Genomic DNA, 72,089 nt, shown 5'->3' on the forward strand with positions numbered 1-72,089 from the left:
ATTTTTACTCCAGTTTAAAGGTTACTACCCACGCCATAAAATTGCGTAAAATTTAATAAATTTAAAGGAAAATAAGATGTTTATAAAATAAATAGTAGAGCTCAGATAATAAAATAAACAAATGCTATTTTATTTACTCAAATGCTTCGGGCACGTGGCTCTACTTGAATGTTTTTCGTTTTGTTTTTCTTCTTTTTTTCCGTTGTTGCTCGTTTTGTATGAAGTGTTTGAATTCAGTTAGCGTATAAAAAGTGCTAGAACAAATAAAAATAGATCACAAATGGATAATGTTGTTTTTGTGAAAAGTTATGAAATTAATGCTGCACGTTTCATATGGAAACGTGAACTTTTGAGCCAACATAAGGAATCCCTCTAAAACAATGTTTAATGTAATATATTCATATTTGTTTGTTTCAAAAGGATAAAACAAACGTGCGACGATTTATCCAAAACTACCCAAATACCAACCCAATATCACCACATAGCCCTACTACTACCCAATACTACAACATAATGATGCAAAATGGGCATATTACTTGATTTTGTTTTCAAAAATAGTGAGTTATATCGCGGGAACTGTACTTCAATTGCGATTACCGATGTCTGACAGTTCCATTTGCCTCCCTATATCACCCAAAACAAGCAAATAATAACCCAATACTACCAGATACTTATCAAATATTACCAAATACTACCCACTAAGTCAAATAGCAGCACACCAGTAATTAGTTTTGTATAATAAAACCTAATTAATCAAACGAATATTCAATAATTTGCAGAAAATTGAAATTTTTAAAAATGTTGGACCCATTATTGCATGTTCAGCGAGAGCATATTTACAGGGTAAGCCAGAGAAACGTTTTAGGGAATACAAACTGATCAATTGTTTGTGAACGTCTCTAGATTTTGGCCATGTTTACAAATTAAATTCCTGGATAACCATATCTATATTCGCGCAAAATTATCGTATCAAGTAATCTCCGCGATTATTAAGCCGTTCACGCAACTGAACGATGAAATTCGTTATAATATGAGTTACTTAAACCCACCTTTATTTATGTCTCTTTCAGTAAACACTTGAAATATAATATTTAAAAATGAGACCTGGGCGGGTACTCAAATTCATGCTATGATATTCGCGTTCATTCAATGAAAAGATTGCTTTCCTAATTTATAATAGTTGTAGGTTTTGTAAAAAAAGCCAATCCTACATCTGGTATTAAAGCCGACCCGTGCATCATCCACTGACAGTATTTGTATCCCGCCCAGCAGCCCCTTTCTAACTAGCCTTCTCAGCCAATCGGGCATTGTCCAAATGCCCAACTGGCCAGCCCGACCCTGTATAATGCATTAAGGCGAAGGTTGTATGGTTATGGGTTTGTGCCTTTAGAGAAGAACAAAGTTTCTAACGCAGTCAATCGTATGTCGTATTAATTACATTGGCATACTGAGGATGCCCCAGTGTTCCTGCATCTTTTTTTTGCGGGGGGGCGTGCCAAGGAGTATCCTCGCCTTTCTAACCTCGTGGTTTCGCAAGCGAATTTTTGAAATACAAAATGGAACAAGTTTGTTTCGAGTGGACGTTAAAAGCCACCTTTATTTCAAACATAACCAAAACCTATATTTAGCCCCCACCACTACTACCACCACCACCAGCCCACGTGCTCTTTTCTCTCTCTTTATTTAGTAATATTTCATTTCCATGATGTTGATTAAGAGTTGCATATGTCAATCAAACTGTTAGATCTGTGAATAATACATTCTAATACCCAAACAAGTAGAAATAGCGTGTCAATATTGAATGTACAGATTGAATGATATAACTCGAGTCATGTAGGATACAGTGTTGCACGAACCCAATTGATTTATTTATTAAATCTCTTGGTTAGAGAACTAAAAATAAGTATAATATTGTTCGTTGTTAAGGTGGATTGCAGCGAAATGAATAAACATATTATGCAATCTCGTGTAATGAATCTATTCAAAGCTTTTGAAGTGTTTCTGAAACATTAGCTTTCGCTTAGAATGATGAATATTGGTTATGTCACGTTTTCCTTAATTATTACACCACAATTTCATCACGACAAATTAATAACATTAATTTCTATCTCTTTTGTAATCATTTTAAGTACGTTATAATTACATTTGGTAACACTTCATAGATTTGTACTTACCCGTTAGATAGATATTACCTCCCTTTTCTTGTATTCGTTTTGTTGGAAGGAAATTTATCTTAAAACCAATTTTGTAAGAAGTGTTAAAACAGAGTAACCACGGATGCAACCCGTGTAGTCTGTCCCTTTTTTGTAAAACGTTTGTCAAATGTAATTATAGGTACTGTTTTGAATAATAATGAATTATGCTCTTAGTCTTATAAGTTGCAAGTAATTCATTTAGAAAATAGGTGTCAAGAACAACATCCGTTTCGATATTATCCATGCGTGGGCCGTGAAAAACTATCGGGGTCTGACCCAGTCTGTCAACAGTCTAACTCACTTGCCTAGGTTTTGAAAAATTACAGGTAGATTAGAACTATGTACATTTAATGTTAAATTGTCACAAACAATCACAATCAGATTATAATACAGCTGTCTATTTCGTTTCGTTTCTTTATAAATTGGAACTATAAAAACCAAAACGAAATAGGATCTTTGTATTAATCAGATTGCATCAATCATTAATGATCACTGCATGTTTGATATCATTGTTGTTACCAGTTTTATTTACAGGAATCTATGACAACTGTTTGACAGCTTTGGCAGCAAACCGGATTAGGTTGACATAGTAGAGATGTTTCTGAAACTTTTCCGATTTGTAAGGAGGACTGGCAAGGCTATTTTCCATTGTCATTGACAGGGGCGGACGGGGCCTCCGACCGACGGACGTGGTTCAAGGGCCCCATGGCCAAGATTAGGAAACAGATTGACTTTTAAAAAAAAAAAAATAATCAAAATAAATAAAATTGATCTTCTCATCCACTGAAAATTATGGCTTAATCTAGGTAAGTCATCCAAATATCATCCAAAGTCTTCGACATTGAAAACACGAATTATTTAAATCAACATTGATGTTGTGATCTTTTCGGGAAAAGATGGGCTTCTGATATCCAATATTTAACACAAAATAAACATTTTTCCATTGGTACACGAATTATGTTCCATAATGTGTTTCAGCGCGATTGGTAACAATGGGCTCGAAAATCGAGGCTATTCACCAAGTCATGTCTAACGGTGACGTCATATTCTTATCTGGAGAGCATGCGCAATAAATACTATCGGTGAAGACTGGAATAACCAGACGCTAGAGATTGCGATTCGATTGAGACGTCTGGCGTACTTCGCCGAACTTAACTGATTTGAAATTAGACTAAAAAGGGAAATATACATTCACACTACATTATTATATGCGTTGCGACCCATTTGTGTCAATTTCTAGGTCCCAAATATTAGCGATTTATCCCCTTTAAAGCATTAATAATCTATGAATAGGGTGGGAGAAAGGTGAATCAAGTTAGTTTCATTTTCTCGCCATCAAGGAAACCAGATAATTTGAGTGCCCAGGGCTACGCAGTCTGCCCCTGGTCATTGGTAACACCTGCGAGGATGCTGTTCTGTCGTCTATACTGCTCGTAACATATCCAAGGGTATTTGAAATTCTACAGAAGAGTTGTCCGTAGAAAAAAAATTACACCATACTTTGGTGTCAAAAATCAACGTGTTTTAATCTGTTGACGACATATAGCCTACAAATGGTCTAATTTCATTGGTAAACGCCTAATTTATTCAACATCTTGAAGATAACAAAACCATGTTAAAATCCGTGTTAGATTTTTACTCGTGGCAGAATATGTTTCTTTACTTCTGGCGTAATAATTTAAAACGGTGTTATCTCGTGGTACTGTTTGACTGAGAACGGGGGCCATATGTGGAAACGAACAGCTGTTTTTGTCATTATTGCAGGAACCTCTGGCAGCAGATTGCATCCTTGAATAAATACTCTACATTCTTTAATTTAAATCCAGGAAATAATTTAAATATGTTTGGGACGAGAATTTGTGTTAAAGATTTAATTTACTTTAGATATTTGGATATCGGGTTCTATGTTTGTGATAACTTAAAGGGACAGCTGTATGTTTTACACAGAATGTATATACGATCATCTATCTATCTATCTATCTATACTAATATTTGTGACTGTCGTTTGTCTGTCTGTTTGTCTGTCTGTTCGGGGTTGGCGGCTACACCAGGTCTGCCCCAAGTCTGAAATTTGGGGTATAGGGGTAGCTCGGACCGGGGAGTAACATAGGCCAGGTGGCGTTAGTCTACCCGTTCCGGTTTCGGGGTTATGACCCCCGATCGAAACCGGGCATTCTTCTAGTATAATATAAAAACACAAATTTATATGGAAAACAATCACTGATTTTATTTCACACTTCGTTTCAACAAGTTCCTCTTGTCGTTTTATATTATATGTTCAATTAATAAATGCCGTGTAAGGATTATATACGTTCACTTGACCAAACGAATCCGTAATCCCTCAGATCTAAAAGGACAACTGTATGTTTTATACACAGAGAGAGTTCAGTTATATAGTATGACTTGGCTTAAAAAAAAAGTCCGATATACCCCAGATTTAAAGGGACAGCTGTATGTTTTATACAGAAAGTGTTCAGTTCTATAGCATAACTGGACCCAAGGGTCCGTTATCCCCTAGATTTAAAGAGACGGTCGCATGTTTGATAGACACAGTGTTCAGTTATATAGTATTACTGGACCCAAAGAGCCCGTTATCCCCTATATTTAATTTACAGCTGTGTGTTATATATTCTAACTGAAAAAGGTCATCCCCAGATTTAAAGGGACAGCTGTATGTTTTATAGACAAACTGTTCAGCTATCTAGTATACAAAAAATGTTCAGTTATATATTATAACTGGGCCACGAGGGACCGTTATCCATCCCCTAAGCTGTGTTTTTTTTAAAACACACTATATTATAAATGGACCAAAAGAGACTTTGTCTCACAGAAGTATTTCCTTAAAATACATGGTTGAGTATTTTGACTTTTTTCGGGCATAAGACATGTCAAGCAATTGGTTTTTTTTCTTGTGGTGAGAGGAGAACGCCATATTAATTTAAACACGTCTTGGTGTAGATAAAGAACACGTCGTATACAATAATATAAGATTATAAACGACATTCAAATGTATACCAAAGATGGAGACCAAGCTTTAAAATGAGTGACAAACGACACACTAAAACGTAAACTCTATGTCCGCCTTAGACCAAGAAGGTCATCGGAGATCCTTACAAAGTATGAATATTTGATTCGCAGCTTATAAAAACATAATTCATTCCAGATTTAAAAGCAATCAGGTTTGGTGTCACCATTTCTTGTTATGACATTCTTTTACTTAACAGTAACTCTTACATTTCTCTGTTTATCTTTGATAATTATTTCAGAGTTATTCCAGGTTAATATATGAATGCACTTTTCTTTCGAACTAAATTACCTTGTTGAACTTTCAGTATGGATTGTACCGATTGCATTTAATGAACCTTAGACCTGCTGTTTACGGAGAGTAATGTAAAGAGAAGTAGCGAGGGAATTGAGCTTGTCGGGTCTTTTTCTGGGTACATTCTTATAACATCTTTAAGAACCTTGTCAGTACATCTTTACAATTTTGGTCATTGCAAATCTTATGATATTGTCAGTATGCCAATATCGTTAGTACATACATGTTTTTGTTAGTGCCGCCTTATCCTTATAATTTTGTCAGTCCATACTTATGCATGTTGTCGGTACATCCTTACTGTTGGATAAAAAGACATCAGTCCGCAGAAACCCAGAACCAAAACATACAACTGCGCCTGGCAACCAGCTACATGTAAATATAGTCTTGGACGATTGTGAGGTTGAGGAATTGCGTCAACATCCACTTGAAATGTACATATATCTATATCTAGGTACATTTGGGACCCAATCTGACCTATATTTGTAGGCAGGAGCGGGGTCGTCATCGCTACTCGTTTTTTTTATTCTCCTTCTTCTTGTTCCTGGCGCCATGTACGTCGACAAAAGCCAAAGACCACGCCAGCTCTAATACGATCGATCGACATGGAACTTTGTATGTCTGTTCCTTGGACAACTGCGCATCGATTGATATTTCAAGATGGCTGCTATGAATTTTTTTCTCGGTTCCTGTTCCATAGTGCGTTCGTACTTGTTGGTCATTCATTCTGCCCCCGATGGCCTTTAAAAACTATTCAAACAAAACGCAATTAACATATTAAGAACGAGTAAGTTAATGGAAGTTAGTAAATGTTTAATTTTGCTGAAATGATTAACTTCACATAAAAGTCGGATACACTGTTTATTAAATTTAAGAAAGAAAAACAAACCCAACCCAAAAACATAGTTATATGTATTAAAATAATACCGAAACGTAAAATTATTTTTTTTTTATATACAATTTCGAAATTAAAAACCCGAAATTATTTGGTATCCTACTTTAACGTTGGTAATTAATATAGACCATCTGTGCTTATCATGTATATTACACGATATTGTGCCAGGGTTTCTGTGAATGAGGTTGTCCAGTGTTCAACGTATTAAACTTCTTTCTAGAAAACCTACCCCGCCTTAAGCCACCTGGTATAAACAAATTCTCTGTGACATATATTATTTATAACTGAATGCCGGGAACATCAAGTACAAACTTATTACAAATTAAAACAGAATGCATGTTCTACTAGATCTAAACACGTGTCATACGCCCTGTTTTATGTAAAAATTCCGTGTTTTCCGTGTCCTTTACAAGTCTGTATGTTGTATTCACTTAGTGATATGCTGCACTTTCTATCTGTGTTTTCCATAATTTATAGATTTTCTGGCTATTTTTGTAACATTGAAGAAGGGGCGTTACCCTTGGTGTAATACAAAAATATACAAAACAAACACTTACACCGCACACTTAGGCAACTTTCACATTGGGATTTGGATAGATTTTCTTGCTGTTTTTATAACATTGAAGAAGAGGCATTACCATTGTTTTAGTAAAATATATATTTTTCGTTTAAAATCAAATGGTTACTTTGGTCATTTTGAAACTAACATACTAATAACATGTGCACTGCTAATGGGAGGGGGGATTTAGCCAGGGTAGCAGCCTTGCTTCTCTATCGAATTCCAACTGTAGTAGGTATACGTGGCCGACTGTACAAATGCGGTCCTGACGACGTATCGGGCTTCTCTGAACGCAATGCCGCATCAACTGACATTTTAACAAAGAGGTGGGGTTTAACGTCCACTCGACACAAACTAGGTCATTTTGTGACTAACATATGGTTCAATTGTATTTCAATAATTCGCTTGCGCTTAGGGGCCAGTGGGAGGAAACCGGGGGACCCCGGAGGAAACCCACGAAGTTGGACAGGTTTTTAACAAAGAACACAAACATAATAAAATTGTTTTAAAGCATGTATTTCTTACTCACAATAACAATACAAAAATAAATGCAAATAAATAAAATGAAACAAGAATCTCACTATAATATTCCAGTGATTATTATGACTATATACGAGATGATGAACTAACAAACAATGTTAAACAGACCTATTGGACGAATCAGTCAATTGGCTAGGATCCATCTGTTGTTAAGGATACACATTGCATAAATCATAATAAATTCAATCTGAATAAAACACAGATCCTATTTCGTTTCGTTTTCAAAGTTCAAAATTTCGTTTTACTTGTCTTTACTACTCTAGGATCTGGAAGAGTTGTTATCATTGACGTGTTCTGAATTTTGTGAGAGATTACCAATGAAACGGTCTGTTACGGCGAGCTTTAGGCGTGTTTTGCACGGAACTGTGGGTAATCCACTAGTGACATCAATGCGGATTGGTTAATCAAATGTCTGACGTCATAGGGTCATAAGCCGCTCGTATTACCTCTGACGCGACCTATTGCTACAACCGGTCCGATCATCATGTAGTGTAGGCCATCGAAAGTATAAAAAAAACGAAACAAAATATAGTTCTGTATTTTAATCAGATTGTAATAAATTATGCTTCGAAACAAATCTTTTCATAGCCAAAAACTCACTTGGATACGCTAAACGTACCCGATTTCCTAACACAATATGTGTCCAAACAGATTGAGACTGAAACCTTCTGCTTTAATAACTGACTTGTGCGATCACCATTAATAAAGACAAAGAATGCGGCCAATGGAAAGACAAATATTTGTTTTCTTATGCCAGGTTCCCACTATCAAGATTCGTGCTACGATTGAAATCGTGGTTTTAATCGTGGACTAATCGTGGACTAATCGTGGTGATCCTATCAGGTCTTATCATATATTGCGGTCAGTCGTAGCAATCGCGTTGATCGTATTGAAACGTATCCGAACGTATCTGAACGTACCAGATCGTGAACAATCCTATTGTAACGCATCGCACTACCGTGGGAAGCTAGCATAAACAGGAAGTTTGTGTTGCACTGTTCCATTTACACAAACCTCATAATATTGCCATTTTCAATGCGACCTCATTTAAAGCTGAACTCCGATTACAAAACTACAGGAATAATTAAATTGCTAACCGGATGTGGACAGTGTGGTTGATAAGGTATGCACTGGATGTGGGCGTGGTCTGCGTCTGTTTTTGTACGCCGTAAAATCGCCATGATTGTTTTACAGCTTGAAAACAAGTATGGCGATTTTTAGGGTGTTAAATTTTTTTAATTTAATTATTTCTGTAGTTTTGTAATCGGAGTTCAGCTTTAAGGGGTAATGATTATAGAATTCAAGAGTATGTGCAGAGACCACACCCGGTTTATATTTTTAAACTATTTATATAATAACATGAATTGCATCAGCCTAAAGACACCACTTAGAACTCCTAAATTGAGTAGGGATGATAGTGCCTGTTCCCTTGACTAATGGTTCTAAAACGGAAATGAAAACTTGAAAGTGAAAGGTCAATATGCTTTCTAGAATGATATAATTAACTATTATAAAAACATTTGGATAGTTGAAAAGGTGTAACATTTTAGTTGGTTAACTAACGAGAGAGAGAGAGAGAGAGAGAGAGAGAGAGAGAGAGAGAGAGGGGTAACGTCCACTCGACACAAACTAGGTCATTTCGGGACTAACACATGGTTCAATTTTATTTCAATAATTCGCTTGCGCGCAGGGGTCTTTAGCAGTGGGAGGAAACCGGAGGACCCGGAGAAAACCCACGAAGTTGGACAGGCGACCCTACTGTTATTCTGTTTTGATTTATAGTTACTTGAGATACTATCATTAGTCTTGTATTAAAATATTAGACAGGAGTTGATGCTCATGGGACGACGGGGGTGACGGTGGGATGATAAAATCTAAAGTGAACATTAAATCGTTTTGTCAGGCAATAAGAGCGATTAGCTCGTAAATTTAAAACTCAAATAATGATACCTCGATCAGAGTTCAAATTTGGTACATGCTACTAAACAGATTTTACGAACAATCGATTTTAAGTCATTTCACCAGAGCAAATATTATAAAAGCTAATGGATCTCTGAAAAGATTTCATAATTTTATAAAAAAAGATATATTGATATATCATTTATATTATGCAATATTATTAGAAGATGAGATTGGGTACACATTCATGCCCTTTTAAATATGACAATTTTATACAATGTTTATTTACACAATGCCATTACGATACCATAACATTATTTTCTTCAACATACATTTTTATGTGAAATACTTTTATGCTCATATTCTATATAATATGTGCAACAGAAGTGGTGACGTAGACCTAAAGTTCCAGCTATTTACACAATAGAAGAGATGAATAATCTATGGTTTTTTTCAAATATAATTACAACAAACGTTTCATAAAGGATTTCAGAAAGTGAACAGGCGACGAGATTTTAAATTGGTTACAGAATTTTCACTATCACAATAAATTCTTTATTTAAAGATATATTATTCAAGAGTCAAATTTAATTTGTCTATTGCAGGTCTTTCTTTGGGCCTTAAATGTTATATAATTTATTAATTAGACATTTATTAACATGGCAAGACCATAATCAACTCTCTAGGCCATCGGATGACTCCGGTTTTAAGTACATTAGAACGGTTCGGCCATTTAATAATTTAATTTAAAAATGGAGACTCGAGAATAAGTCTCGAATATACCAGTCGGTTAAGATAATAAATAATCAGTGCACAAACAGAGATAACTTCGCTCAGAATGAAGTCATTTGAATGAAATTTTCAATATATTCATTTTGCATTATCTGTTTTTAAACTGTTAAATAGAAAGAACCAGCAACTGTTTATCTAAATCTTACATAATGTATCTTTAATATGATTTGTTGTAAACCGTCACGCTTACGTCATATTGTCTGCAATAAATAAAGCTATGTACACATTGTTTTATGCTAGATAGAATATCTACCTTCATATCTAAGAGTCATATCTCAACTCACTTCCGGTCGCATTACACCATTTAAAAGCACCTCTACACACATAACAATAACGTCATCACTTCTTGCATTGCTCTATATACAAAATACTTTACACGAAAGTCATTGAGATCATCACGCCAAGATGGCGCTTCGTCGAATTTGTCTTTGCCTCGTCACGGTATATGGTTTATGTTTTATTTTCAACAGTCTTTGCTCAGAATCTAGTAACGCAAATGTCGGGGAAAAAGTTGAGAGTTTTTAAAAGCTCGGTGGCCATGGTAAGTGAACCCCGGTTTTATGCCCTTTAGAGTCTGCATTAACATGGACACGAAAGCCCTATTTGCAGAGACGCCTTATATTATATGGAGACAGTTCTTTTTCCGCGCACAAGCAGAAGCGTTATAGTTTCTATGGTAACACCACACTATCAATGACGTTGTGCTCACTTTATAAATCTTCTTAATTTCCGACCTCTGGACTGACCTGTAAAGAAAATAATTAACATTCATATATTTTACGATCAGGAATATTTGCTAGAAATTTTTATTATTTTTGTTGCTCTCAATTGAACATTCGACCTTTAATTGCTATAAGTTCAGGTCGACGAACGACTGCGTTATTAGAATAGAAATTGGTATACAATAGAACTAAGCTGTTTTTTATCCTGCAAAACGAGCATGTTAAATGTCAACAATGAAACTGAGGACGGGAATAACAAAATGAACTTCAGACGTTTAAATGTTAATAGCTCCAAGTTTCCTTGATTTAGACAACCTAAAGTCGGCACATTAAAATGTAAATGTCATTATTAAACAGAGCTACTGTACTTTGTCACAGGGTTCCTGTTTTGATAGTTTCGTACGATTATGACTATATTGCCACTTTAGCCATGACCAGTCAAAATGTTCCATTAGAGTGGCGTTTCCTTTAAAAGGGCTATTATAGAAAACAATTTGAAGCAAATTGGAAATAGACCACACGCGTCTTAAACCAAGTTAAAATATTACATGGTCGTTTATTCTTACGGTAACCGTAAATTAATACCCACCCTTACGTTTTGCTAATTTGGTTTTACTAAGGCATTTCCTCTTGCAGCGTTTTTTCCGCCCAAAATTGTTACCACCTGTACGGCATCCACGAAATTTCCGGCATTGTCCGGAAATCGGGTCAAAATACCATCGCTTCCTTAGTTTTTTACATTTTTTAGCTTCTTCTTCAAGAGGCATGTGGCAAACGCCGCGGCCCTTCTCAGATGACGTAACACTCCCATCATCCCTCTGCGGTGTATTGTCTAAATGCCATAAATACTTTTTTCTGTTTTTCTTTTTGGGCTTGGTTTTCGTTTCTGGAATAACAATTCGGAAGAAAATATTATAATTGAATTTATGGTAACAGATCAAAATAATTATTTTAATATAACCGTTGGGGTGTTGATGGGGTGGGGGTGGTGGATGGCCGAATGGTTAGCATGTGCGCGCTGTATCATAAGGTCTGTCATTCGATTCCCCGGTTGTACGGGACAAGGAGTAGGGTCGCCTGACCAACCTCGTGGGTTTTCTCCGGGTCCTCCGGTTTCTTCCCAGTGCTAAAGACCCCTACGCGCAAGCGAATTATTGAATGAAATTAAACCATGTGTTAGTCCCGAAATGACCTAGTTTGTGTTGAGTGGACGTTAACCCTCTCTCTCACTCTCTCTCTCTCTCTATCATATAACCGTGTAGCTAGCGTTAAAAACTTGTAGACAAATACATGTTGTAGATATGATATGTCAATTGAAACTGTTGCTATATAGGTGTAATGTCTCTGAATAAGGCGTGCCCCCCACCCCCTCAATGGGACTGGCAGGGGCAGTGTCTAGTCGTTCGTATAGGACGAAACACCAGGATCTCGCGTACACATTCGCATGTCTCGGAATGATTACTGCCATCCCTACTTGTTTTGGTTAGACTTTACTTGTAACTTTATATCCATTTCTCAAAAAATGTAACTATCTATCCAAATGTCATTATTATTTCTTTGACAGATAAGTCATTACTTCTTATCCTGTCTCTAATATTAAAGATAAAAATAGCCGTTTTATCAATCAAGTGGTTAAAAGTAGGCATGCTGTGGAATTCTTTACTCCCGGGAGTTCCTGAATTAACGTCATTCAAAACTGCTAACAGTAGTACCAAAATTATAGTACATCTCATTTTTTCCTACTTTTTAGCCCGAAAGCCTATCTGACATCTTTCAAAATACTTCTGATTTATGACCAGGAATGTATTTATCACTTAACATTTAAATGAGAAAAGTCTTTTAAAACAGAAGCTTCATAATAAACCATAACTACCGCGACCCTTATTATCATAATTATATGCACTTAATGTTTGTTTTTCTCTGTGGCTATAATAATATACAACATTCCTCTACCCCGCTGTGTTATCTCTTATTGCTTTATTTTAGACTCTAAATCAGTTTTTTAAAACGATAAAGCATACCTTTTAATCTAAATCGTTATATTATATAAGGACATTTCAACGTATGACTAACTTCATTCGGAGATAAGAAAGTCAGTCGCTTTATCAAGTTATTCAATTTGCATCCACAATGGTTGTTCCGTTTAATTTTACCAAAAGAAGCCAGATGTTATCATGATTCACCGAAATGGTTTTATGGCCAGTTATTTCTACGAACTGTTTAATTATTGTTTTCTTTTGCAGAAAAGCTTGCCGGGATGAATTCGGATTTAGCAATAGAAATTTCTTTGAAATCCACGTCAAAATCATTGCCCCAGTTATGTTGTATTTTACACATGACATTGTATGTTGTAGGCTTTATTTGGGGAATTCACAATTTTGTAACACTGCTTTAGTGGTCCTCGCACGGATGATTTGAACACTGGCTACGACCAATGGACGAATGCATTCAGTCAACCGGTTTAATACCACCCAATTTCTCAAGCCCCCCCCACCACATCCTATTTTGCCTATACTAATTTTCAATAAGACACAATAGCTACAGATCCACCAATTGTTATTAAACACACGTGTCCATAACTTGGTCAAGATCTGGCTAAGGGATATCCAAGCATCAAGATTATGAAGTAAACCAATACATTTATACTTAGTGTTTATCTTTAATGGAATTTATTAACGGTACTTGTGGACTAGCCGACCTTCATTATTTGTCTACACCTATTAGATAGTACTCTTAAACATCAGATAACTGACCTAAGTTTCTGTTATCCTCAGACACCCACACAATACGACTTAATAAATGACTTTAATAGCCTGACCCCAATAAAGAAATCTAAACTACTGCCCCTATTTAGATGTTGAGTAATGAATGGTGTCATGAGGGAGAGAGGGAGAGAGTGAGAGAGAGAGAGAGAGAGAGAGGGGATGTTTAAGCCCCATTAGGTCATGAGTGCATTCTATTTCAATAATGCGCTTGCACGTAGGGTCTTTAGTTGAAACCCACTCCTTGTCACATACACGCAGGGATTCGAAACCACGTCACTTGACAGAATGTATGATCTAAAGCGCACGCCCTAGATCATTCGGCCACTCACACAAACCCCACCCTGTATATGGTATACGAAAATGTAACAGGACAAATATATAATAGACAATGAGGATAATAGTGTTAAGATAGTGTTAAGGGGGTCACGGTGGCTAAGTGGGTAAAACGCTGGCTCGCTAGTCTAGAGATCGGGTGTTCAATTCCTGCATTGGCTGAGAAAGTTCATCCAGATTTTCCGGCGTGGTTCCCCCTTGTCAGTGATGCAGGACGGGGTTCTGCACGTAAAAGATGCCTTGACAGTTGGAATTCCATATAAGAGTAGACCGTAGTGCCGCTGTCCGGGCAAAATTTCCCTCATAGCACACTGTATGGCGTATGTCCGTCTTCATTAGTCCAGTTCAGAGTAGAACAGTAGGACGTTAAACCCCATTTTATTTCATTTCATTTTGCATACTCAGAACAATATTTTGGTGTATGCTTTTAAATTTACATTTCCTAATCGTAAGGATTAAACATCACCATGTCCGTATATTAACAATCAATTATGTACGAATCTAAATTGAACTGTCTAGCTTAGAGCCATAATAACCGATTCGGCAATAATTTAGCCGTAAACATGATCTATTTGGGAATAATAAAATATAACACAACTTTAGGGTAATAGCCTTTCGGCGCTAGCATATATTATATACAAGAAAAGGCAAACTTGAAAAGAGTTTCCGGTTCACGGATCTCTCGACAGCTAATGTAACCCATTAAAAAAAGCTTAACGTCATACCAAGTCTAAAGAAATTAACATCGACATCCTCTTGTAGCTAATTTTAGAAATTCCTGGAGTTATTTACAGAACGAATCAATGATAGATGATAAATATTCAATTCTTATTTGTCTACGCTCTGTCCACTTATACCAGAATAGACCACGCCGTCAGCAAGGAACATAAAGAGACACAGGCGCAACATCGATCCCTGCCACACATACACACGTACAATCCAATCGTTCTAGAATAACTTATCCAATATTGACTAACATGTTCGATACACTAAACTCTAATAAATATTATTAAAGGGTCGAGTGGCGATCATTTATAGATATAATTGATTATATTTGTAACGTACGCCTACACAAACACCACAAAAAATGTGTACTCACTGATTTAGCAATAAAATTGATAAATTGACTACAAAACTCGGATATTAAGTAGCGTATTATTGTATCAGATATTATCTCGTAGTGTTTATTGTTGGTAAATGGGCAACTAGTCTAAGATATGAACAGTTGTAATTAAGAGATAACATATTTTCATTAACAATCACAGCATGCTTTTAAATTGCAGTATTTGCGAGGCGTGTTAAATGGGTAACGGAGGTAGGGCGAAGAGTACAAGTTTATTATTTATCAGCTAATAATGTGATATATGTCATCTTGCGTGGCGTTTTTGCGTCTAAATGCTAAATTGAAGATATCCAATTCAGTTAAGCCGACGTCATGATAAAAGTTAGAGACGTATTAATAAAGGAGCCGCAGTGACTCGGTGGGTAAGACGTTGGCTCGGTAACCTGGAGGCCCCATGTTGGATCTGGGTGTTGGCCGAGAAAGTTCATCGGAATTTTCTGGTGTGGTCCACCTTGTCAGTTCACTACTCTTTTGTAGTGAACTGTAAATTATCAAGTATAAAGTGTATGGCGTATGTCCGTCTTCATTAGACCAGTCGGCACAGAACAGTAGGGCGTTAAAACCTGTCACTTACCTTGACAAAAGGCCTTTGCTTTACACGACGACCAATCACAATCTGTTCGTTTAGGGACATCAACAACACATTTACTACTACTATGACAATAGATATTCTGAAAAATATAATATAGAATAACATAAATATTGGCTATCAACTTAACAAATTGGGATCTTTATCTTCAAATATACGACAACGTCTTGATTGTCGTTGTTTCCAGCGAGTTTCATCAAGTTGCAGACATGCACGGTTGATTCTAGTTCAAAGAAGACGAGAAATGGAAACCCTTCTTGAAACCCTATTTACTAAATAATGATGCTTTTTGGCGATTACAAGTACAGTTGTCTAGTCGTTCGAATGGGACGAAAAACCAAGGTGGCGTGCACGTAAATGATCCCTTGGCAGTTGGAATTCGATATAAGAGTAGACCATAGTGCCGCTGCCTGGGCAAAATTTCCCTCATAGTACTCTTAATGGCGTATGCCCGTTCTCATTTGCCTTGTCGGAGCAGAACGGTAGGGCGTTAAACCGTTTTCATTTCATTTCATTTCATTTATTTGTATCTTCCAGACTAGGCCAATAGTTTGGCTCTTTATATTTTCGGCATTGACAGTTAGACTAGTGTAAATCGTTACCAGAGCCCAATTTGCCAAATATTTGGTTGCTTTCATCTATTCAAAGACATGATATATATAGCACCGGGACAGTAACCATCGACTGCCATACTCTTATGAAAATATTACTTTATCAAGGCCAGCTGCAGAATAGGATAATTCACAATCATTACCACATATATGTCAATCAAGATTATTTTGGCACGACACCTCTCCATTTTACTGGATAATAAGTGAGAACGACTGACTAAACTTGAAACCACGAAAAACAAAGGATGTTGTTAACATTTGCGAATAAATTACCACACAAAAAATAATTAACTATTTATCTTGTTTTGTTTTTTTTAGCTCCATAAAATTGGATAGCTGTATTAGTCATTCTTGCAATTTACACAATCTGTGTGATCCCCATGTATCACTCATTGTAATATATTTATCCAGAGGTATGCAATTGACATTAATGGTAGCCATGACATTTACAGTATTCATGAATGGCGGAACCCCAACTTGGAAGAAATTTTTCAATTATTCTGATAATATTACAACACGATATTTAGCCCTTTGACCCCAATTATATACCATAAAATAGAATAACTAACCCCAACAAAACACAAATCAACAGACAACAGGAAGCGAGGTGGAATGCGAACATCTTGTTATCATCATTTGAAATGAAATGGGATTATGCACCAACCGGTATAATAAACTATGCGGTAGGCTATGGGGGTAATTTTGCCCGGACAGCGACCGACTCTTAATTCGAATTCAACTAGCAAGGGCTCTTTTACGTGCAGGTCAACCCTTACACTGGACGTCTGTTTTTCGACCCACCCAAAACATTAGACGCTGTTTCTTGCCGGCACCCACCCCGGTTTTTCGTCCCATCCAAATCATAAGACAATAATCCATACAAGCCCCCCCACCCAAAATGAGGAATTAAATTCATCGTTAAGAAGAAACTACGCATCAGTATGGGTATTATCATTTTCCTATCAGATTATTTTATTAATAGATGTTAGGAAGTATTGACTATCAGGATCTTCCGAGAACTGTTTCCAAGAATAAAGTAGTATAGCGTTACTATTCCGGGTTGTGTTTTCCTGTTTTTCATAATTATTCAACATGCAAGCAGGATATCTTCCTTCGTGAATAATTGGATCATAATATATTCTAATCAAAATCCCATTTATATCAAATTCTCCCGACATTTTGAACATATTTTTCTATCGATGGCTACAAATGAAATGAGGTATAACGTCCTACTTTTCTAAAGACCCCTACTCGCAATAAATTTGAACCAAATGTTAGTCCCAAAGAACCTAGTTGCTGTAGAGTGGTCGCTAAAACCCATTTCTCGCTCCTACTTTTCTGTTCCAGCCGGCCTAATGAAAACGTTCGGCAAATGGATGGTTATATATCCATAATATATATATATATATATATATATATATATATATTTTTTAAACAGGAAGCAATGAATTCAAATGTATAATCGAAATGGGTAAAGGCTGTAAAGACATCAATACTGAATTCTGCTAAGCACTCTCGGCGCACCACTTTCAATCAAGAAGTAGAGTCATACATCCCAAGGTATTGTAAATAAACAAAGCTGTTTAAATAAACACTGGATAACTGCTGTATATGCACCTATCTAATTGAAGATGTATATTTGAATAGATATCATGATGATCTATGATCACCTCAGAACAATTGAGTCAAGAGGATCATCACGTGTGTTTAAAATTCCAATCTCTAACATCCGCCATTTTCTTTTGAACTTTTATCTTGAAGCGTACACGAGGGGGTTTCGTAGAAAAAAAACTTGACATTAAATCTTCAACGTGAGAATAGGTATATAGGCATATTATGTTCGGAATGTTATTTATTTGTAAAGTTTCTATGCCAAATATCATGGCACTCGACTACCCCCAACAGCGGCTAATTCTTGTTTTCATTCGGTAAGAGTGGGGTAAGTAGCGACCAAGGAGGCCGTTTGGTCTGGAATGTCAACATCACAGCTGTTCAACATTGAAAGGTTGTTAGTTCTACTCATTTCCTTGCCTCGACGCATCTTCATCAATCTGATAGGACGAGGAACTGGTGTCGAAGCGAACACGACCCGCTTTGGCCTTGGTTAGTTTAAGTCTGTACGACAATGGAATTGCGTCTAAAGGAAACGAAGTCTTCCTAGATCTTGTTGATGATCTCGTCATGGGGATCCTCTGTCTTGTATAAATATTGTGATAGATAGTAAGGATGTATGCTTAAACACACCCTTGGGCAAAATTCCTGGCTTCTCATTGTTTTTGTTTGTTCTGATTGAAAGGTCAGGCAATTAGCCATCAATACTAACACGCCTATTGTCGGTATCGTTATAAGAACAATATCAACGTGATAGAATTTAGTATACTTATATCTGATGTCGATAAATTAAAGAGATTTATTCATGGGTCAATTGAACACCAATCTGCGAGTTGCGTTAAAAGTACACATAGTTCACAACATAAGAGTGAACACTGCATTAACAGGCGTAACTGACCAAATGTATCTGGGGACGGGTGTTTTGATTACGAGAGATTCTGCCCGATTTTCGCCACAGTTTTTAAAGGAAGAGCTTAAGTGTTCACACGCATTCAGGACGAATTCAGACACCCGGGCAGAAATGTTTCTATACCCTTCGGAATAAGGTGTTCCTCTATACCTTTCTGTCGAAATAAATCAATGGATATATATTAATCTAAAATATTTAATATTATTTACGGTTTGGGGATCAATTCTCTTTTGAGGCGGTCTTTCCATACCCAATCCATTGTATTGTTCTATTGTATGTTAACAAAGCTGACCCTATAAAAGGTTATCAGTAAAGCGTATTCCAGAAACAAAGCATAATTTACAATCGTTGAAACTTTGTATATAAAAAACAATGGTTGATATTTGCTTCACTAGATAGAACCGACACCTTCTACCGTGGCATATTACTTTAGATGTTTGTTGGGAAAAAATGTACGCAGTTGGCGTAATGATGCATCCAGATTAGACGAATGTGAAATGTAAGTCCTCCTGACTAAGCCGAGTTCAAAACGGACCATCACCCATCCTTTCACGATTTTCCCGTGGCATATTACTTTATATGTTTGTTGGGAAAACTTGTACTCAGTTGGCGTAATGATGCATCCAGATTAGACGAATGTGAAACGTAAGTCCTCCTGACTAAGCCGAGTTCAAAACGGACCAACACCCATCCTTTCACACGATTTTCCTACCCGTATCTTTCTCGTGATTCATTTACAGATTCTCCTATTCATCTCATTGACATTGTTTACGCATTAAAAAAGTAGTGACCTTGTGTTCTGGTACAAACAGTTTTATCATTTGGTTAGTTTGCCCCAGATATTCAAATACTCTTTAACATCGAACATGGCTAAAACAGTGGACGTTTGTTTAGCTGTGAGGGGAAACAAGAGACCAAGAGACGTAAAACCCACGATGTTAGTCAGGCGATCCTATTACTTGTCACGTTGGTTGTATCAGCTTCCAAAAGAATAAAACGTTTTAAAACGTTTTTGCAAGACGACTTGGAGCTTTTTAGTACCAGATCCTTCGTCGTGCACCATTGGCAAGCAGAAATCGTGACTGGATATTTTCGATAAACTTTCTAGGTCAACACCCGTGTCGAACCCAGCGGCATACACACCGCCCCACCGTGGCTCACACTGTCCCGTACCCCAGAACGAGTATAGCAGAGTGTAGGGCGTGTCAATCACAAATAGGACTTTTGCGGCACAATGTTTTTATATCCCTAACCAGTTAGTTCCTATTAGTTGAGTATTTTTGTCAATGGAGAAGTAGTTCAGAAAAAAATGCACTAAACGTATTGGTCGAATTAAAGGCATATAATTGAAATGGGTGTTACTGGTCTTGTATGTGTGCCAAATTTAGCATTGCAGTATGCGTTCTCAGTAAATAGGGTATGGGTGGTGTTCTGTACAACTAGTTCATGGTCAAAATACCAACACCGAACACATATAATAACGGTTTCTTTAACAATACCACTGGCTCCATTTACGCAGTTAACATAGTTATATCAAGGACGTTCGTATTTATCTACTCCCACCTACTAGCGTTATCTCGCAGTAAACAATGTATTTACTTGGGGATAAATACTATGGCGAAAGTAATTTACTGCTAAAAATATAGCTTTAGCGTTTAAGAAACAACTTAAAGATAACTCCAATTTCATCTTGTACAACAGTAATAAAATGCGAAAAACGCGTATTGATTTCGCAGAATATCAGATATTGACATCAATCTTTCAATAAAGATTTCTTATCACTTGCAGAAAGTTTCATAAGAACTTGGATTCATGATACTCGTATAGGCTAAATTTATTTTGACTAGAGTTGTTCCCCTTATCTGTCCTACATCTATAGCCCCAAATTGCTAAATCTCATATAGCAAATTTGCTACCCATTTTAAATTTTGATTGGTTCAATTGAGTATCACACTTACCGGCTTAAGAAAAGATTGCTGGACTATCAACTGTCAGCATTTATTTTGACGCATATAATTCTTCAACAGCATTAGATAGACCAGCTGAAGAATGGCTGAGAGCAATTACGTCTTAAATTGGCCCAGTTTAATTTTTTATTATAAATTAGCCCTCTTACATCCTCCCCTAAATAATTAAATTTAAGGTAATCAAAACAGTAAAATTGTTGACTGGAGACGAGAAGAGATTTGAATTTCAAATTATATAACATCATACACCTGCGGCACTGTAGGGGAGAACTCTATTCGAACCATGTGTGTTACAGGAACTGTTGGAATTCTGTGACGTCAAAGACTCAAAATATGCGAAGGACACTCTGTTTCTTTTAAAATGGTACCACAAATAAACGAAAGGAAGCGATTGCCGTGTAACGTGGGTTATTCGTGTTATGGTATGTTTTTTGTAAATAGAAACCATACACCTATTGTATGTCTGTTTACTGGAAACAAATTACGCCTCTTTTATATTTGAATTATTTTAAGACATGTGGAATGTGTTGCTTACATTTCAAAACAGCATTTCATCAAACGTGAACTCGTTATTTTACAGCAATGAAAGAGCTACAGAAATTGAATCTTAATGTGTATCATTGAGTCGCTGCAACTTCTTTCTATCATCCAGAAACAGGAGTCACCGATCATATTATTGGCCGAGAAAGTTCCCTGAAATTTTCCAGCATTGTTTCTCCTTATCTGTGTTACAGAAACACCCATTTCATTTCATCCTCGGAATCCGCGGTGTCTCAGTGATTAAGGAAATGAAATTAAATGAAATGGGGTTTAACGTCCTACTGTTCTGCTCCAAACTGGGCTAATGAAGACGGGCATACGCCATACAGTGTGCTATGAGGGAAATTTTGCCCGGACAGCGGCACTACGGCCTACTCTTATATCGAATTTCAACTGTCAAGGGATCTTTTACGTGCACGCCAATGTGTACACGGGATATCGGTTTTTCGTCCCATCCGAACGACTAGACAGCCGTCCTTGTCAGTCCCCCCGTCCTGCATCACTGACAAGGGGGAACCACGCCGGAAAATCTGGATGAACTTTCTCGGCCAATGCAGGGATCGAACACCCTACCTCCAGGCTAGCGAACCAGCGTCTTACCCACTTTGCCACGTGATCCTCCGGTGATTAAGGCGCTAGCTAACTAACCAGGAGGTCCGAGGTTCGATGGGACGAAAATTCGATGGAACGAAAATTCGATGTCCCGTATACACATTTGTGTGTACATAAAAGAAACACTGTCACTTAGAATTCGAAATGAGATTAGACCGTAGCCCTGTCCGGGCAAAATATCCCTCATAGGACACTGCCCGTCTTCATTTATCTCGGCTGGGGCAGAAAAATAGGACGTTAAACCCTATTTAATCCTCTAGAAACGTTACCCGCTTTTGTCCCAAATGATTTAAAGTAAAATAGGACTCTTTATTATCCCCTAAAGTTATTTGTCATCCCATTATCAAAGTTACTGAAATTAATTTATGAGGGTTATTTTGGTTACCGAATTAAGACACAGTTGTCCGACTTATATGTACTGAACAATCTGGGTGAACGTTCGTCAAGCCAACTGTTTCTACTATATTTTATCCAATAATTAGTACGACCTTTTTACTTCTCCCCAGGGCCTTGCTTCGTTGGGTTTTTTTGTTCAGTGGTGCCGGGTAATGACATTGTCTAGTCGTTCGAATGGGACAAAAACTGATGCCCCGTGTACACATTGACGTGGACGTAAAAGATCTCTTGACAGTTGGAATTCGAAATAAGAGTAGGCCGTAACACCGCTCTGCTCGCAAAAGTATCCCCTCGAAGCATGCGGTATGGCGTACGCCCGTGTTCATCAGTCCAATCAGTGCCGAAAAGTAGGACGCTAAACCCCATTGGATTTCATGTCATTTTAATAATAATATGTATTTCTTATTATACGCATTACATCAAAAAAACAATCTCAACGCGTAGTGCTAAAACATATAATATGACATGAAAACATAATTTTATTGACTAAAAAAAGGTTTAAAACCGCGGAGAATAAGTTGCAGTGTTTCAATCTACACTTACGTATTCTAGCTTGTAGAAAATGTGTTGATATCTGATAAGTTTAAATGGATGTAGACTACATAATTAATTTCGACATACTGATGTAAATGCGTAAGGTAATTATACCTTGCTTTCTTTGATGCATGTAAAACCGGATTTATAAAAAGTACATAACAAGTGCAGCTGGGTAATTCATATTGTGCAAGGACACACACCTATTCAAGGTTTTTGCTAGGGCGTCATAACTTCAACTCTTAAAAACAACAAGAAGGAAAGCCCGAGAAGAATTACCTTACCTTTGCATAATCGCGGAGAGAGATACAGGATATAGAATTTTCTATAAAAAGCAGTAATTCAACGACTGATGTCTTGCAAGATGGGAAATCCATAATGTTCAAGGACACAGACCTACTGAATAAGGTTATCTCTGGTGTGTCATAACCTCAGCTCTTAAAAACAAGAAGTAAAACCCGGGAAGAATTACCTTATAAAATATTCGCACAATCGCGGAGCGACATACAAGATCTAGAATTCTGTGATAAGCGGTAATCAAACCAGTGATGTTTTGCAAGAATTTGCACGTTTCCCATATCGGTTGTTACTGATCATAACGTAAGAATCTCAGGAACGACTACTATCAGAAGCACGATTCTGGGATGAAACCCGAGACGATACGCAGTTCATTCATAACATATACTACACATCTCCCCCTCTGTCTCACTGAGCCGCCATCAATCTCAATTGTCTATTAGTCAGTGCTTTTCTTGGCTACTATTATCTATACATAGAAACGAAAACAGTTGAAGGAACCCATCAAATTGTCTGAGAGAGCGAAATGAGCGGTTTAATTAGTATTCTACTATATGCCAGTCTACAAGAACCAGGCTATGAAGTACATATATTGTGTGTTTTCCATCAAAGATGGTATTTTGTGCCAGTTTCTATCCTTGTTATCAAGTACTAAAACTTTGTTGTTCTGTTATTTCGTTTTTATAAGAAAAAGATGATACGAAATGCGAGCTCCTTGAGTAGTAAAACTATCAACTCTAATTTGGTAGTTTTATCTTTTGATAATATGGTGAAGAGGAAGTCGTTCATCTAGGCTCTGTGTTGTAAGTGTGGGATAATTTGTTTCAACATCTGCCAAACACAGGTTTCTGTTTACAAATGAACCCTATGTAATCACTGGCAATACAACTCACGATGTTAACGATTCTGGTTTTTTCTTTTAGTTTCGTAGGATGGGGCGAAACACAGAGGACCATATTCGCTGGCCATCACGTAAAATAACCCTGGCAGTTAAAATTCCGTTGTCCGGGCAGTGTCCCCATAGCGCACTTCATGGCGTATGCCGGGCGAAATTCCCTTATATATACACTGCCCGTCTTCATTAGCCCAGATGCAGGACAGTGGGACGTCAAACCCCATTTCACCATATTTTCTTTTGGTTTCATGTTTGTTGTTAATTGTTTGCAACGTCTATGTAGGCTTATGCTATGAGACCTGCCCGTGGGTTTGTCTTTTGTTGTTGTTTTTTTATGTGGAACTAGCAAGTAAAGTGTTGCCTAGTCCTCAAGGCGGAGCGAAAATCCGAGGCCCATCCGTACAAAACCTCATGACAATTAAATTCCATGCTTGTCTACGATATCACCCGTGGTGGAAGTGGACGTAAAACTCCAGGAACGAACGAACGGCCGACATGGTCGACATGTCCGTGATCATGGAATTGTTTATGAGACATTAAACTTCATTTCTTTTTAAAGATGATACGTAAGTGATATATGGGCCTTTGTACATAAAGCCGTATATGACACACATCGTTAAACATGGCTTATAGTATCTAATAGATATATTGTGGGCGGTCATCTACTTGTATAGAAATATCATATGATATATTAACTACTGAGATATCAACAATATACACACGGGATTCAAGTGGAACGATTGAAACGTGAATCCAGTTGAAAGTTTAGAGACCATATTTGACAGTTAACCTATAATACGACCTTAATAGACCAATTATCCACAAACCACTTTACAAATTGGCTGTAAACAAGTGTTAAACATCGTTAAGGTCAATTGTAGGAAAACAAATTAAAAGGTCATCGTATGTCGAATGGTCATTGTTTCCAGTTTGTTTTGATTTGGTTCATTTATTTATTTAATATGCTAAAAATGGTAATTTTCTGCTCATTTTGAGTATGTCGTAAGAAAATAAACGGATACATACTCCGCTTTTCAAATGTATGGGACTGGGTATTGGGCAGCGGTTGATACAAATTAATACATTTGATTTTAATGCAACCAATTTGTAGTATTTTCGAATATTCGAAACGGTTGACAGCGAACATAGTCCACTTTTCAATGTATGAGGATCCTGTGCAGTGGTTGATACAAACGAAAACCATTCATTTCAATGCAACGAATTTGTAATATTTTCGAATATTTATAACGGTCAACAACGATTTTCCTTTCACAGGAGAATAAATATGGTGTTGAACATAATTATGAAATGAGCGATGCTTACCTCACACGGGTCGTAACATTTGCAGAAATATTGACCTTCCATATCCGTCTTGTATCCATACATACATTTCAAATCACATTTTATCTGATAATATGGCCATAACTCTTTCTTGGCGTAGCTCGGTAACAGGGACGAACCTTCTGTCAGGACCACAGATATCTGGAATACAAAAAAACCTCTTTCATGACATAATCATAATTTGCTTTCTATCGTGCTAAATGGCAGACGGAGATGTTTTGGTAGACACCCCCTGTGACTGGTTTATTTAAACCCCCTCCCCCCCCCCCCCCACACGAATAATTGTCCTGTAGTAGACTAAATGGGCTAACGAGTACCAAGTCTATTTTGATCTCCCGTCTTCATCAGCTCGGTTGGAACAGGAGATTAAGACGTTTCTACTGCGATCTGAAGATTATATGATGCAAAGGTGTCTGTGATATAAGGAGGGAGGGGATATCGGTTGCCGGGTTTTTGATTTAACCACTGCTAGGATTAATGCACACCATAAAGTCTAATTCAATTGTCGATTAAAGATATAGTCTCTAGTATAAAAAACATTCATTTCAAGGGTGATGTTTTAAACGATCATACAGGGAGAAGCAATTAGACCTAACGTATAGCATTCATGTATACATAACCATTAAGACAGCGATGCGGTGAGCGGATGCAACTCGTGTAAACAATTGGGGGTGTAGTCATTCATGCTTTTAATTCAATCAAACTAATCATGCTGGTATTTTTGTGTAAATTAGTCGCGGAATCTGTTCTAAACACGGTAAGCCATTGGTTAAATATATAAGTACTGAAAAAACATTTGTCATGTCAGAAAACAGGGTTTAAATATACTGCTAGTTAACAGCTGTCGGCTTAGTGGAGATATTTACAATTCATTAGACAATCTTTCCCACGCGTGCACATTTCATGTAATAACTAAATCTATTCAAGTAGACGATTCGGTAAAAAAAATTCAAAGGCGCTATTTCGTTTCACCTACTTAATAAAATGTCGCTAGTTGGTCGCTAGGTATCTCGTTGCTGTCATTTACGATAACACGAGCCTGTCATTTTGCAGTATTACGTAGCGGGATGTTATAAATCTATATTAAGTCTTTAGTGAATTTTCTGACACGTATTCAATAAATCCAAATAACACATCCTACTCCCATAACAACCCATGTCAGAAGAGTCGGCGGAGATTAACAGATAGCTGATACAAGGACATTAGGCAAATGTTGAGTATACAAAAAAAGAACAACATATGGATTCAGACCACAAAAGGGATGCATAGAAGGATTTTTAACTTTTGTAATTAAGCAACCGCTTTTATGTTTGTCAGCGCTTTGGATCGGTACCTGATCTGGTTTGGTACCATTCTGTGTTAGTTACAAAGTAAAAGATCTAGACCTGGACATTTTTATAAGTAAAATGAATGGCTACATAATATGCAATACAGTAGGCCAAAGAGAATTGAGTAACAAATACTATATGAATCAACAACAAGTACTAGTGAAATGTGGAACCAGATAGATGCATAACTAGGATGTCATGCCAGACTGGAAACTGAATTAAACTGCTACATCGGTTCTGATTTATGATTTTTCCGCATCACCATTTAAACATACATTATGCAAGAGCTAAATCTATCTATTGCAGGTCTTTCTTTAGGCCTGAAATGTTATCTAAATTATTAATTAGACATTAATTAACTTATCCAGACCATAATCATTTCTAGATGGCATCGCTAGCCTGCGATCTTAAGTGGATTGTGAGCCGATTTACTGCATAACTTTCCTTCTCGATTAAACGATTAAATAGATAATCGAGACTATGCTGTTTATCGTACTGACTTTAGTAATGATGACCGAGGCTAGGCAGAAATTTCATTAGCTTAGTTTTCGGTTCATAGTGGGTCAATTTGAATGAAATTTTCAGCAAATTGCCTTTACGTTATCTAGTTTTTAACTATTATAGTGAGAACTGCCAACTCGTTCTCGAATCTCCCATAATGTATCTTTAAGCTCTGCTGATGACCCCGGGTTACCTAAAGTAGAACTCTGAAATCGATGCTTTAACATTACCACTATTTATCTACTGGTAATGACGAGTGTCGTTCAGGGGGCAGGATATGCATGCTGATTTCTAGAACACCTGATATTACCTATCGTTTGTTTGGGGAATCGTTGTACATTTGTATTATTATATCTGGGTATGAAACTGTAAACGGAGACCTAACATATAAATTTAATATTGTATAAAGGTGTTAACAAGCTATTAGAGATGTTGGTATGTAACACACTTCAATAAAGGTGTTAAATACCTGAATTTATAGCTACTATAACATATAGAGTTACTCTAACAATACAATACTACTGTCAATGATAAATTACCCTTAATGATCACGGTTTTTTTTCATACATAATAATCAAAAGGGTGATTTCGGAGTGGGATCTAGACTAGATATATTTTACGACTTGTAACTAGACGATTATTTTCTATCGAGTACCATGTGTTAGAACTTGTTTGTGTCGAGGTTACGTTACCCCTCTACCCCGCACCCCTTCTCTCTCTCTCTCTAGACTAGATATATTTTACGACTTATAACTAGACGATTATTTTCTATTGAGTACCATGTGTTAGACCTTGTTACCCCCTCTACCCCCCCACCGCATCCCCTCTCTTTCGCGCTTTCTCGTCGTCAGAAAAGGAATGTGTGCCGTTTCTGACAGGACACGATTCCTTGACAATCGCATTTTCAAGAAAAGTATGTGGAAACGCACGCTCTCTCTCTCTCTCTTTCTCTCTTGTCAGAAAAGGAATGTGTGCAGTTTCGGACAGGGCACAATCCCTTGACAATCGCATGTTCAAGAAAAGTATAAAAGTTTGCGCAATCTCTCTCTCTCTCTCTCTCTCTCTCTTTCGACAATACGGTCTAATAAGCCACCTAAGTCACTTCTTTGTTAATTTATCTCAAGGATATCTTTATCGTCTAATAATATCACATTATACAAAATTATAATTATTCTTGCATAATAAATAGTGTTTACAAGGACGAGGTGGGTTTATATATTATATACTTCACTTCACAAGTCTTCACTATTCACAGAAGCGGAAAAAATGGTTCAACAATTTGAGGTATTGAATTAATTCGAAATATGAGGTATTTTGAAATGACAACGGTGTTAACGTTGCGTAGTGTCAAGTCGTCGAGGCGTTCCTTGTGTATATATAAATGAATTAGCTCAGGTATGCAATTTCACGCATACCTGTGCAATTACCTACGAAAGATAAATAGGCTTCATTGAAATCAGCGTAAATACCTTGAATTGGTGTTAAGCATTCTTTTCCCATGGGTATTGTTGTACTTTGAAGCTATGTGAAGATACAAAGTTGTGTTTTTATAAAAACCTAAAGAACTTAAAATCTTCATGTAATGCATGTTAGCGCTAACAATAATAGTGCTAAGCAGTAATAATATCTGAGCAATATATGTTATTGTAATCTCTACTCCGTTGTGCTTGAACTATACGGTATCTAGAAGAGTTCTCTTCTACTCGTGTAATGCTTGTTAGTGCTAACAATACCAAGCAGTAGTAATATCTGTGCAATGTACGTTATTGTAATCTAGCAGGATTCTCTTCTACTCATGTAATGCTTGTTATTGCTAACAATATTAGTACTAAGCAGTAATAATATCTGTGCAATATATGTTGTTGTAATTTTTACTCCGTTGTGCTAGAACTATACGGTGTCTAGTTGGGTTCTGTTCTGTTCGCTTAAAACAAACGCCGTGACTCGGGGATCATTCACGATCATGGAGACCATCGCACCATATCTGGCGTTTCCACCACGCTTTTACCACGCTTATGGCGATCTTGACGCGCTGTGCGACCATTTTCCGTCGCCGTAGCGTCGCAGTAAGGACGCCACCCAAGTCTGACGGGGGTATTAGGTTGGACTTCCGGAGAAGTTGCCATTAAAACCATTTCTGACTGGTTATATTATAACCAGTTAGAAATAAGTACCAAAATCTAACTGTTGAATAGTTACCGATTGTTTGACCTATCACCCTAAAACTATTGCCTGATTTCAGTTTTGTTATTAATCAGATAAACCGTGATTTAATCACCAATGAAGAACCTCTGAATTATAAATACATGTAGGAAATGTTTATCTCCTGATTCACTCCAACATGCCGGAAACAAGACGATTTAAACAAGGCTCAGGTTATTATCAGCTGTAAATCTCCCACATAATGACAAATTTATCATAAAAAATAATAAAAAGCCCCTATGACTAACACCCATTATATGCAATTGTAGCCTGTATTGAAAATATCAAATTGTAATTTATGGCTTTCGTAAGCTCCGACACAAGGGATTCGAGATAAGCAGATAGGCCATGTGCATCCTGTATTGGTTCACAAAACCCAGCGTCGCCAGTCAGAACAACCGAACAGAAACAAAGAAGAATAAGAAATATACCCCTATTCATACCATACCATGCTATGCAATTAAACCAGATGTTGTAAACTTTGTCTCATCCTGTTTAAAATCGTAAATCAGATAAATCTAGGCAAGTTTTATCTATTCGTGTTGTATTCACGTGAATCATTCGAACAAATTTTTGCACACGTCATCCCAAACAATTTATAAATAATCACGATAATTTTTCTACCTTGAAATTATCGCTATCGTCCTATTAAATATTAATATTATGAACCTAGTAAAAAGTGTTAAGTACATCTATTCATAGAAAGTCATGAGCCATAAAAAGGAAAACATAACTATTGTATACATGAGTATGTATATATGTATTACACATGAAACCTATATAAAGACATACCAATCATACTACTGTACATGAGCTTGTTTATCACTGTAGCCTACGATAGCATAACTTGGAACAAGGAAGAGAAAACAGTATCAAATGTATCATTGTAATTGCCGTCACTTTTAAAGTTATGTGTTTAACGATATTCGCAATTAGACAGGGCCCTCACAAGCCTATGTGGCGCCCCAGGGCAAAAGTTTCAGTTACGCCCCCTCACCCCATCTCGTGCATACTGTGACTGATTTGTTCAGTGTCTGCTCTCAATTGACTTTTTATGATTAAAGAACTTTTAAAATACAATTTATTTTATGCTTTTAACACTTTATCTAAATAACTATTTATTAAATCAACTGATATGTAATTTTTTTTATGTTTATTTCCACTTGAAACCTCCATTTGATCGAAAAACTCTATAATATATTTTGGAAAATCATAATTCTATATGCTGAAATATGAACTGGTTTACACAGGTTTAGGGGAAGCGAAGGCCGGTGCTTTGCTATATCAGCCGCCAATGAGTCTAGTCCATAAATATTGAAAGGGACCCCCTTTGAAAATTTCTGGTATGCACTTCGATAATTTGCCGCCCCCAAGAAGTGTCCCCTCCCCATCTATGTAAGGGCCTGACACCCCTATAAATAGTTACCACAGAACTTGGCATTGTAATCTGCCCTGTATATTCTCAATTATAGTAAACATAGTCTGAATACTAGTACACGTTCTACCACGTGGCGAGGAATAGTTTGTTTCAAATACGCTAACGCTAGAAACCGTTTTAAAATAGAATGAAACGAAATAGGGTTACCGTCCTACTTTTCTGCAGTCAGAGACAGAATGCTGCCACCAGAATATCTCCCGAAATAAGTTTTTTTAAATTGTCTTTGTTTATGTATAGATGAAAAAATAACCAATGTCCGACGTTCAAAGAGACTTGTGAAAAAGCAAATGGAACGCAAATTTTCCATATTATACAAATTGTAATACGCTTAATTAATGAATGATACTACAATTAAACTATTGTGTCGAATGGTTAACGCGTGCGTGTTTGATAACAAGGTCTGTCATTGAGTCATGTGGCATGATTTCCAATCCCCGCTTGTACGTGACAAGGAGTAGGGTCGCCTGTCCAACCTCGTGGGTTTTCTCTGGGTCCTTTGGTTTCCACTGTCAAAGACCCCTACGCGCTGGCGAATTATTTAAATAAAATTGATCCATATGTTAGTCCCGAAATTACCTCATATGCGTCGACCCTTCTCTCTCTCTCTCTCACCCTCTCTCTCCCCCCTCTCTCTCTCTCTCTCTCAAAAGGTTTCGTATCAACCACTATCTACTGCTACTTGTCTTCTTCGAATAATGAGCAAAGAATAACCCATTCGCCCAGACTTAAAAACTACAGTGTGCGATGACTGTGTTAGATTGTTGTCAATAAGAAATATGACAGTCGTCGAGAGATAATATTCGTTTTAAAATTCAATAAAATAAAATAAGAATACTTACGATGAGCAATATTAAAGCGTGTGAAATAAGTCCCAGTGACATCACCGTATACATGTTGAATAATGTTCCTTTATATACAAATTGGAATGAAATTTAGTTTAAAAGTTGATATCTTTGTAAAAGATATAACACTGACAACGTAAGTTGTGTACAACCTTAACGTAATACTACTATCAACGGTTAGAAGTCAAATAGCTAACTCACTATACACACACGAGCTTATTGCTTCTCCATACGGCTCGGTTTGAATTATCAGCTGTTCTAGTTCGACTCATCTTGTTCGGTCTAATTTATAGCTTTTTACGATTACGCGTATGTTTATCAGGAATGTTATGCCTGTCAGAATTCCGACTATTCAATGAATAACAAGTCATAGTGCGTGTTTATCTTCTCTTGCTCAACCTTTTCGCCATATATGGAAGAATTATTGTGACGTCAGAAACCATAACCTTTATTCTTACCAGCGATTGGTCGGTGTAGGAGTATTTCACACGAAGACAGGTCAATCAAATGCAAGCTTCCTTCGTTTATTGGTTGTTGGCATTTACTTGCTAAATTTAGATAGTTGGATAGAAAAAACGTATTAACGTGTGACCTGTTAGAAATATTTAGAGTATATTTTATAATAATAAAATAGGAGACGAAAACAAGTTTAGAAGTGCTTTCAAGTAGAACCTATTGTATATCGTAAAAGTATAAAGAAACAGAATACATTCTTTGCATTGTACACGAACTAATGAAGCATATTGTACACTTACAAATGCACTATTATGTGAAATGGCATGAAATGGGGTTTAAAGTCCTACTTTTTTACGCCAACCGAGCTAATGAAGACAGGTATGGGGAATTTTGCCCGAACAGTGGGGCTACGGATCTCCTGTTTAGTAGTGAGCCAGCAAACACTGAGCCACATTATTACGTACATGCATTAACTCGAATGTATTTTTCTCTGATTGATTCACCACTTGCGTCTTGACACTTGAACACCGCATAAATGATGGTTACAATTATATGCATGTAATCAGAACAAAGATATCACCAAAATGATAACGACGTGAAACAGAAAAACAGGCAGTCGCGGTAGCTCTGTGCTTAACACGCTGGTTGGCAAGTCTGAAGGTCCCTCGTTCGGTCCCGGTGACGGCCGAGAAAGTTCCTCGGGATATCCGATGTGATTTCTCCGTGAAAGTAGTGCAGAACGGAAGGCCTGACAAGGACAGCTGCCTAGTCGTTTGGATGGTACAAAAAACCGAGGTCCTGTGTACACGAGGTTCAACAGGCGACCCACCCCTTGTCACGTACAAGTGGGGAATCAAAACCACGCCACTTGACTCAATGACAGACCTTATGAGGCATCCATTCGGCCACCCAACTCTGCCAATGAAACATTAGTTTTAAATTAGGAGTACTGATCTTGAGATAAATTGTATTTAAGGTCTTATTTTTCAGCACTAATTGTACTAATTATGTGTTCTAGCCACACAGTGTGCTATGAGTGAAATTTTGCCCGGACAGCGGCACCACGACCTACTCTTATATCGAATTCCAACCGTGTACACGGGACCTCGGTATTTCGTCCCATCTGAACTACTAGACAGCTGTCCTGGTCAGGCCCTCCGTCCTGCATCACTGACAAGGGGGAACCACGCCGGAAAATCTGGATGAACTTTCTCGGCCAATGCAGGGATCGAACACCCGACCTCCAGGCTAGCGAGCCAGCGTCTTACCCACTTAGCCACCGTGCCCCCCTTGCACTACGGTTTAGATAATGTTGTTTCGATTTCACACTGTCAGGGATGTTTAACTTGCTGACAATGGTATCAATGGGTTCTTCGGGGTTTTCATCCCCTCTGAACGACCATACGCCGCCCTGGACCACTAAAAAAGGCGAGGGGGACTAAACGGGCCATTCACGGGGAATTTTCATATAGTCTTCACCAGAATCGATCCCCGAGAACTTCTGTTGAATGAAACATACTCACCGGGCCATCGTGAGTCCAAATATTTCTTAAAAGATGAGGTATGTCACCGAAAGAAGTTATTAGTCGGGTTACAATAAATCGTTTGTTTCCAGAACATTCTGAACATATTCTAAGCGAACTCTAATCGAAAGATATAGTCGCAGGTGCTAAGATATTCTTTATATATCTATTTGCATGTTTTTGATGTTCTGCGAGGTAGCGATAACGAACCATCAAAGGTGAAAATGATTGATGTTCTTCTTAGATCTACAAATTTCCAGCTTTTCATATTTTTAGATAAGAATTTTATTTGTGTAGGCGACCGATTGTCTTTGTCCAAAGCGTAATGTAATTTGTTTATACAGAAATGCATACACCAAGGCTGCATAAGTCTAATTGAAAACAAGTTAGGAATGTATAAAATAAGTGAACATCTTCAGTACCATGACGCTGTTTCTCGAAATCTTAACTAAAGATAAAATCCAAATTTTAGTAGATACTTCAAGTTTGATTGGCTAAGCACTAAAATCAATCAAATATTATCCAATCAAATTACTAAAAATTTGATTTATCTTAGTTAAAATTTCGTGAAACAGGCCCCAGTAACTTTGCATAGCAGTAAGCCATACAGGAAATGATGCCATTAGCAGTCAAACGACCAGTGATGGTGGTCACAACAACTGATCTGTGCTACAATGCTGGTGGTCATTGTACGTGACAAGGAGTAGGGACGCCTGTCCAAACTCTTGGGTTTTCTCCGGGTCCCCCAATTTCCTCCAACTGCTAAAGACTCCTACGCGCAAGCGACTTATTGAAATAAAATTGAACCGCATGGACGGGACAATGGGTAGGGCGGCCTGTCCAACCTCGTGGTTTTCAACGTTTCCCCCGGTTTCCGCACACTGCTAAAGACCCCTACGCGCAAGTAAATTATTGAAATAAATCACCAAAAGGACCATATTTATTAAACATACATTATAACATAGCCCAAGCAAATAAACAAGAAATAACATATGATAAAGGAATCCAAAATACGCCGCGTAGAAATTTGGAAGAGATTCTGAACATATTTTGGAATTCTTGTTTTTGTATATGTGGTTCACTAATGATATGATAACAAACTAAAGGCTGTTATGTCGGTGATTTCGATGTTCACCATAACGGTTTAGGTATAACCGACCCTCCATTGTTTAGAAAGGGGCCCCGGTGGATTACCACCAACCACTAAATTTGGGGTTCGATTACGGTGTTGGAAGTTCCCTGGGATTTTCCATCGCGGTTTCCAATGGTCAGTGGTGCAGTGAGGGGATTCCCTTGTACACGTGGGTGTACACGTAAAAGAAACCCCGATCGCTGGAATTAGAAATAAATGTAGACAGTAGCGGCGCTATCCGGATAATATGCCCCGTCGTCATAACATGTTGTTGGATGAAGTTTAAAAATCTAATTAACTAAGTCGTTGCAGAATTGTTCAAAGAACAAGCATGCCAATCATCATGTCGATCGGACTTGAATTGACGGAGCCTTGGGTTTTTTTCAAAGAGAGAGAGAGAGAGAGAGAGAGGTTTAACGTCCACTCCACACAAACTAGGTCATTTCGGGACTAGCACTTGGTTCAATTTTATTTCAGTAATTCGCTTGCGCGTAGGGGTCTTTAGCAGTGGGAGGAAACCGGAGAAAACTCACGAGGTTGGATTTTTCGAAGCGCGTCACCCCACAAAGAAGAACAACAAGAACAAGACGAGTAGAGGTTAGCGACCATTTTCTGGTCCTAAAATAGGACGTTAAACCCCATGCCATTTGATTTCATTGTGTGCAAGGTGAAGTGACAATTTGCCAAGAAAGCATCACCTTGGTCAGTCTTTCTAGGTTTTGATTACATTAGACAACAACAGATTGTCAAGTGTTTTGGTATATCTATATAAATTTAAGGACAATAAACTAAATTAATAATTGCCATGTATTCGTGCTATCTTCATATGAAAAGAAACCGGTCACATGAAGCCTATTTAATATAGAACAACTGTGTAACACTATGAACAGATTTCTGAAATATTTCCACGGTGTAAAAGGTCAAGTAGCGTTTCATTCATGAATCACTGGAAGAATTTATCAATCAAGTTCGCCCCACCTTCTTAATCCGGCGATATATTTATAGCGGAGACTGGTGTTATCAGGCAACATGCTACTGACTTAATGACTTAATGAAGGTATGGTAAGAGGCAATAACCACCCCCTTAACAGAGGCTACATAAAACAGAGCTGGTTTGTTTACTCTTTCTGTTAGTTTTGAATCACCAGTGGTGCCCTTCTGATTAATATTCGACTGTTTTAGCACACACCGTCAAACGTTCTTAATTAACCAATTTTAATGTGATCAGATATTATCAACAAATCCTACTCATAAAGCACGTATCTCTCAGTGGAAGGCTGGGATGATATCAGCCAACAGATATTGTGCTTAAAGAAACACACAACCACTGCCCCGCAACAAAAATATAGCTTTTTGGGGATCTGCATTCCGCATAACATTCATCCTTATATTATATACACAGATGCCCTAAGTTTGAGGGGAGGGTGTGGGGGTTTGTAAGGCAATGACGACTCAATAAATGTCGGACTTTCATTCGACGATGGTGTGTAAGGTAGTGGACCTGGCAAGGAAAATCGTCTAGTTGTTTGCATTGGACGAAAACCCGAGGTTCCGAGCATACCCGTAGTCAGCACGTCAATTTCTTCAGCAAGTGCTGGATTCCTTGTGGTTGAAACGTCAACTGCCTTGTTGGACTGAATTGCATTTTTGCATTTTTTATGTCATGTTACAATTGATTAACAAAGGCTTTAACAACCAGAGCCATAATTATTGTTCTATGAAAAAGCTACGAGTGTTAATCACGACTAAACACGCCACCACCATTATTCGAACGTAAAGTATGAAGCGGGCTACTGGGTTGGCCAGTTGACTATATACTTACTATAGTTTGACACAACAAAATGCATTGGTACGGCAGTGTTGGGTGTACACCTATCTAAAAGAAACACAGCAAAGAGAACCTATTGGTATGAGACCAGTGCTCCCTGATTCAAATAGACCAATGTCGTCGAGTGCGAGCTGTGTGGGGTGCACCCTGAAGGCTGAATAATAACCAATTACCCCGGTTAGAACGATACCAATAAACTACGGACTGTTACAGGTGTTAATTAGACACGGCTTGGTAACGTAATAAAACTCTACTGACCGACTCACTATCATAAATAATGAAGGTAACGACTTCCCGTGTTTTAATCAAACTTTTATCACTTCCACTCGAACTAATCTATAGATTCGTCTACAGTCTTGAAGGTCAGGGCGTTATTTTACCCAGCAAATTCACTATATGGAAATATTTAGTCCGATTTGATTCTAAGGCAGAGAAATGTGTACAGTGTCCCATTGATCCAAATCATTTTTTTTGTGTATCTTTGGCGTTTCTCGCCTTACGATCGAAGGGTGGCTCTGCCACTTAAGTTTCCATTGGTTCTCGGTTTTCTTCGCATAAAAATTACACGTCTTTCTTTTTTTCTGTTTATGTAAGTATGCTTAGACCTGTCGATTGAAATTCCTATTACGTGTCATTCTAGTTTTATGGTTATTGGGGGCGGATTGACAGATCTTAAGAAACGTCTAAATTCTTCAATTGTGTAATTAAAAAAATGTTATGTGGTTATTGAATTTCTATATTTAAATTTCACTTAAGCGTTTTCATTGAAAAAATAAATATGCAGATCATAAACTCTGTTTATTTTTACAATATTGGCCTCACCTATGTAATAAGGCACAATATTACATATATTATGATAGTCGTACGTGCTTGCGTGGTCGTAAGTGGCGTTTAATGGGACATTCGATATACCGAATAATGACATTCTAGAGGCAATCTACAGTGGACAAAAACGAAACAGTAATAACAAAAATACATGTATACACCTCTTAATTTAGCCGTCTTCGTACTTTTTGGAGAATTCTAACGTCAAATAAAACCAAGTTATACATCGAAAAGAAATGTTTTAAGATAACTATTGAATGTCAAATATTTAAAATATACTTGTGATTTTAGCAATCTGATTAAAATATTTCGTTTCGTTTTTTTATACCTACATGAAGATCTTACCAGTTGTACTGGGAGGTCGCGCCAGGGGTCACCCTATGACGTCAGCCATTGATTAATCAATCAGCGTTGACGTTTCTAGGGGTTTACCCATAGTTCCGTGCAGAACCCACCAAGAGCTCGCCGTAACAGACCGTTTCATTGGCTAATTCCTCACACCACCTAGAACGCCTGTTATATAACAACACTTCCAGATCCAAGTGTTGTAAAGACAAGTAAAACAAAATTTTGAACTATAAAAATAACGAAAAGAAATAGGATCTGTTAAATCAGATTGTGAATTTAGATAAATTAAGGGGACTTTACACGATTGTTAGCATTAATCTGATACGATTGAATGTGCATTTAATTGTATTTTCAGTCAAGTTTATTAAAATTTAATACAATATTCATCTCTGGACGTCTAATTTGAACAATCTTAAGGTATTTCTGCCAGGGTTCTAAGTTATCTGCATAATTCACCTGCTAGAATTCTTAGTTATCTGATTAGTTCACTTGCTTATTTATCCTCACTGATGTCCCACAGTCACGCTTCTGATCAGAATGTTTGCATTTGTCACTTAGTGGTTGTTGGCTAGAGGTTTTTTCCTATCTTACCAAAGGACAGTAGCGAACTCTTGAGAAATGGGAGAACTACATTGCTCGATAATCGTTCCGTACAATATTCAGATGTTTTAACTGGATGAACACTGTCAAAAATTGCAATTACGTAACAGAAAGAGTTATTGGTCCTACCTTCTCAGTGAAAAGGGACCGTGGACGGTGCCCCGTCTGGTAGACTGGACGTAGGTTTCTTGAGCGAAACGCGATGCGATTGTATGTATGGATATTGATATTATATTTTACTCGTCGTTTTCTATCATTCCTCAACAACACCAATGGACTACCTCCCTAGGACCAATTTAACCCCACACCCAGGATCTGGACCATCGCATCTCAAAAGTTACTTTGCTTTCATTCAGACAGTGCAATGGGTGCACTTGGTTTTAAATATGGGTGAAACTTTTCTATATTAGTGAATAGTAATAAGAGGGTTGGAGAAGAAACATCTCTAAAATGTACGGAATTAAAATGAATATGTGTATATTACGTAATAACCTAGGCATAAGGCAGATGTCTGTTCTAAATCAACTGATTACAGTAAGGTGCCAATGACATTATCTTCACTTTTAAAGGGTAACGTCTTTGGTATATGTAGTCGTGCGAAAGGGATTGTGCACGTAATTAACCAAGCAAGATCCCTTGGTAATCACATTGTCAAGAAGAGTATTGGAGACCCCCCTCCCCTTCTCTCTCTCTAGACTAGATATGTTTTACGACTTGTAACTAAACGATTATTCTCTATGTATCAGTACCTTGTGTTACCCATTGTTTGTATCGAGGGTACCTTGTATCAGTACCCTGTGTTACCCATTGTTTGTATCTACCCCCACCTCATCCCCGCTCTTTCGCGCTCTCTCTCTCTCTCTCTGTCTCCCTCTCTCTCTCTAGATATGTTTTACGACTAGCAACTAGACGATTATTTTCTATGGAGTACCTTGTGTTACCCATTGTTTGTATCGAGGGTACGTTACCTCCTCTACCCCTACCTCATCCCCGCTTTATCGCGTTCTCTCTCTCTCTCTGTATGTCTGTCTCTCTCTCTAGACTAGATATGTTTTACGACTTGCAACTAGACGATTATTTTCTATGGAGTACCCTGTGTTAGCCATTGTTTGTGTCGAGGGTACGTTATCTTCTCTACCCCCACCCCATCCCCTCTCTTTCGCACTCTCTCTCTCTCTCTCTCTGTCTCTCTCTCTCGACTTGATATATTTTACGACTTGTAACTAGACGATTTTTTCTATAGAGTACCATGTGTTACCCATTGTTTGTGTCAAGTGGGCGTTATCCCCTACCCCCCCCCCCTCGCTCTCTCTGATTTGTACATATGTTAGTCTCATTTTAGATACCATGTAATTTTGAACTCGGGTATGCGTACCTTTTCCTGGAACGCTTGATATTAGAGTTCACATAGCTAAGCAACCTTTGTGTTAGCTATTTCTGTCCTGTTCATTTTAGAATAAAATACTACCGTTTTACGGAAACAATTATTTTTGTCTTTGTCATGGGCGTAAAAGCGATGGTCATTTAAAACACCACCCCTTACACACAGTAGATGTTTATTTAAACAACATCCCAAATTTGTTTCTTAAATATTCCTTGATGTGGTAGATCTCCTTTAATCTTTAGCTTAAAATATCTAATATTATTATACGTCCACCTTCTCTATAAATACCAAGACAAGTATGTAAAGTGATTCAATAACGTCAACAAATGTTTCAAAGCTTATCAAATGGGTTATTTTAGTACAACACGGCTTGAAATATAATAATATATTTTATTTATTTGCCAACTGTACATACTAGTATACAGTAGGGGGCAGGGCGGAGAAGAATTCTACTTCTAATATTTCTCCCACGCTCGTGTCGACACCAGTGTAGTACTGTTTAATTATTTTCCTTCAAAGGAGATTTTTTTGTATAAGGCGTGAAGTATTTGTAATGCGTTGTGAACAGTGTGCTGAGCCTATATTTTTTCCTGAAGAATTGTTATTGTAAGTGAATGTTATTTAAGTCTGTGGAATAACATTGTATGTATGTCTTTTCTACGTAATAAAGGCTGTTTTTGTATTATCGAAATCATTCAATATTTACAGATTTATTTAAGTAAAAATGCGTTGGAGGCATTAGAGCTACTAATTAGCTGCGACTCATCAATCCAGTCTAATTAATATCAAGAACTTTATCAAAAAATGAAATGAAATGGAGTTTAAAGTCCTACTCTTCTGCTCTGACTGGGCTAATGAAAACGGGCATACGCCATACAGTGTGTTATAAAGGTAATTTTGCCCAGGCAGCGGCACTATGCCCTACTCTTATATCGAATTCCAACTGCCAGTTACTTTTACGTGTACGACATTGTATACACGGGACCTCGGTTTCCAGTTCCATCCGAACGACTAGACAGATGTCCTTGTCAAGCCCTCCGAAAACTTTATGCTTTTTGTTCGACTGAATTATAAATGAAATAAAATTGTGTTTAACGGGGCCAATAAAGACAAGCACGGGTCTATGAAGTAAATTGTATCCAGAAAAGTAGCCTACTCGTATTTCTATTTCAAACGCACAAGATGATATAGTCCCGTCATTGCACTATCTGATTAAAATACAGATCTATATTTCGTTTCGTTTTGTTTAATACTTTTGATAGCCTACACTACATGAAGATCTGACAAGTTGTACTCGAAGGTCGTGTCAGGGGTCGTACGAGCGACTTTGACCCTATGACGTCATGATTGATTAATAAATCAGCGTTGGCGTTTCTAGGGGTTTACCCACAGTTCCGTGCATGGCACGCCAAGAAGTCGCCGTAGCAGACTGTTTCATTGGTTTATCCCTCACTTCAACCAAAACGGCGGTAATATAACAACTCTTCCAGATCCTAGTGTAGTTGATGACGAAAAAGACCCCGTTGTTCGGAGAGCGGGGTACACAAACCTAAGGCGTGTCACTGCGCCCCCTTCACTTAGTCCATGCCCTGCAATCTCAAGATACACGCATATTTCCCATGGAATACAGTGCATTTGTTATAAATTACTGGGGCATCTGGGTATTCTGGAAGGTTGTTTCTTTCAAAATATACTAGAGGAGTTTTGATATATGAACGCCACGCCATGTACATTGTATTACCCAATTCTGCTATTTCCCATCCCTAAAATAGTACTAAAAGCGCGCGATTGTCACTTTATGGCAGTAAGGCAATTCCTTTCTACAGCCCGTCTTCATTAGTCCAGTCGGACTAAAATGTACTAAAATATCCCGATGGAATAAATTCAAACCAATCTGGATTTCACAATATCTGTGCTACCTTTGCAATCATTACCAATTATCGTAGATTGCATAATACGAAAAAAAGCTTCACAGATTGGAAATCGAGATTTTGAATAAAGGATGTTAACATTAATGACATTCTCAAGATGATAATTGTCGTTAATTGGTCATTATCAAACATGCGTGATCCACCTACACACACAATATTAATTAACCTTTTGGTATGTGGTATTTCATAAAATAAAAACACAGAAACAATCTCAGAATCCAACCACGCACTATGCCAATTACGAAAGGTTACTAAACACTCGATTCGTCATAAACTGTTATTGAATTCGTCATATACCGAAACTAACTACACGTACGCTGTTTGAGTAATAGGTATTTGAAACGGTGCAAGAAGGTCACTGTTTAAACTTATTATATATCGTTCTTCATGGAACGGGAAAGTGAACAATGTGTATCGGTTGAGAGAGAGACAGGGAGCTTGTCCTGTCAATAACTTATATATCGTTCTTTATGGAAAGGGAAAGGGGACAATATGTATCGTTTGAGAGAGAGAGAGAGAGAGAGAGAGAGAGAGAGAGGGAGGGTGTTTCCTTTTGGGCGACTAGATAGAGATAGAGATCGGGATCAAAACCAGACCACTCGTCTAAATGATTGACCTTAGGATCTAAAGTGTACGAGTAAAAACTCTGTGTTACAAAATACCCAACAATGTGTATCAAGGGGTATTATGAAAGGTATCAAATACCAACGATCCTGTACATAGCCCTTAATTTATCTAAAATTGCCAAACCAAATTGTACATTTTCATTTCATTAAATCTTCCTGCAAGCCCTCTATATTGGTGCGCCGACACATCTTCCAATATACTATCATCACCTTCGCTAGTTATGACCCAGAAACCAATAAACGACAATGGTTGTAATACTGTCCACTATAACCTGAAAATTTGGATGAAACAAAATCATCCACACTACAGCGTTTAGGAAAACCACACTGGGGTTTAGGATAAGAGGATTAAGGTTTTGTGACCCGGTATGGCATAGAGGTTGTGATGGCCTAGTGATCTAGAGTGTCGAGCTTCGAGCTCCAGTTGGCTGGTCAGCTCTGACTTGCGGTTTTGGTTTCGATCCCTGGTGTGAGCGTGTGTGGCTTGCAAATAGGGACGCCTTTTCAACCTGGTAGATTACTCACCGGAAACATCCCTCCGCGTGTACTGGGCATATAAGACAACTTGTCGGCGATATCTGTAATACAATATCATTTGGGATCTAAATTTTATTATTGTATTTTGAATTCATATTTTAAATTATATTTTTCATTTGTAACTCATTTTGGACATGTGACAGATTAATTGTAAAATGTAATCTGCATCAGGTGTGTGAGGGTTATTTCATAGTATTATGTAAGATATAATGGGTTACTCAAACAATGTATAGCCGGCTTGTCTTAGACAAGTATATTATGATATAAAGTTTAGGTAACAAGCATTAACACATATTGTCTAGAGATAAGATGTGTGAATTTTAATAATTACTTTTCATTGTTCTGATTACTAATGGTATTAACTATGGCGTGCCTTAACCGATATAAAAAGCCTAGTTTACAAGCAGGCAAAAAGTACAAAGGAGGGACAAGAGAGACCCGTAGAGGCTGATAGGTCTCCTGGACCTCGGGAGAGGGTCTGCCCTGTGAGGCCGAGGGGAAGCAGCTATAGCTAGACGTAACTTTACCCAACCAAATGATGTTATTATGTACCTGTAAATATGTTATCCAGTATTAAAATATCTTTTAATAAATAAGAGTTATGTATTCTATCACATATCAGGTTCGGCGGAAGCGGGCGTTAAACATCAATAAAAGAAGAAGTGACCTGGCATAAAACTTAACTAATCATAAATTCCGCGTAGAGATAAACCCCGGCCCTCTTCCGTTTTAGATAAGCGAGTTATCTGTAAATTCTCTAATTAATTCTTATTTAGATGTCTGTTATCATTTGTTACTTTATAAAAACGTACAATAAAATTACAATCAACCAGGACCGGGCTGGCGGTTTAAATAAACTATGCTACGTGTTTATCTTCAAAGAAAGAAAAAATCAAAACACGTGATACCGAAGGGAAAATTGAAAATGGGTAAGGCCACAGTACTGGTACACAAAAATATGTTCAAGGGCCCTCTTACTCGAAATCATAACTAAAGATAAAATCCAAATTTTAGTAGATACTTCAATTTGGATTGGCTCACCATTAAAATCAATCTAATATTATCCAATCAAATTACTAAAATTTGGATTTTTTCTTAGTTAAAATTCATGAAACAGGCCTCTGATTACAAGCTGCAGCTAATAGTGTTTTATACATTTTAAACTGAACAAGACTACTCTATTTTGAATTCGTTTTTTAAAAATTTATTGAGTACATTATTAACTGCACAACTAACTGTAGCTTGTAACCAGGACACAGTACTGTGTACCAGTACTGTGGTCTTACTAAGTAAATACATCCTGACATATTAAGGATGTATTTAGTAAGATTTAAATAAAGGGCTGGCTGTTCTTGCTATAATAATTCAACAATAGATAATGAGAAATGAATATTATTGAATATTTCACTTAAATTACTAACTGAGCGAAGTTATGAGTGTTTGAAGTTTTTATAAGATAGTCTCAATTGTCAAGAACCATAGCTACGATAACAAACAGCCCGATTACACTTTTTATCGTTAAATTATTAAATTGAGCGATTGTTCTAATCCATTAAATATCAAGGCCATCGGCCGGTTTAGAGAGTTGATTATGGGCTTGTCATGTGAATAACTGTCCAATTTGAAGCGAAAATAAAGATCTGCAAGGCAGATTTAGCGCTTGCATACTGCATATTTAATCACGCTAGTTGTTTATAAACCCCCCCCCCCCCACCCAAAAAACAAAACCCAACAGGATTAATACAATCAACTAGAGGGGGTGGGGGGGTGGATGAATGATTATTTTGGTTCAGTTATAGACAGCTATGATAATGCTATCCCAAGGCTACCCCTAAGTAATTTTCGGGTTTTGAGTTCGTTTCACCTAACAATGTACGTCTTCATTAGCCCAGTCGGAGCAGAACAGTAGGATGTTAAACCCCATTTCATTTCATTTCGCCTAACAGTGTAGGTATGAAAATCATACTTCTCATTGAAACATGTATACTTAAGTGTTATTTCTATACTTACGTCGTTAGGTGAAAAGATTCTCATGGATTAAAGTTAGGCAGAATAACGCTAGTGCTATAATGAACCATAAGGTCGGAAACTCAATCGTATACCTGGCTACTAGGATTTTTCAGGATCGTGTCACTGCCAAATAACCCTGCGGTCAAGCGAATTCTTGAAATTAATACAACATGATTACCACCCTTTCTCTACTTGTAACTGGCCCTAGTTGTGTAAGAAATCAAAATGTTGAGGAAATTGTGCAACTAGCGTTTTAAGGTCCATCGAAACATTCTCCATTAATCATTTTAGACGTTATTTTTTATGCATTTATTTACCGTAAAGATAGAAGTACATAGACCATACATGGTTAGCTTATTGTATGTTATCAACAATTACCCAAGCCTAACATCTATCTAACACTACAAGTATATGTAACATATGCGTGGAATGTAAGCTATGTAAGTAAAGGCTATTGATTCTTCCAATAGACATCGATATAATATTATGTTTACGTTTTAGCGTACAACGGTCAAAAACTAGACAAAGCACAGCCCTTGAAATATCAGTCCCTAAATAATTAACACAGTTGGACAGCGAAGAGGTTACACTTGAAGGAGGCCTCCCTTGGTGAAAACATTGATAAGATTAAGCGGGAGTTATAACTAAGAATTCTAAATATTTCTATAAATCATGTCACGATTTTAAATTAGATTATTTATTACCTGTATTCAAGGAGTGAGATTTGTTTTCGATATTGAATAATCATTAAATATGGGTTGACATGCTGAACAACGAGGTCATAAAGCCTAGTTAGTGAAAAGTTAAGCCGCTCTACTCTTTTTCTCATAATAATTCATGCACGAGGTTGTTGAGGGCTATTACAGCTTTTATTATTGTTATTACCGTTGGGATATATTAAATGAAATGAGGTTTAACGTCTCGTCTGACTTTTTTTTGCACCAACCGGGCTAATAAAGACGGGCATACGCCATGCAGTGTGCTAAAGGGGCACGTTTCCGCATACTTTTTTTTTATTATCGAAATTCAACAAGTAAAGATTCCTTTACGGGTACACGGATTGACATGTTTTCTGTCCTATCCGAACGACTAGACTTTAATCCTTGCCAGCCCCCCCCCCATCCCGCACCAGTAGTAGGGGGAAATCAGGTTACATTCTGATTTAATGTTAGTCTTTAAATAACACACTTTAAAAAGGGTTTACGGGTCATTCAACTTTGTTCTGTCTATGTCTGAACGCTTAGTTTGGATTTTAAAATTTACGTTAATCCGCTTGAAAACGTTGAGAGAATACTCTTCGAAACGTCGCTTAAATAAACCAGTAGCTGTTCTTCGAAAAGTATATTTCTCTATCCAGTTACTAAATGCCCCTTAAAGATTGTTAAACATTTCAGGTTTATTTGTGAATACAAAAAGGAATCGGTTGTTGATACTACATTTGAATAAACATCTGGAGGCTTGTGCTGTATTTTTTTTTATAACAGTTATCATAATCTGAAGGCGTAGGAGATACATGTAAATCCCGGACAATTTAGCCCTTTTCGAATAGCTGACAACGTATTTTAGATCTATTATACACCCCAAAATACGTTATCATTCGCCTTTGTTTACCAATGCATAAGCCTTAAATAGAACTCGGCGTATGTTATACTGATTTGTCACACCCAGGTGCAAATATCAACATTCAACATGCTCATATCTTCACGAAGATAAACATCTCAATATTCATGTTATAAATATGAAACTAATATCCACTAACATGGATATATTGTTCGAGCAGTTTTTTTAGTATTGGTTCTAATGATCTTAAGAAATGTTGTCCACCTTTAAGAAAACTCCCACACAAATTAAACTCGTTTAATCCGAGCTGATAGCCTATATATCTTTTTTCATTATAACATGACCAAATAAAACATCAAATTATACAGAATCCATCTGAGACAGGGCCAGGTCGTGGTTACATATAGTAGATAAATACGGGGGTAACAGGTGACTTTGTCACACGCCGCCGCTAAACAACAAACAGTCCAATTCGTATCTCCTACAGAAATTCCATTCCACCCTAACTATTGTGATCAGGGTGTCATAAATAGTTGTTGGTGCGTATTCATAAGGCCGTGCGGTCAGTACGAGTACCCACCAATAAGGGCTGAACAGCGCCATTATTGATTTAAATGATATTATTCGCTTAAGAATGTATTAATCAAACAGATACGCGTGCCACTTTAGATATGGTATTGCCGACCATAAAAATATACACCCAATTTGTACTATGATAGGAGGGCATTGACGACATGGCTATCTAATAAGTATGTTATTGTCAAAGTGGCTATAAAACAAATACAATATAGATACAGAATATCAAGACTATCGCACATATTACTATACATTATTTAAGTCACTTGATATATATGTGAAACACTCTACCCGCTATCGTGAATTGATTTCAATTACTGATAACAAGAATAATCGTATAAAGCAGTAAAATAACACAACATTGGAATTTCATAAATACAAGTTTTAAAAATAACACAAACTGCAATGGAATGAAATGGGATTTAACGTCCTACTGTTCTGCTCTGAACTGGGCTAATGAAGACGGGCATGCACCATACAGTCTGGTATGAGGGAAAGTTTGCCCGGACAGCGGTACTACGGCCTACTATTATATCGAATTCCCACTGCCAAGGGATATTTTACGTGCACGCCAATATGTACACGGGACCTCCGTTTTTCGTCCCATCCGAACGACTAGACAGCTGTCCTTGTCATGCCCAAAAATAACATAAAATATAAGGAGGTTTAACTTTTTTTGTTTTTACACCAACCTGGTTAACGAATCCGGGCAGTGTACACGTGCTATGTGGGAAATGCTGCCCAGACATCGGCACTACCGTTTACTCTTATATTATCTTTAATGCGCTGCCAGTGATAATCATTGGACCTCGCGTTTACGTACTATTCCAGCGGCTAGACCCCCCGCCCCCACCCCCTCCCTAACCATGTCCCTTCCACACTAGAAGTTCCTAAAAACCTTTTCGGCCAATATTAGGATTGACCCCTGAACTCCCTGCTTAGTCACAAAGCCTCCATTGCCCGCAACATTACAATAAAGAGTTATAATCGCCAAGTTTGAACTAAGAATTCGACATCAGTAAGTATTTAGTATGCTTGTCCGGAACAGTGTTTTTATTAATCCTGTAAACACATATACCAAAATTTATATTTGTGCTCAGCTTTGTGATACCTCGATATGTGAGAATTGAGGGGACTAGTTCAACTTAGGTCATTATATATTTACAGTTTTGAGAGAGAGAGAGAGAGAGAGAGAGAGAGAGAGTTTAACGTCCACTCGACATAATTTCAATTCGCTTGGGGTCTTTAGAAGTGGGTGGAAACCGGAGGATCCGAAAAAAAAACCCACGAGTCCTTGTCACGTGCAACCGGAGAATCGAAACCACTCCAGTTAATTCAATGCCAGACGTTATGATACAACGCGCACGCGCTATCCATTCGGTCATCCAACCCCCGGACATATTTGTATGCGTTTGTACTAATTTGTTCTCTCAAAACAAACTCTAGATATATATACCTGAAAAGTGAGGGACCATTTCAACGTAGTACAGAATATACTAATATATAAAGCAACATTAATTTCATTCAGATTTATAGTTTTCGAACATTCCAGAACAAATTTTTAAAAAATGTAGCTGTCACCATTTTTCAAATTCTTGAATTGAAGAATGCTTTTTAAAACTTTCTTCGTTGACCATATATGGTCTGGTCTACTTGTGGTAGGTATTTTGTAATCATGTTGTTTTTTTTTTTGATGCAAGTGGTGCCAATATGTGATATCGGCTTTTCTACGCAGTCCGTCATCATGGTGCCAGATGTCAAAAAAACAATTTATTTGGGTATTTAAAATATATTTTTTAAAATACGTTAACTTGTTTCCAATTTGGCGCATGCTTTCCTTTTATTACCATGTGGCGTCCATATTCTCGACACTTAAAATAAATTCCTGCCTCCCACAACATGTATATGTAAATTCTAATGTAATCACCGTTTGTCCAGAATAAAATAGAGTTCTATGCTTGTTTAAAGAAAGCGTTTCCCTTTTTTGCTAAACTTTGGACCTCTAAACAGATTTAACATCTGGTTGCTATTGTGCAGGGATTTAGCGCCAGTTCTCAAATAAATTATATCAAAGAGTGCCACGCGTCCAGGATGCATTACGAATGTTCTATGGTTAAGAAGTTGCTTTGATAACTGTTCTAAACGTGGTCATTGTAAAGTCTCGCACCATTTTACTGGTCTTTTGGTTCTGTTAATCCGGGGTTTTCTGATCTTAAAATTTAAACGTAAACACGTAGATGGCAGGTGCACTGTTAATGTATAATGAGTAATACGTGTTTAGTTAAAATATGTTATTCTAACTAACATGTGTTTTATTAACCTAATTTTTTTTTTTAATACAGGGGAGCCGCGATGGATCAGTGAGTAAGACGCTGGATCACTAACCAGGAAGTACGGGGTTAGATCCTGGTGTTGGTCGAGAAAGTTTCCCGGGATTTCACAGTGTGGTTTCCCCTTGTCAGTGGTGCAGGACAAAGGTCCAGGCAATGCCAGCGTCTAGTCCTTGGGATGGGGCAAAAAAACCGAGGACCTGTGTACACGTTGGTGTGCACGTAAAAGAACCCTTTAGTCTAATTGGTGCATAAAAGTAGTACTTTAAACCCCGTTTCATTTTCCCGGTTGAGCCAGAAAAGTAGGACGTACGTTGAAACCGTTTCATACAGGGAAGGAACTATTTTTATATGCAGAATTCTAATATAATCGGAAAGATTGGGTTTTGAAGTAATAGGAGAACATGGTCGTATTTTGTTTTATTATTTAATCAAGCAATGATATAGGGGCAAGGGTTGTCGTATATAATACGACGTGACATAAACCAACGCACCCATATAAAATTTTACAACTATGTTTATTTAATAGTCAAAATTAAAATATTTTATATATTACGCAATATCCTAAAGAAATGATAACATGCCTAAATATAAATGAACCATTCAATGTTTACAGTCGTTGGAATTACACAGGAAAATGTTGCTACATGTAGTATATTATTCATTCCTCCCACTCAATATCAGATCATGACCGGAATGATATTTGAAAGGGGAGATAATTAAGATTACAGATTGACCGAGGTTAGCCTTTCTGGCAGATGGTTAAACGTTCTTGGGTGCACCACAAGTGTAAAATGTTAAATAGATAGCGGGGGCGTGGATACTTTAGAATCCTGTTATAATTCACAAAGCTTTGTATTTTCTACCATACGCCCACGTATGGAAAAATGTACTGTCCCCACCCCTCGTTAGCACCCCATTCTTAGAATAAACAGTCTGTTTTTTGCGTCCTTCTGGAAAACAGATTTAAGAAAATATGTATTTTATGGCTGGAATATGGGGTGTTATTCTACTTATCACATTCAGTGTGATATCATATGGGATAAGATATTCTAGTTATCCATACACCTTAACGAAACAGTTCCAGATTCTAAAGGGATATCCTTGATATACACGGGTTTCGAGACTGCAGATCCAAAGCCGAAATGTGAAAAAAAAAATATTTTAAATTTAACTTGTCAATTTAACTTGTCAGTGACTTTATGGACTAAGGCGTGTCCTGTAGAGAGAGCCACGGTGGCTAAGTGAGTAAGACGCTGTGTCGCTAGCTTGGAGGTCTCGTGTTCGATCCCTGAATTGGCCGAGAAAGTTCATCTGGATTTTACGGTGTGGTTTCCCCTTGTCAATGGTGCAGGACGGAGGGCCTAACATGGACAGCTGTCTAGTCATTCGGATGGGACGGAAAACCGAGAACCCGTGTATACTTTGGCGTGCACGTAAAAGATCCCTTGGCAGTTGGAATTCGATATAAGAGTATAGGCCATAGTGCCGTTGCACGGGCAAAATTTCCCTCATAGCACCCTGTATTGCGTATGCTCGTCTTCATTAGCCAAGTCGGGGCAGAACAGTAGGACGTTAAACCCTATTTTATTTCACTTCATTTCGTGTCCTGTAGATCATTAGATCTGTTACTGAGTCAAGTGACAAGGAGTAGGGTCGCCTGTCCAACCTCGATGGTTTTCTTTGGGTCCTCTGGTTTCCTCCCACTGCTAACGACCTCTACGCGACTGTTGAAATTAAACAATATGTTAGTCCCGAAATGGCTATAAATCTAGAATGGGTCCTTTAAATAAAATTCCTTGATCAAAACTTTCAATATTACCCTCATCAAGTAATAATAAAATTCAGGGACCGTTAATTCATCTTGAGAAAATACTAGAAACTGATTCAGTACTGCGCAGTCTTTATTTAAAGAGACGCAATTATTCCCTTAGTATATGTAGTCGTGTTTATGAACATAAATTTGGTATCATCGTTCCTAAGGCCACACAAATTTGATTTTCTGTTCTTCGGGAACACATGCTAAAATGTTTTCCTTATTTCTAAGGGAAAAAGCTAATTTAAAAAAAACCTGAAAGTACCTGGTTGTGCAGTTTAAAAGTTTTTAGTTCTAAATGCTTAGAGATACATTATGGGAGATTCGATAATGGGTTGGCAGCTCACTATAATAGTTAAAAACTAGATAATGTAAATGCAACTTGCTGAAAATTTCATTCAAATTGATCCACTCTGAACCGATTATCCATTTAATCGTTAAATCGAGAAGAAAAGTTATACAGTAAATCGGCCCACAATCCACTTAAGATCGCAGGCTAGCGATGCCTTCTAGAGTTGATTATGGCCTGGATAAGTTAATTAATGTCTAATTAATAATTTAGATAACATTTCAGGCCTAAAGAAAGACCTGCAATAGACAGATTTAGCTCTTGCATAATGTATGTTTAAAGTTTGAAATGATAAACAAAATATCTTTCACGTGATTCAAGTGGCAATTTATTTATCAAGACCCGGAAGAAGAGAAAATTAGCTTGGTCTGGCCTTGTGGTTTGTTTCAGTGTGGTTATATCTGTGTAAGGGTTTTCTCTGGTGGTCTCTCATATATGCTGATAAATAAATACCACATAGAGATAAGTCATTAATGTAATATTCACCCACAAAAATGTACACGATGCATGGTGGTATCATAGATATGAAATAAAATAAACAATAGCCGTTTTATTATGACATAAATCTTTAACACCGCGTTCTTGAGGTTATCTTAAATGATACCTCTCTGTATTTTAAATGTTATTCTAGCTATGAAAGCGTTTAATTGTTTGGGAAGTGGTAGGTTAAAACGATACATCGAGCTTTGGTCGACCCATGCTGAGGTCAGATCATGTTGGTCTGACTTTTTTAAACCTGTTTTGTAGAAACAGTAGTCAAGCCTTGGGTGGTTTTCGCCTGCTGTACATTGTTTTAGGAAATATGCACCACAGGAGTATGAAATCTAATTACGTATGAAGAATGCTTACATATTCTACTCTACAGGGTAAATGTAATTCGCGATCATAATGGATATTGTAGAAGAAGCGAGCATATCTGTGAAAGTAAATGTCCTTTGGCAGATGAAATTGACATTGGTAAGACTCGAGGTGGGAACATCTTGAAAAGAAAGTCACGACCGCTAGATGACGCCTGGATTACTTAAATAAAATTAGAAATGAAATGAAATGGAATTTTACGTCCTTTTCACTCCAACGACTGGGCACCCTCAACGCATTGTGCATACTCCTGACAGTGTTTCGTTTGATTAGAGCTAATCCCACTACTCACTGCTGTAAAAGAAGGCAAATTCTTGTTCTAAATTATGACTGGTCAATAGTCCGATTAACAACCAATAGCTAACTGCGTAACAATACCAAACAGAGCTCCAAATTGGACCAAATATGTTTACATAACGTTACGTCACGACTCACGATTTTACTATGCCCAATTAACCAGAGCATAGCAGAATATTGCAGAAAAACCAATTGTGTGACAAACGAAGCTATCAGTACAGATATAATGTAAACAATATTGTTTTGAGACGAACAACACTTTCACCGTTTTTAATACCTTAAATCACTGTCCAAAGTTTTAGGGAAGACCCCTGATTAAACGAAGGGCTGTCATGTTGCTGTGATTGTGGATAGATTTGATTGAACGGGAACAATAGACACACACCCTCAAAAGCGGAAGAATCAGAAGCTAATCCAGCAATGGCCAGAGAGGGATTTCTCGGACCATTGCTTCAGGAATATGCGCAATGTGCTGTGAGGACAGTTTTGTCCGGACAGCGGCGCTATGACCCACTCTTATTTCGAATTCCAACTGTAAAGGGTTATTTTACGAGCTTGCCAATGTGTATACGAGACGTCGGTTTTTCGTCCCATCCAAACAACTAGACATAATTCTTTGTTAGACCTCCCTACACACGCCCAGTACCACTGACAAGGTGAAACCACGCAGGAAAATCCCGCGGAACTTTCTCGGCCAGCACCGGAAGCGAACCCAAGACCTGCTAGCTAGTGAGTTAGCTAATATTAATCAAATTTCTGAGACAAATAACATTATGAAAATGTTATCATAAGTTTACTTAAAATTGAGTTTATTTTTGACACGGGGGGTTGGATGGACGAATGGTTAGCACGTGCGCGCTGTATCATAAGGCCTGTCATTGAGTCAACTGGCGTGGTTTCGAATCCCCGGTTGTAAGTAACAAGTAGTAGGGCCGCCTGTCCAACCTCGTGGGTTTTTTCCGGGTCCTCCGGTTTCCTCCCACTGCTAAAGACCCCTTCGCGCAATCAAATTATTGAAATATAAATAAACCATAAGTTTGTGTCGAGTGGACGTTAAACCCCATTTCTCTCTCTCTCTCTCTCTCTCTCTATTTTTGACACTTCATGTGTTTTATTTTTTTTTTGTCGTAGTAAAGAAACTTGCCTTTAACTTTGATATTTTCGATTGTTTTTGTATTTGTGTTGGCCAGTCAATGTCGCACCGTCTGATAACTTCGTATCAATATCATTCCAGTTATGACGTGGCTGTGTTGATTTTATTTATGACAAGATAATGTCACTTGTAAAATACAGGTGAAATATCATCTAATATTTACCTGTATATCAGGTTATGACATATTGACGTCTATTGTCTTACAAACATACAGCACGACACACCCTTCAAATTACGTAAAGGTACACATTGAGTAAACAAAAATCGACAATATTATGCCCAATATAAATGAAAAATAAACCCAAACCCGGATTAAAAAATCTTCTTGTTTATCTTATTTGTCAATTTCCGAAAAGAAATGAAATGGGGTTTCAAGTCCAATTGTTCTGCTCCCACTGGGCTAATGAAGACAGGCTTACGTCATACAAGGAAAAACACTTAATCGTTCGGATGAAACAAAGTCCTATGTACAAGTTGCAACACCCGACAGTTAGAATGCGGTGAAAAATAGGCCTATCCTTAAATCGAATTGCAGCTGCCAGGGGATATTTTACATGCACGCCAATGTGTAAACCTGACTTCGGATTTTTGTCCCATCCGAACGACTATAGAAAGCTGTCCATTTCAGGCCCTCCGCCCTGCACCACTGACAAGGGTAGACAAGTACGACGTTAAACTCACTTCAATTAATCTTCATACAAGACCGTGTTAACATTACGATTAGCCACCGTTGTTAACTTCGCTTACCAACACATTTCGTGTATGTGAACACTTATACATGTAGCAACCCAGGGGTCCTTTAATCCACGCCGAGTTTGGCTTTTGCCCTTAAAGCCCACAGCCACGCAAAATGTACTTGAAATATTGCAACTACATGTTTTGTCCGTGAAATTAGATATTTTCAAAGTCGTGAATGTTATTTGGCAGACTTCGTTCCGGTAAATATTGCATGAAATACAATCCATCATGTCACATACCGTTATGACTGTGGTGAACAAAAGATTGGTTACGTATTTGTGTATCTTGGGTGTAAGATTACGTGAGCAAAAAATAACTGTAAATAATACCCATGTTTATTGTGTGTAAAACCTGGTCTTAAAAAATCAAAGATGTCAGATACTGATATAAATAACAAATATAATACTACGGAATGCATGAATTCTAAAAAAAGATAAAACCACTGTTTCACCGTAGGTAGATATTTGAGAATTAATTTCAAGCAGCATTTGTTGTCTTTGTTAAGTCTTTAATATAGATCTACCACAGACAAACAGCTTCTTGTGTCAAAATATGAAAATGCCGAAAAAGTCGTTGAGTAAAACTCTCCTGAATGCATTGGTGAATACCACTCTTTGTTATGTGAATATTTTAACAATGATAAAAAATCGTGTTTAGATAATTACAGCCATCACAGACCAATTTGAAATACCCTGAAAATGAACCATCCTATGAATTTGACAAAACCACCGATATTATTAGCAAATTTATAAATGCAATTTTGTCAAATCTTAATAGTGTCGCCACATTTATATTATTTATTATGTATGTCACCGTAACTCTGTACGAGATCCTTATATGAATTAAACCAATCTATAACCCTATTATGTGGTTCAGTTGTTATAAGTATATCAGTGCACTAATCTAGAACTTATTAAAGGAGAGAGAGAGAGAGAGAGAGAGAGAGAGAGTGAGAGAGAGACGGGGTTTAACATCCACTCGACAGGTCATTTCGTGACGAACATATGGTTCAACTTTATTCCAATAATTATCTTGCGCGTAGGGGTCTTAGCAGTGTGTGTGTGTGTGTGTGTGTGTGGATGGGGGATCCGGAGAAAACCCACGGGGTTGGGCAGGCGACCCTTCTCCTTGTCACTTACAACCGGGGAATCGAAACACGCCGGTTGACTCAATGATAGACTTTATGATACAACGCGCACACGCTAACCATTCGGCCACCCAGTCTCCCAACAATGATAGAAAATCGTGTTTAGATAATTACAGCCATCACAGACCAAATACCCTGAAAATGAGCATCCGAAGAATTTGACAAAAGCACCGATATTTTTAGCAAATTTATCAATGCAATTATGTTAAATTTTAATAGTGTCGCCATTGACATATATATTGGTTATACTTACATGTATTAGTTATTATGTATTTCACTGTTACTCTGTACGAGATCCTTATGTGAATTAAACCAATCTATAATCCATATGTGCTTCAGTTGTTATAAGTATATCAGTCACCAATCTACCAGGTCAGGATATGTGAAATTAAATTGTATTTAATGCCTTACTGTTCTTCACCGACTGGGCTTATGAAGTTGGGCATACGCTAAGCAATGCGTTATAAGGTGAATTTTGCCCGGGCAGCAGGGCTACGGTCTAATCATATTTCAAATACCATCTGTCAAGGGTTCTGTCACTGTACGCCAACGTGTACACGGGAGCCCGAGTTTTCGTATCATTCGAACGACTAGGCACTGTCCTTGTGAGGATTCATGGCGAACAGAACAGGAAATTAGGCCAACTACTCTCTAATTCTGAAAGCCAGATAAAGGCGTGGTCTGTTGTGACTACATCCGGCAAAGCGGAATAAAATATCATATTTGGTATGCGCACATTTTACGTGTTGCATCATGTACATTACAGTATTACTAAATAAAATAAAATGTGTTTTAACATCGTATGCAATTAAAGAAATCGTGCACCACATATTCGTTCCAGTTTACGCTTTTCTATATTTTCATGAAAGTTGTCTCATCCGAACGATTAGACACGTTGTCTTGCCCAGGTTCACTGACAAGGGGGAAACCAGGCTGAAAAATCCGGGGAAACTTTCTAGGCAAATTCCGTAATCGAACCGCCATTTTCACCAAGTCGCTATTGTATTATAATGCATGTCATGAATTGATATAGTTGATATAGATATACATATAAGTAGTCGGGAAGGAAACGATATAAGTAGATAAAGTGAAACATCAATAGTTCATCTCTTGAGGTGCTTGTACAGGGCATCACGCAGCGTAGGCGTTAAGTACTTAAAACTACAAACACGTCAAAAGCGCTGCACTTAACGGCGCTTAAAATTCTAAATATTTGGATCTCGACAATGGGTTTATTTAATGAATGACATTTGTTCTAAATCAATAGATATATACGAGTATGCGTGAAGTGCTTCCGCGAGGGAGGCATATGGCGCCTTTTGTTTTGTTTTTATGCCATTAATATACTACTCCAGGCTGTCTTTATACATATTTTGGTACAACGTCACAAAAGAGATTTTTTGGGATAAACCGGATCAATTCCTGGCTAATTCTTCTTCGTTGATTTTTTAACAACTTGTCAGGGATGATGTCGAATAATTCACCAGTCTATGGAGACCTGTCTTGATATGCAGACGCCGTAAACCAACGAAAAACCTGATTTTAAGAGAACGGGAAATAGCTAAATTACAAATTTTACCAGATATTTCTTTTTCTCTTTGTACTTGTACCATTCATAAACTAGATGAGACGCAGGTTTAAATATGGAAGTTTATTATGGAAAGTTTTTGAGTATTGCAAGGATTGAGTTAAAACAAGACAATCCAAGACCATGAAATATGATTTCAGATTCCATGGTTGAGGTGACATGGCAGGAGGTCCTGATCATTGAGGATGCGTAATAATTTGAAATCCAGATCCAAATGCTTCAATTAGCCTTACTAGGTGTCGTGCACACGTGGAAGGTAATATATGCGCTTTCTACCACGTATCCTTTCGACTGGGTGACATAATAATCAGTTCATAAATACAAACTGACTAGATAGGTTTTTTAAAACTAGCAAACATGCCCTGCGTTGCCCACCACACCCGTCGCTACGATTAGAACACCTGTGTTGGTTAAAAACATAAACACAAACAATTTATAGCCATCAGCTATTCCAAATCATTTTATACTCATCAGCACCTCATAATCATTATATATTCACCAGCAACTCACAATCATGTTATACTCATCAGTTACTCAGTATAAAAGACAAAGTCATGTTATACCCATGACCAAGTCATCATAACAGACACAATCATGTTATACTCGTCAACAGTTAGTTATAAAAGACACACTCATGTTATACTCGTCAACAGTTCGGTATAAAAGACACAATCATGTTATACTCGTCAACAGTTCGTTAGAAAAGACAATCATGTTATACTAGTCAACAGCTCATTATAAAAGACACAATCATGTTATACTCGTTAACAGCTCATTATAAAAGACACAATTCTGTTATACTCATCATTAACAACTCATAATAAAATAGTCTCCCACTGCCCTGTCAAAGACCCCTACGCGCTTGCTAATTATTGAAATAAAATTGAACCATAAGTTAGTCTCGAAATGGATGTTAATCCACATATCCCTCTCCCCGTCTCTCTCATTATAAAAGATACAACCATTTTATACCAATCAGCAACACATTCCTTCATTTATTTGAGAAATTGACATAGCATACAAATTAATTGTTTTACATATAAATCTCTATATGGAGATAATTACTATTTTATTAAAGTGATTAATACTCTTTTCATTTTATTAATGTATTTACTCTTTCAGAAAACCATAACAATATATATTTTAAAAAATCAGCTTCCATTTATCCAACTCATTCTGCGTTGCAATTTTCGAACTCTGAAAACAAAATATAAAGTAGTATTCGTTGTTGTCAGCAATTATATTTATAATAATGTTCATTAAAGTAATGACTAAATTGCAAGCAATGTCCAATTCAGTATTTCCATTAGCATTTTAATATATAAACAAATAAATAAATAATTAATTGGAATGTTTCATTGAGTGTACTCGAATGATGATCTGACGGTCATCAGACATATTTCTAATCGATTTAATGCTTCATAAAACCTAAATTGGGCGAGGGCGTTGTGGTTAGACTTCATTGACTCTAAATAACTTCTATATTAATAATGATTGCATATTGTATTATAATAATATATTGACGTGTTGAATATAGGTGTAACGCTGATTTATAGTGAGATTTCGTGTATAAATGAACTAGTTGAGTGAGTACATTATTCAAGAATACTGTTATTAAACGATATTATCGGGGATATTTATCGATTTTATCGTGTTCTTTATGTTTTGTTTATTTGCTTATTCGATATCCCATTGGCACGTACTTGTTGTTAACTTTGATTTTCTTTTATTAATAAAATGGAATTGGATTTAACGCCCTACCTCTCTGTCTCAACTGGGCTAAAGAAGAATGGCATACCCCATGCTGTTTGCTATGAGGGAGAATTTGCCCGGACAGCGGCGCCACGGTCTACTATTATTTCGAATTCCAATTGCAAAGGGTTCTTTTAAGTGCACGCCAATGTGTGCACGGGATCTAAGTTTTTCGTCCCATGCCCTACATCCTACACCAAGGGCGGAAAATCAGATGAACTTTTTCTCGGTCAACAGCGAGAGCAAACACGGGGCCTCCAGGTTAGCGAGTCAACAACTTACTCGCTTAGTCACCGCGGCTCCCTCTTTTATTAATACAGAAATGAACCCACAGGTGTATAGTTTGTTATAGAATGTGAACCGGAACAAAAAATGACGTGTTATAAAATATCGAGTTAGGATCCCGCAGTGGAAACCTAAAAGTGTGAATTATGTCGGAAATCCTCGATCACATAAACTCTGAGTAAAAGAAAAACGTCAGATGTTCGCATTCGTTTCTGTAGATTTTTTTTCACACAATATTTTGAGTTCGTGGTCGAAGAGCTTAGATATTGCCGTGTGTGAGACTTAAACGTCATTTGTATGTGCAATCACCGTAGGCGTAGAAGATCGCTGACTGGCTCCCCAGTAACCATATAAATAAATATGACCGTATATTTGCCTCAAAATGACCGAAGTATCGTGGTGACAAGACATTAAGAATGATTCCATTAAATTACATTCCAAAATACAGATGGGAAGGACGAGGTGTAAATCAGGTCATTGAAGGATGTCGGTCCAAGAAAGAATTATTCAGTACAATACTGAACCGTACAGACTTGTTAACCCGTTGCCCTAATAAATAATTTGTAGGTCAAACAGAAGAATCTTTTCAAAATCCGGGTGGGTGGACAATATTTCTATTGAAGCAAATGTAGCCGTGAAGGCAACTATCCACATTAAAGTGAAACATCTATTGATCAAAGATTCAATAAAGATTACCCAAAGGTCATGGTCTATCATAATGAAAACATTGACCCGTACCTATTGATACGCATTGGCCAAATTGTTCAGTGCTATTCCCACCCATATTTTAAAGGGAGACTCTGTCTATTGTCTTGGGTTTTTAACTTCAAAAATGGGTCGGTCGTTTTCTGCATTCAATTCGTATCAATACATCACACCTATAAACACCCCACCAAGATTAAATCAACCCATCATGATATTTACCCTGCACGACGCCCGTTAACAAGATTACGCGAGTTTACACATACACAATGAGATAATTCTGAATTCTGCATTGCAACTTGAGATTCAATGAACAATACCTACAAATTGAAAATCATCTGCCCCTCTAGAGTGTACATAAGAATTTGTGGACAGACGTTGACGGCCTGAAATGTCAATATGATCCACATGCAATGCGAGCGGCGCATAAAAACTAGTCAGTGATCCTTTAAGTTTTTTTTCCAGATTCAAACCATTAAGTGTCAGATATGGTTATGACATTTAATATAAGTCAAGCTAACTGGGATCGACCTATATAAGAGAATATATCTCCCCTCCAGTGGTTAGATTGCTTGCTTGATTAATTCTTGAAGATGAAAACTATGTCCACTCTTAGAGGATTATAACTTACAATGGGTTGAATGACCTATCGGATTTCCCTCGCCATAATTTTCTTTTTAGCCGTAAAGATATTATTATTCAATGATTGGTCAAGATTGCGGTTATAGATAACTGATCCGAAGAAAATTACTTCGAAAATATTATTATAAGGATTAAAATGTCCTGAAAATCTGTACGTTCATCTATCTTACGATAGTTTTATTAGATAGTGGACAAAACAAGAAGATATATAAATACTTTGTGTTATTATATATACATCCAGGGGTCGTTTATCTAAAGATTTTTGGGGTCATGGTGGCTAAGTGGGTAAGATTTTCCGGCGTGGTTCTCCCCCCTTGTCAGTGATGCAGGACGGAGGGCCTGACAAGGCAGCTGTCTAATGGTTCGGATGAGACGAAATACCGAGGTCCTGTGTACACATTGGCGTGCACGTAAAAGATCCCCTGACAGTTGGAATTCGATATAAGAGTAGGCCGTAGTGCCGCTGTCCGGGCAAAATTTCCCTGATATCACACTATATGGCGTATGCCCGTCTTCATTAGCCCAGTTCGGAGCAGAACAGTAGGACGTTAAACCCCATTTCATTTCATTTAATTTATCTAAACATTCAGATACATATATAGATAACCTAAATATTGCATGATCAGATTCTGTCTTCGTCACAGTCGTTTGTGCAAACATTTCGTTCGTTAACAATATTGTCGGATTTTAAAAGCACAAGGAATGCTATCGAAAATATATGTTTTGCTCTTTTACCCAAATATCACAGGGAGAATGTAAGTTCCGTTGGTGCTTATACTAAGCATCGGCAGTGTCAAATATTTCCCTACTCGGTTAGAGATATCCGGCAATATTTTGGATGCATGTAAATACTCAAAGTGACAGAAGGTAAATAACACTTTCCGTATTTCAAAATATAAAGGTTCAAAGTGTGCTACAGATAGGCATCTTGACAAGTGTACATTTGCCGTCTATCAAGCAATATTGGGATTTACAAGATAGCCAACTGAAACATACATTATGCAAGAGCTAAATCGGTCAATTGCAGGTCTTTCTTTAGGCCTGAAATGTTATCTAAATTATTAATTAGACATTAATTAACTTATACAGACCATAATCAACTCTCGATGGCATCGCTAGCCTGCGATATTTACTGGATTATAATCTCATTTGCTGCTCGACTTCAATTCATAATTTAATCATGAAATGGATGACCGAGACTATGTTTTGTTAGCGTACAGACTTTAGTAATGATGATCGAGGATAGGTCGAAATTTCAATCGCTTAATTCTCGGTTCATAGTGGACCAATTTGACTGAAATTGTCAGCAAATTGCTTTTACATTATCTATTTTTTAACTATTATATAGTGCAGAGAACTGGGGGCTCTTTATCTTATCTCCCATAATGTATCTTTGATCTAAACCCAAGGAAAATCTGTAATAGCACTGGCAGATTTAATTAGTCAATGAAATGAGCCAAGTTGGGTTATGTTTCTTGATTTACATAGAAATTGTACAAACAAAACTAGAACAATAGCTTGGATGTAATTTCAGCAAAACCATTTCAAATTTACATGTACCAACTTCTTTGCATAGCAACGTAATAGTACTTTCGGGATCATATGACTGTTTACGAGATACTGCGCCTCAACTGGGAACTGGTGAAAGCATCTGGTCTACATGCAAGACTGGAATCATTTACAGGAATAGAACGACGTGTGTATTAACTTGTTGTATAAACATGTATTTTTGTAGCCTTTAATTCCACCTAATAGTAAACTAAGAGAACGGGGCCAATTAATACGTAAGTGACATGTCTAATTTAATCGTGGATACAACTGTAAATAAATTTCTGCTTATTGATTCAGCTGCTGAACTTAACAAATTAACCGCCGTCAATAACAGCGACTGCTATTTCCAGATAGTTGCCCAATTTGAAAAACTACACAACCGCCATGAATTGGTGGTGATACATTCCATAACGCATGTCGGTGGTCTATTTCTAACTGTTGACACATAGTTATGGATTGACATTTCTTACGCTTCTTTATTTCCCGCCTTTTCAAGCACCTGTGTCTGCCAATGAAAATAATAAGGAAACTATCAAACAATGACCCGTGTTTACGACTATGTGAACTTAAAAAACAGATTTGTAGCGTCTGCGGTATATCAATGACCTTTTGTAGTTTACGTTAACACTATTGGACCTTATACAGTCGGTCACGATGATTTAGTAAACACAATGCCATATAAATTAGAATAATAGTAAACTATATCATGTCAAAAAATTCTAACTAGTTTCGTAAGCAGATAACATTTAATGCACCTGTTACTGTAATTAGAACAAAAAGCTATCACAGGCTCCCCACATTAAAAAAACGCAATTGACTCGTTCATATAGGTCATGGACAGACGAAACGAACTTAAACCTTAACGGCTATTTGAAAGATAAAAACGGCCAATGAAATGTATTTACATAAATTGTTTTCTGTTCTCGGTTTCGTCCGTTTACTAATCCATCATATATTTGTAAATTTCTGAACGGAATTGAATCATTATTTAGACTTGCATTCCATTGACAGATTCCATTTTGACAATTAAAAATCCCTGAAATCGCGATCTGCACCTTTAATATTATACCTTTTTATTTCTTTAATATGGAAATGTGTACAGCAAGCAGAAAATGTTCAGTAGGGATTTAAAATGTTTACTAGGGATTTTTTATATATTGATATATAAATCCGACATCTCAATTTTCAACCAGTTTAATTAAAGAAAACAAAATGGGTTTTTTGTTACAATCAATCGAAAGGATTGGTCAGACACCCTTTCTTCTTTATGTTAAAACAAACAGTATACTAAAAACTGGGATGAGAGCGGTAATTAAATTGGGGTGGTCATGTTGCTTACTAGTATATAGTGTCAGTTTAGTCACGATTTTATCAGTTAGTTCACCAATAATTCTAAGTCAAAAGTACGAAATGGTGACTACTGATGTGGGAAAAAATAAATAAATGTGAGATAGTAAGCCAATAAACGACATAACGGTAATAAGTTAGGTAATCATGACATATTTATACCAAGCATTCTGATAGGCACACCCTCCTTAAACACCCACCCTCTTACTTTCTGCAACCCACATGTTCTTATTTCAGCCTCTCGTGCGCTGATCCGTCTTCATTAGCACGGTTAGTACAGAAAGGTAAGACGTTAAACCCCATTTGAGCTCTTACACAAATTAAAGGGGCTCAACAATGTTTGTATTTTACTGCACAATTGGGTTTAGTTAATGAATTACCAACAGCCAAACTTGACCACTTTCATGTTACTTCAACTGAATTGATGAACTTAATTCTCTCTTTTTTTTTGTATTTAGGTTATTCTAATATATTCTACTGTTTCCGTAACGCATCATTAAAGTCATTCGAAGATACCCTGTGAATAAATTCATCTAAAATAGCCTGATTCCAACCACTAGACGATTTTCCCTGAAGGGCTTGTCTGCACTATTAACAAGGTGAAACCTGACTGGAAAATCCTCAGGAACCTTCTCGGCGAACTCCAGGAACCTTCTCGGCGAACTCCAGGAGCCTTCTCGGCGAACTCCAGGAGCTATTGTTAGTGGGCTAGTACCAGACCCACTGAACAACAGAGGCTCCAGGAAGTGTTATGGTCCGAGATCTGTACGTAAATGTATAGACTGAATATCTCAACACTGATAATAATTTCATTGCAAAAAATGTAATGAAATGGAGTTTAACGTCCTACTGTTCTGCTCTGACTGGGCTAATGAAGACGGGCATAAGTCATACAGTGCCCTACGGCCTACTCTTAGATCGAATTCCATCTGCCAAGGGATCTTTTACGTGCACGCGATGGTGTACACGGAACCTGTTTCCGTCCCATCCGAACGATTAGACAGCTGTCCTTATCAGGCCCTCCGTCCTGCACCACTGACAAGAAGAAACCACGCCGGAAAATTCCGATAAATTTTCTCGGACATACACCGTGATCGAACCAGCGACCTCCAGACTAGCGAGCCAGCGTCTTACTCACTTCGCCACCACGGCTTGCCAATTTCATTGCTGAAGCGATAACGTTTCGTAATCATAAACAAAACTAAAATCGCTATTTAAAACATTTTAGCTCCTCTTTAATCATCTGACATTAAAATTTAGGTTATCTCTTTCTGTAACTTTCTATCTCTTGTATTAAGTGAGATGTATCTTTTATTTTGACACCCAGAGAAAACTTATATGCCACAAGTTGTTGGTAACAATTCAACACTAGTTATACAATCAACCCGAGTAATTCATTCATCAACTTTAGATAAGTAAAAGCTCTTCGCCATCAGATCAGATAAGAATACGTTTGAGCTACTTCGCAAACAAATCTTATTTTTATCAAGCTGTTTATTTTCGTGACATCTTCTGTCGCTATCTTTACATATTAATTCACCTGTTGATCTTCAGCAGTTCTACATCTCAACAACATGGCTGAAGAATAACATCTATTTAAAAGCTGACATCTTACATCTTTGTTATGTAGAGACACAATTCACACAGAACAATTCAATCAAAAATAACTACGAAAAGAGAGATTATTTGAATGGCACCGGTTATATAGCAAGGAAGAGAAACGTCCATTTTAAAAAGGACGACATCTTACATCTTCGTTATGCCGGAACACAATATGCACCACGAAATAAAGTGATGTTTAAATTTCTTGGTTCGTTAATTGTCCCGCATTCCTGTCAAATAATGAATTCGTTGAGTTCCAATGATTTAAGGTTTAAAGGTGCTAAACCTCTTTAATTTCAGTAAAAATGTTATAATTGTTGGTATTTCGATTAGTGATGGGAAAAGTTCTATTCGATTACATTTTTATTTCGTATGATTACGCAGCTAGAAGTCATCATTACATTTTCGATTCGAATGATTACGTGGACGTCACTTGATTACTACCCTAAGTGTCATTTGTGGTTTACTGTTGACTCCTGAAAACACATTCCATTACGCATCAATGTGGGCTTTATCTATGGAAGTAGAATTTTAAACGACAGATCGGTATCCCGCAGAGCAAAGCAACATCCAATAGAGAGAGAGAGAGGGGGGGGGGGGTTAACGTACACTCGACACAAACTAGGTAATTTCGGGACTAACATATGGTTTAATTTTATTTCAATAATTCGCTTGCGCGTAGGTTTCTTTAGCAGTGGAAGGAAACCGGAGGACCTGGAGAAAACCCACGAGGATCAGTTATATCGACAAATTTAAATTTAGCTATAACACAAGTTGGTTATGCGAGTTCTTCAAATGATAAACGGTATCAGGTGTTCTACAAAGAGTAACCTAGCTTGAGGAATTAGAAGAAGCTGTATCAGTCACCAGCCCAGCTGCTTAGGGAATGTGGACAGGGAAATGATATCGGGTGTCCTAGAAAGAGTACGCATACTTACCTCATGCACCAAACCCGTCACTACTTATAGCTAAAGGAGGTGATAGATACCTAAGTGACGATGCTAAAGATACACATATATACTAGCCATGGTAAGTTTCATGAGCGGATACCGCGTTCAAATTAAAAACATCAAATGTTCGTTAGTAAGTCGTCTATTCTTGTAGGATGAAATAAATGTCGTTGTAAAAAACCTTCATTCAATCTGGTTTCCAAAATAGCATTCTTATTCGTGCCTAGAACATATGGTAAGATTTAATTCCTGATAAACAACTTTATTTACGACTCGAAATTATCAATGGAGCTCTTTACGGCTAAAAAACATTGACTCGACTTTTATATTACGAGAACGTAATATCCAATTACGGTCAAGGTCTTCGCGAGAGCTTCAAAGGTAGTTGTGTTTATTTTGGAAGGGGAGGAAATTGGGGAAACCTGACCTTAACATCAATACAGTTAAATTAGATAAGTCAGTTTGTTTCTCTAGATGAAAAACGTGAATGAAATATTTCAGGAAGAATGTTTTTGATTATGCCAATTTATGAGCGATAGAAGTTAATTTCAGTTTTTATAAAATGAAATGGGGTTTATCGTCCTACTGTTCCGCATCGACAGGGTTTACGAAGACCTGCTCTTATTGACATCGGGTTTTGTTCCCCGTACTGCACCACTGACCAGGGGGAAACCACGTCGGAAATCCCGATAAACACGGGGATCAGACCTCTAGATTAGGATTAGCGAGCTAACGTCTTAATCTAATGAGCTACTGCGGCTCCCCAATTTCAACGAGACCGAGACAATGCGAAAATTTACTGATTTGAATAATACATGATATAATGATATATACTCTTAAAAAAAGGTAGGGGATATTGAAATGCAAATAATTGTGCAGGTTGTGATATGATAAATAGTCATGGACACTTGACATGCTTTGATGAAGAACTTATCGCCCCAACAGAACCACTGAGCTGCACGTGCGACACGCAATAGCGCCATACACGTGGAAGGGGTTCATTGTCAAATTTGATACTTCAAGGAAGGGTTGATGAAAACTGCCGCGTGCTGGTTTATCTGTCCATGTTTGCTTTCCTATCGGTTCTTGCATAAGATTTACTGTTTAGTGTATCTTTGCTTTAGTGTGTTACGTTTAATTTGATCGGGAGACGTGTTCGTCGACGTCAACGGACAACACTGCAATAATTGGCCTTGGAACTGAAAGAGGAGTGGGTCCGATTGCCCCAAATCGTGATTGGACGGTTGATTAGGAGCATGGCTCGACGAATTGCTGAATGTCTGAGGATTGGTGGAGCAATTACTCATTATTAAGACCAAAATCAAAAACGTCCATTTTCACTTTTGACGGTGTATCTCTTTGCGAGTGAAATGGGGCCTTCAGAAAAGCCGCCCATATGAACTGTTTATGTTCATGTGTAGGTAATTGGCCTGTTATTAACATACACTGTTTACCTCTAATAAAAACAGCAGTGCTTTTCTGCAGTGTTGTATTGTTTCTGAATATCCGCTACTTTTTTGAAGAGTATATGTGCATTATATACAAGCGCATAAATGGTTTAGCTCCTAACTACCTGAGTGATCTTATTCAAATCAAAAGTGAAGAAAGAACAACTCGATCAACATCAAAACACGACCTTGTTGTTCCCAAAAATTTGAAAGCACCCATCCAATGGAATAAACTCCCAGCAACATTAAAGGAATCCAGAATCCAGAGTCCTTTAAATTATCCTTGAAGACTCACTTACTTAAATGTGAATACCAAACGTGACAGTGCAGCTCAGCGCTATCGAGTAGAACAGTTCTAGATGAGGGGCGCTATACAAATTCATTATTATTATTATATGTTGATTTAGAATACAGGAAGCCAGTATAAAATCAATGCATTTTATAAGGATCCTACCGGAAATGAAGCTGTCGTAATGTTTTTGGAATTTCGTTTAATTGCGTTTTAGAATTCTTAAGAGTTTTATCAACCCTTATACGGCGAAACGACTACAAACGAAAGGAATTCCTGAAAATGTGGTCATGGATAAAACATTCTTATTGTCTTAAACACATAAAATGTTTTATATGAAGAAGAAATATCTCTGTTCTCATCCGCTGAGAATGATCTGCTTGCAGGTTAGGCGTGGCAAGTTAAGAATCACTTCCGCGACAAGTTATTCCATGCTATTTCCCTTGTTTGTAATGCAATCTAGATAAAGATATAAGATGATACAACAAGTGTAGGAGTAGATTTGTTATTTCAGCAGGTGTTACTTATATACTTTACACGTGGGTTTTCCCCTTCCTCATCAAAACTATACAACTACAGACAATGGGATTGTTTAAGGTACATGAACAACAGTTGTGATCCCAATAAACATCAAACATGAAATGCAAAGAATTTTTACCTAATTTCTAAGGCTAAAAATATGTTGAGATATTTTCTATTCACTGAAGATAAGATTTACCACAGTAGTAGATTCGACCATTCTGCATGGAAGGAAGTGAAACTAAAGCCAGTAGACCTGCCGTGTTTCGGATTTTGTGCTGACCTCAAGAGGATGCTCTTTGAGATACACCTTTTTATTATGGTCTTGAGGGACAGTGCACTAGCTCCTTTGCATAATTCGTAGATAATTTTTTATGAAAAATTCATATTTATGAAACAAAAGCATCTTATCTTAATTGTATATACCACCTTCTATCAATTGTGTATCGGTTTCAAGTGCCCCCCCCCCTCCACCACTGTATTTAGGTAAGGTGCCAGATTTGGGTATCCCATTGATTTGATATTGTATCCCAAATGATAATATATTGTGTTTTCTGACTGGTCGGAAAGTGGAGTGGAATGGGTATAACTGTTTTCTAATGTTCCCGTGGTGATGCACTGAGAATGAATGAGAATAAATCGTCATGGAATCATGGTTGTATTTCATCCAGAATGAAATGATTTAAAATTCAACCATTAGTATATTAAAACACATAACTGAACATACACAACACGATATTGATGAGGGTATTGAAAGATAATAGGTAAATCTAATCTCAGTGCTTTTTTGACAATGATTGCTATGAAAATTCTGTCTGCTCAACTTTCAATACTATTACATTTATAACGGAATTAAATGAAACGGAGTTTAAAGTCTTTCTGTTTTGCTCCGACTGGGCTATTGAAGACGGGTATACACCATACAGTGTGCTATGAGGGAAATTGTGCCCGGACAGCGGCGCTACGGCCAATTCTTATATCGAATTCCATCTGCTAAGAGATGTTTTTGCGTGCACGTCAGTTGTGTACCCTTTTCGTGCCCTCCGCCCTGCACCACTGACAAGCGGAAAGCACACTGGGAAATCCTGAAGAACTTTCTCGCCCAACACTAGGAACGAACCCGCGACCTCCAGACTAGCGAACCAGCGTGTTACTCACTTATAACAGTCGAAACATAGAACTGTGCTGTGTTATATTACTACAAATACTATAACTCACACTGTTGGTGGCATATTCTCGTCTTCTAGTGATTCAAATTGTATTAAATAAAAATAACAGTCCTCTAAATTCTGAACAGAGAGTGTTTGTATTTAGCCAAAGACATAAACATTTCAGAGACAATCGACAGATGTATAATCGTACGTCGCAAACCATATGACCGTTAATGCCACTCTCTTGTTCTCGACCGGTTTTCAGTATTATATAAATGTATTTTCCAGAAGTCCATTCTCCCATTAAACATTGTTATTTTCTAAGATATACCCATTGACGATAATAGTCTTAAACGATTTTTAAAGTGTTTTACAAGCGATTTGTGTGGGCCATCAAATATTTTTTTTGTAGTAAAATAGGAAGTACATGTTTTAGTTTCTAGTGTATATTTAGCTTAGGTTACAAACAATGGAATGTTAATAGAGTGTTAAAGTGTTTGTTTTTGTTGTTACTGACACACGTAAGTAAAGATGTAAATACCACTCTACGTGTATGTGGGTGGGACTCGATGGTATCTGTATATAGTGTTTTTTGTTGCCTTCTCTACTGATACATGGTCAGCATATAATCGATTTAACTATCACTTGTCGTTTAAAGAGTTCATGGGGGTTGGATGACCGAATGGTTAGCGTGTGCGCTGTATCATAAGGTCTGTCATTGAGTCAACTGGAGGGTTTCGATTCGCCGTTTGTACGTGGCAAGGAGTAGGGTAGCCTGTCCAACCTCGTGGGTTTTCTGTGTCCTCCGGTTTCTTCCCACTGCTAAAGACCTCCACGCACAAGCGAATTATTGAAATAAAATTGAACCATATGTCAGTCCCTAAATGACCTAGTTTGTGTCGAGTGGACGTTAAACCCCATTTCTCTCTCTCTAATCGTTTACACATATTACTTTTGTATTAAGAACCTTAAAACCAAATGGGAACCACGGTGCCTAAGTGAGTAAGACCTGGCTCGCTAAACGGGAGTCGCGGGTTCGACCCCGGTGTTGGCCGAGAAAGTTAATCGGGATTTTCCCCTTCTCAGTGATGCAGGGCGGGGGACCTGGTACAAAAAGCTGTCTAGTCGTTCGGATGGGACGACTAACTGAGGTTCCGCACATTGGCGTGCACGTAAAAGATCCCTTGGCAGTTAGAATTCGATATAAGAGTAGGCCTTAGCACCGCTGTCCGGGCAAAATATAGTACGCCCGTCTTCATAAGCCCAGACGGTGCAGAATAGTAGAACGTTAAATCCCATTTCATTTCATTTCATTTCTAGAACTTCGATCTATGGAGTCCATACAAAAAGGGTGCTTTTCGTAAATCAACATTCCATATCCTTTTCAACGATCGGACAGCCAGTGATGACGGCAATATATGACGACATTATAACATAGCTATGTAAAAATCATTCTCATGTTGTTTTGTTTTTCAAGTAAAGAACTAGGGTGTCTTTCAACCAAATAAATTGGTTGATTTGATCACAAATGTTATTTTTTCTGGAATATCGGAACAATAACATTGTGAAAGCCTGCTTAGAACGCGTGCATTGTTTACATAAAACGACGTAACTTTAACTGATACGGGCCTTTTACTCATTTTATATAGCCATTTACACTAAATAGGAAATATTTATTATCCAGATATACCCCAGACACATTTATTTATTTACCTAATGCTTCAAAAAATGTTCTTGAATTTAATTTGCTGGATGGAAAAAGTTAATATTGCGAGCTAATTAACCCGCACAGATGTCATCCTTATCAGTGATTGTAGCGGCCTAGCGAATATTCACTGCTGATCAGTGTGTACCATAATATGTAAACTTCTCATATAAAGCAGAAGTGGTATACCTATACTTGCTTTCTCGTGTCAACATTTATGGAAAGTAGATGAAATACTTAACAAAACTTAATGGCCAATACTTAAAATAAATATAGCTATATTTTGATTAATTGACGTCATATTAATTTCCGTTCTGGGTTATAGTAATTGTAAGAGGTTATGGGAGGCTAATAATCAAGGTCAGTGTTTATTATATGTCTGTATGTCATATAGATATAGGTTAACCTGCCATTCCGTCAAATATAACAATTTGGCCTACTTCCTTTGGGAAAAGGCATAGAAAGCACCAGAGACATACATTTAACCAGATAATTTAAAACTCTCCTTGACCTTAGACGTCAAGTAACCATTGACTTTATGATCAATTAATTTGTTAAATCTACTTGAAATGTGATAATTATATCAATAATAATGATATATATCAACGCCGAGTAGGTTCTCCAGGGGAAATGAAAAAAAAATCTTAGACCTTAATAAGAAAGTCCAGATGGGTAGTGTTGAGGGTGGTATCGAGATTTTAGTCTGTTTAAAGGGAAATAAATCCATTTAGTGTTGTGGATTGAGAGATGATGTGCCGGAAATTTGTCATCAAGGTGAAAG

The 72,089-nt window shown here is 37.4% G+C and overlaps 1 long non-coding RNA gene across 2 annotated transcripts; it reads right to left on the reverse strand.

Moving 5' to 3' along the window:
- Positions 1–7,465: 7,465 nt before the first annotated feature.
- On the reverse strand, positions 7,466–32,130 carry LOC126820466 (uncharacterized). 2 transcript variants are annotated; one of them, XR_007679962.2, is made up of 5 exons: positions 31,751–32,130; positions 25,425–25,583; positions 15,714–15,810; positions 11,514–11,804; positions 7,466–10,942 (listed from the first exon to the last, which is right to left on the reverse strand). It is a non-coding gene; the product is annotated as an uncharacterized LOC126820466 (long non-coding RNA). The 2 variants fall into 2 exon arrangements; XR_007679961.2 differs by having other exon boundaries at positions 11,508–11,804.
- Positions 32,131–72,089: the final 39,959 nt, after the last annotated feature.

The sequence above is a fragment of the Patella vulgata genome, chromosome 5 (genome assembly GCF_932274485.2).
Source record: "Patella vulgata chromosome 5, xgPatVulg1.2, whole genome shotgun sequence".
Lineage (NCBI taxonomy): Eukaryota > Metazoa > Mollusca > Gastropoda > Patellidae > Patella > Patella vulgata.